Source organism: Watersipora subatra, chromosome 1, assembly GCF_963576615.1.
Source record: "Watersipora subatra chromosome 1, tzWatSuba1.1, whole genome shotgun sequence".
NCBI classification, from domain to species: domain Eukaryota; kingdom Metazoa; phylum Bryozoa; class Gymnolaemata; order Cheilostomatida; family Watersiporidae; genus Watersipora; species Watersipora subatra.
Genome location: NC_088708.1, coordinates 35,224,935 through 35,297,023, shown reverse-complemented (window position 1 = coordinate 35,297,023; position 72,089 = coordinate 35,224,935). Strand labels below are relative to the sequence as shown.

Here is a 72,089-nt window from a genome sequence, read left to right as displayed (position 1 = left end):
GCTAGTTAAAGAGAATATGTACTAATACTTCATCAACAACCAAAAATATCTCCAAAGTATATAAAACACGGCTAAGTATGGCAAAGTAGTGGAATAGTATTTGCTAATATATAGCTTTTTATAATCAAAATAAGGATAAGGCCTAGAGTATACATATTACACGCATATACACATAGGGCCTATTACTCACATATACACATATTACACATATATACACATATTACACACATATACACATATTGCACATATATACACATATATACACATATTACACACATATACACATATTACTCACATATACACATATTACACATATATACACATATTACTCACATATACACATATTACACACATATACACATATTACACACATATACACATATTGCACATATATACACATATTACACACATATACACATATTGCACATATATACACATATTACACATATAGACACATGTTACACACATTTAGACATAATACACATATAGACATATTACACACATAGACATATTACACACATATATATACATATATTACACACATATAAACATATTACACATATATACACATATTACACACATATACACATATTACACATATATACACATATTACACACATAGACATATTACACACATTTAGACATATTACACACATATACACACATATACACATATTACACACATATTGACATATTACACACATATAAACATATTACACATATATACACATTTTACATACATATACACATATATACACATATTAGTGGTGGCGTAAGACACTTTAAATGGCCGACTTACCATCGAGGTGACCTGATTACAATCATGCATCAAAAAAATTGCATAACTTTTTTAAAACCTAATTCTTTCTAGATTCTTCTTGGTTTTATTTGAACCCCCATCTATGAGTTTTTATTGAAGATAAATTAGAACTAGCAAACAAAAACTTCTTCGGAAATGAGTGGCAATAAATTTACAATACGATCTTCAAAAGGGCTGTGATCTTCACAGTTGCTTGTGATGAAATAAAATCATATACTATTTATGAACTAAACCAACATAACAAATTTTTAAATTTGAATACACAATAGATATTGCTTGACGAAGTAGAAGACATTACTTTAAATATAATGCCTGCCTGTTGTGAGGCTAACCTGAAGCATCCACCATCATTATTAGCTTGGAACCTCGCTACTTTGTATCTGGAATCTTTGTATCTTTGTATACTTTGTATCTGGAATCTTTGTATCTTTGTATACTTTGTATCTGGAATCTTTGTATCTTTGTATACTTTGTATCTGGAATCTTTGTATCTTTGTATACTTTGTATCTGGAATCATCACGCTCACTGCACTGGCACAGCAAAGTGGTTTAGAGGGAACCGCATTGCTGTTTTTGTAAAAGAATGTTGACAAGCTGTGTTCACTCTGACCAATCACTAATTTCACAAGGCATGTACAATTTGTTGTCATTCAGTTCATATACATGTCAGTCATCAGATGTTCTTGACTGAGACTTAAACTTTTTTTAACACACCCTTTTCATTACATGTACATTTGCTATTCACTCTATAGAAGAGTATAGTAACACACCCTTTTCATTACATGTACATTTGCTATTCACTCTATAGAAGAGTATAGTAACTGATTGCTGATTATTTGACATTTTTGTGCCTACGTCTATTCATCACTAGTTCTAATGTTATCCTAAGCATAACCATATTAACTCCCTGTGCATTGGGTTTAAGCACAATATCACAGATCTGAAATTTCAAATGACCAAGATTAATTAGATTGTATTAAGTACATAAATATAAAATATATACTCAGTTACAATTAGTCATTATAGATTTGACTGTTTTTTACAAATGCTGTTAGCCGAAGGTTAAACAGCTTCAACATGCCTGCAACAGTGAAAACAGTTGCTAAACTTTAAAAAAGAAAAAGGGAGTTGCGAGGGCGTACCAAAGTATGACAAAATTAGAACATGTGTTACTAGGTGAACTCTGAGGAGCAGAAAGAAACACACGGGAATCTGCTGTATAATCGGGTTAGTGGGCCCCAGGCTATTCTAATGTCTGAGGTCACGGCAGTTACAGGTAGTTATGAGAAATTAAATGAGAAGTCAATGATCTAACAGAAAGAAGAGTATAAAGGCTAGTGGGAGAAAAGACGGGTTCTTTATTTGCTTCAACTCATAGAGTATCTTTACTTATACAAGATGGCGCAGTTGACGAAGTTCACTGTTCTTTGTATGGTATTCGAAGTTCTTTTTTGTTGCTATTGTTAGTGAAAATTTTCAGGGAGTATTATAAGTTTTAACAATTAATGGTACCCTTTCACAGGCGTGCAGATGAGGTGATGTGTGGCGTTCTAATGTTGTGGAGACAAGTCGTCGTAGCTGTGAAGTGTCGAAGCTGTGAAGTGTTGCGTTTAAAATATATAAGAGTGAGAAATTTACATTTATTATCCATGAAGGAGAAGGTGTGAATTAAAAAATGTAAAGAGATGGGGCATAGAGTGAATTTCATTGGTGGTGAAAAATTAATTATGTCATTAAGCGATGGAGGCCAGTGATCCAAAGCTTGTGTTTGGTGAGTATGGTGATGGTTCATGAGAGAGATTTTTAAGAGGCACATTTTTGTATCGAGAGTGCAGTTGAAAAAGAGTTTCGGAAAGTGAACATGGTAATAGACAAACTATTATGAGAGATAAAGCATTGGTGTTGCTATTGAAAGCTATTAGGCACAGCGGTGGAGAAGTATTTAAGAGGAGCTGGGTTTGATGTAGAGGGTTTAGATTCCACTTATAAAGAGGCAGGGGAGATTTTGCATGAATATTATGGTAGACAGGAGAGCATGTTTGTGAAGGAGCGTAAGTTGTTAATGACTAGACAGGCACTCAGAGAAAGTGTTAGAGAATTCTTGCTACAAGTTGAAAGTTTAAGGAGATACGTTGAGGTAGCTAATAATGCTGATAATGTAAGGCTTGTCTAATAGTGGCATTCAACGGGTTGAGAGATAGAAAAGTGAGTAAAGCTTGAAGGAGAATGCCAATTTGATTTGGGAGATGTTGACTGAGGCATTGAGGGCTCATTGAGATAGCAACTAATTTGGACAGGCTCTTGAGAGCCAAGTGTAGAGGTATTGACTTAAAAAGTGAGATTGGGAAGGAGGTAGCAAAGGGGTCAGAGTACAACAGCCGTATGCAGCACCCGTGTGGTGGTGGTAGAGGATAGAATTCAGGAGGTAGATATTTTTCTAGAAGTGGTCTCAGAAGTGGTAGAGTATTATGGTGATAGTAGTGATGAGCGTGACATTAATAGGTATGAGGCAGAGAGTTGAGAGTATAGTGTGGTCAGGGACAGTAGGAGGTATAGAGACAATAGCAAGGAGAGGTATGTCCCTAGATATGGAGCAAATAGTAGAGAAAGTAGTACAGATAAAGTTTGCTTCTATTGCAAGTATAGTGGCCATGAGATGCAGAGTTGTTTCTCCATTAAATGTTTTTCTTGTGGCAATGAGGTCTTGTATATCGATATTGGAAAGATAAAGGTAGATAAGTAAGGTATGACAGACGAGGTAGCAGCAGGAGCTTAGGAGTTAGCTGCGGCAGTAGCTATGAAAGGTATGGTAGTTGAGTTGGTAGTAGGGAGAGGTATGAGAGTAGAGAAAGTACTTGCAAGGTAAGAGATAAGGGGAGTAGATACAGGGATAATAGCATGAACAGGTATGGGAGAGACAGTCAGTATGAAAAGCGAAAAGTTGATGGACATGCTAACAGGTGCCACGACAGTATTAAGGGCAGAAGTGTTAGATTATTTGGCTTCATAGATAAATATGGAGAAAACCAATGACTAGGCCGGAGAATCGTGCAGTTTCTGAAAGTTAATTAAAAAAACTTCGAGTTTACGCTCGATACGGGGCTGAGGTGTTGACTGTAATCGAAGAGATAACCAAAAGATTGAACCTACGGCTGGAAGAACCATTGACTGTTTTTGCAGGAATAGATGGGCATTAATTAAGAGTAGTTGGTAAAGCAGGAGTTCAGTTAAAAAATAAATATAGATTTATGGAGACTGAAGTGTACGTGATGAAGGAATCAAAGGCAAACTTGTTGGACATTACCTAGTTGAGGCAGCTAAATCTGTTGGCTGTGGTCAATGCAATAAGCAGGAGCGAGTTTGACCCAGTAGGTAAGTTCAAGGAAGTTTTTGAAAATCTATGCACTATGTCAGGTATTTTTAGAATTAGGTCAAAGTAAGTTACAAAGTCAGTTAGGTTATACTCACCTAGACCCATTGCAGCCGAGGCTAAGTAGGAGTTAGGAGGTATGATAGAGAATAAAGTAATTGAGCGGATTGAAGAACCCACTGAGTAGTGCTCAGGCCTAACTGTAGCACCTAAGGCAAGGGAAAGATAAAGATGGGTGGAGATTTGACACGGCTGAACAGATTTATTAAGCACGAGGTTTGTCCTTTGGATTTTAGATTTGCTCAGTAAATTGTCAAAGACTATGACATTTTCAAAGTTAGATGCAAATTCAGGGTTTTAGCAAGTTCAGATGGAGGTCAAAGTAATTGATGACCTTTATCACTCTTTAGGGTAGTTATAGGTTCATGCGCATGCCATGTGGTATCTCCTCTGCGCCTTAATTTTTTCGAGAGAACAATGGAAAAGGTTATAAGTAGTATAAAAAGAGTAGTATGTTCGATAAATGGTATCCTAGTATATGGGATAGATGCAAAGGAGCATTGGTCGGAATTAAGGGAGGTATTGAGGAGGATCAGTCGTTTGGGCATGACATGAAAAAAACAAGTGTGAATTAACAAAAATGAGATCAAGTTTCTGGACCATTTGGTTAGCGTGACTGGCATTAAAGCAGATCTGTGTAAAGCTGAGGCAATTTTAGACATGAAACCGCTAATAAAACTTAGGCGAGGAGTTTTACAGGGTAAAAAGGGCAACTTTTAGGGCAAATTGTTTGATTAAATTTAGAAGAGAGCTAGCAGAGTTATGCACAGCAATTTAAAAAGTGCGAGGAAGTAGATCAGATTAGTATTAGGGTCAAGATAAAGAAAGGGTTTTTGAGGAGGCAAAAATAGCTTTGTCTAAAGCACCAGTATTGTGTGCCTTCGATTTAAACACAAGGCATAGGGTGTCTACGAATGCCACTAGGAGTGCAGTTGGAGGAGTACTGTTGCAATTGAAAGAGGGTAATATGTGGCAACCAGTTGAGTATGCTTCGAGGAAAATGAGTAAGACTGAAGAAAGGTATGCGATGATAGAGAAAGAGGCGTTAGCCGTTACATGGGCTTGTGAGAAGTTTGACTTAACTATTTAGTAGGCAGGAAGTTTAGGATTGAGACTGACCATAAGTCATTTATTCCCCTTTTTGGTGAGAAAAACTTGTCAGCCTTACCAGTCAGGGCTCAGAGGTTTAAAATAAGATTGATGAGGTACGATGAAATAATTTTGCATACGCTCAGAGAAGAAATAAATTTGGCTGGCTCTTTGAGTCGACCTAATGACAAGTTTTACAGTGAGAGTGGTGCAAATAGGGGTGAAGAGGTAGTTATTGCTGTAGTTGGCTGTGTGATGAATGACAATTTCATGGACAGCCTAATGCCAGAGTTAAGGTCGGAGATGTTGAAAGATGAAGAAGCTGCAGGATATTTGGAGTAAGTTATGGAAGATTAGCCAGGAAGTGATAAAAAGTTGGGCAGTGAGCTTTAAAAGCTTTATAGTGTGAGAGAATGGCTTGCGGTATGGGATAGGTTGATTTTTTTCAGGGGCTAGGTATTTATATCTAGGTAAATAAAAAAATGTATTCAGGGAAGTGTCATGTTGGTCACCAGAAAATTGGTAAATGCTGTAGAAAAGCTAGGTGTCACTTTTGGTAGCCAGTAGTGAGCGTAGACATTTGTGAGTTTGCAAGGCACTGCGATACTTGCATCACCCATGGGGAAGTCATGCACCAAGTTATAGTTGAATGTGAGTTACCGGCAAAGCTGTGGGAAGTACTCCGTAGTGATTTAATTGTATTGGATGAAAAGTTGTATTTGTTGATAGTTGATTACTATTCGAGGTGGATTGAAGCACTGCATATCAACACTCAAACATCTAGGGAAGTAATAATGGTTATGAAGAAAGTGTTTGCTTGCTTTGGTATTCTTAGAATTCTCCATTCAGATAATGTGCCTTGTTATGATGGTAAAAAGTCTAAAGATTTTGCAGATTTGTACAAAGTCAGAGCAGTTACCAATAGTCCTCAGTACCCACAGTGTAATGGGTTGGCAGAAAGTGCAGTTGGAACCGTGAAAAGTTTGTGGAAAAAATAAATGGATATATGGCACTGTTGGTGTATAAAACAACCCCTTTGTCAACTGGCTACTCACCTAGCAAACTAGTGTTTGGCAGAGCGACTAAATCAAATTTGGGTGTAAGCAGTAAAGAGTAAGTAGATTATAAGAAATTTAAAAGTAGAGAAAGGGAGGTCGAAAATAAAAAAGCAGTTGGGATATCCAGCATAGGGTATCAAAATTGCCAGAATTAAAGCCAGGGCAGGTTGTCTACGTGAAGGCACTTACTGACACTGAAGCAGCAGGAACGATACTAAGAAGGGGCAGTGGGCTAGAGAGTTACTGGGTAAGAGTTGATTTGAGTGACATCAGGAGAAACAGAAAACGTCTGTTTCTCCTGAATAACCATTTCACCCAAAAATCCAACAATAATACTAACGCTAACACTGGCAGGCATGAGTGTGCTAATAATAACTCCTTTAATGATTTCTGTGAGTTATTTGAAGATAGTGAGGAAATTGAACCACAGTATTGGGTAAATAGCCAGCCTATGAATAGTAAATGTAAAGAGAAACTAGCAGGTTTAAATGATGGAGTGAAGGAGCAATCCAATGCCACAGTTGGAAGTGGCCTATTGAATGTAGACCCTTGTAGGAGTAGTCAGGAGACTCAAACCTCAGACGGGTCTAATGATGAGGCAATAGTTAGGAGCATGGTTATCTGCAGTGATCGAAACAGTATACCTAGGCTAAATAATGATAGTGTTTATTACTAATCTTCAGAAAAAGAGGTTGTCATGTTACAGATTATTTCTAAGAAATACTCTCATTAAAGCGATAATACAACTATAGCCAACAGTTCTGAAAACAGAGTTAGTGGTGGTGGACAGCCAAAGAAGAGCAGTGAGGAAAGAGATGCAGAGAAGAAAGACAGTAGTAGACGGGAAGCGGAGAGCGTAGTGAGACTAAGAAGCTTGTAGCGTATGGTAGCAGTGGTATGTTGTGGTGTATTCTCTGCAGGACAAAGAGAGACCATTCGACTATAAATTGTCTTGAAAATGCTTGTAGTGGAAGTGGACACTGGCAGAAGGACTGCAAGTTAGTTACTGATCCATCAGCGGTGTGGCGAGACTGAGCATGCAGTTAGTGGATACCCTCGCCAAAGTCTATGTGGTCATATTATTGGCGAGACAGGGAAAATGTAGCGCAGCAATGAGCCACCAGAAAAGGTGAGGACCACTGATAGATCCATTAGAAGGAGTTATGCAGAGGTGAGTGATGGTGTTAGAAAAGCTGTTGTACCAGGACCCATTATGGGGAAAGTAAGCTTTTTCACGGATTTGACTCGTGATGGGATGTTGGACAAGGAAAAGTACGAAAGGAGAATTGCTAAGATTGACTGTTAGAGATGCGAAGGAAGTTTGAGGCGGAGTTGGCCAGACTGGGTGCCAAGTGCAGGGCAGCAGTCAAGAAGTTGGAGAATGCTGAGGCATTCAGAGTGGCGATTGAGCAGTTGAAGAAGATTCAGAGGAGGATGGCTGGTAGTAGACCTGCATTAGTGGATGTCAGGCCGAGCTAGATAGGTCTGACCCTATGTCGATTTTCAGTTTTTTGTGCCATCCTCTGTACAGCCAGTTATGGCCCAGGTGGAGACCTTTCACAGAATGCCTGTCAAGTAGGCATTTATGTAGGCATAAATGTAGGCACCTTTTCCGTTTCACCATGCTTTCCCTAATAGAGGCTTTCTCCTCTATTGGGGAAAGCATGGGGAAACGGAAAAGATGAAACATGAGGTTGAGGAGTCATTGCTGACCTAACCACAAGCTCCTGGGCTAGTCGAAGTTAGTCGAAGTTAGTGGAAGTAGTGGTAGAAATGTTGGTGGTCATGGTGTTGGCATTGAAAGAAATCACGGTGGTAGCACAGAAAGTGGAGGAGGCCACGAGAGTAGAGAGTACAGTGCTGGCAAGGATGACGACAGTACAGGAGAGCCCAGAAGTGATAGTTGGTTGGACGGGTTGATGGATCAATAATAAGGAGTAAGGTAAACCCATAGGTATATAAACCTAGATTGGCCAATAGGGAAAAAGCCTGTCAGACTTAAATAGCATGACGCAACATCATTGTATTGTACCTCATGCTTGATTGCACTGTTATTAACCATGGAGCTAATCAGGAGAAGGTGACAAAATCACATTTATTTTCACATAAAAACTTTCTTGGATACATAATCCAGCAAACTAAAGCAATTCTGTGTTAATATCTGATAGCCACTATAAATTAAAAGTATAAAAGCTGTGAAATGTTGCACACAAATCATGAGCTATCAGAGCTTTATTTGCCACCCTCTCCTATCCCCATTCTCTCTTTTCCCCTTCTCCAAAGAAGAAGTGAGAAGGGGAAAAGAGAGAAGGGGGAAAGAAGAGGGGGGCAAATAGCTCACCCACCCGAAGCGCCAGACCCTGGCTAGGTGAATAGACTAATATTATGCTGAACTAAACATGACTAATATATGATGAGCCTGTGAAGTTTTGATCTGATCAGGGAAATGGAATCAATGGCTTTCTTAGCTAGAGCTAGAACGAGACCAAGGAATGCAGAGTCGGACCAGACACAGGGTCAGCAATGAGGGCCAAGATCGAGTCGGACCGGGTCAGCATGCGCGATTTTTTATTCATTTAAGGTTAAGAGATAGTTCTATTACAGCCTAATGTTGTTACATCAACAAACTAAGGTAAAAGAAACCATTATCACATCAATCATTATATTTTGTGGTTTGGTTTATAGATGCAATCTACAATTTATGGCTAGACATTGGTGGATCAATGCTATTCAATGGGTGATAGATTAATGGCATGATTTGGCTAGTGTTTTTATTACAGATTTTATTTTAAACTGCTATTATAATCGACAAGCGATTAGTTAAGAAATACTTTACAAATATAGAAATAGATAATCCAGCATAGTGGAAAGCAAAAATCCATCACTTCCCTAAAACCTCTGGTATTAGTGAAAGAAACTAAAAATAAAATAAATTTGCTGGATTGAAGGTTCTTAGACGCGCTTTTAAGTTCCTCAGGATGCCCTCGTTGTAAATGCCTCAGTAGCATTGAGGTGGACCCTTCTTTGTAGCTTAAAGGTTGACTTGCAACAAAATTCACATTACAGTTATTTGGTGTCAAAAGATTCACCATGTCTTAATCTGTTGTGTTGTAGGTGCCAAATATGTGGAAATATGATTACAAGCTCTTAAAAGCTCAAAAATGAAAAGCCGCCGTAGATTGGAATCTGTTTATTTATCTGACGTAGTCATTACAGTTTGGTTATCGTCTTGTGGTTATCGTCTTGTCATCATGATGTTCTCACGTGAATTGAAAAGCCAATAAAAAGCTCAATATAAAACTTATCGTAGCACTAGTTTATGACAAACACTTCAGGTTTTTTCCAAATACCCCGCATCAAATATAGATGCTTGCTACTTTACAGTTTTCTTTTGGCATTATTCAATCGTCAAGTCGTAATCTGATCACGTGACCCAATACTTCGAAAATAATTTCTGCAGCACTTTTCGATTATCACAGGTGACCAACAGGCTCGTCATAATTATTAGACAATGATATGTACTCCTCCGAGCTAAGGTTAAAAAGTTTAACGATTTTTTACAGTAAGTTATAAGATATCAGTGCTAAAAGTGACAGCATTACAATGACGATAAAACAGATGCGTAAGAACAATAGACATGGTTTTATTGAATGCGTGAAGTATATTTGTGAAAATATTTCAACAAATGAGGTTGCATGAAAGTGTAAACAAAAACCATCATGTAACAACTACAGCCCATTTGAGCCGCTTCGGAAAGCGAATCTAAACTACGGCGGTCTCGTGTGGCTGCGATTAACTGTTCGATTTTTTTAGCTTTTAAGAGCTTGTAATCACATTCCCATATATTTCACACCTACAACACAACAGAGTAAGACATGGTGAATCTTATGATACCCAATAAATGTAATGTGAGTTTGGTTGCAAGTCAACCTTTAACATGCTTTTGCATATTGTACAAATAACTTAGTATTTTCCTTTTGTGACTGGCTTTTTCATGAACTCCCAGACCACCGACATGTTGATTATTTCTTGCCGAAAAACGTTGCAAAACCTATAGTACAAAGACTATTGTCGCAGACATAGAAATGTAGTCTTGACTCTCCTTGTTTTATTTCGCCTGATCCTTGCGCTCTAGGACTATATGCAACTCAATTTCAATCGCACTTAAAAAGCGATATACAACCGCTGTTGTTTAGCCATAAACCTACCCATGTTTTTGTATAGGAAGACTCGAGGGTCAGGTGGCCCGACCCGGGCACCTCTGACCCGGTGGGTCAAGACCAGATGAGCTACCCGTGCCAGCTCTATTCTTAGCTTCATAATGCGCCCTAATCAAAATATATCTCTTTGCTATCTCACGAGCTAGGCTACTAGCTTGATGATTACACTTAAATAATAGCATGATGTTGAATCTCAGCAACTTCTCCATGGTGGCAATTAGTGCTAGCCTGGGAAGGTTTTTCACCAATTCTGCACTACTAAGCAACACTCTTGTCGCTTTCTCACTGTGGTTGCAAACCTCAATCACCACAGGCGAAGACAAAGTCAAGCCACCACGATTCTTAACTGTGATTAGAGAATTCGTTGCTTGGTTTACATCATAGTTGGTAACATCCACGATGCTAGTGAAACAATCATTACACTTCAGCTTTGGTGACCTAGCCAGCTACATAGCCAGCTGTAAAATAATCATTCTGTCTCATTTTTCACTTCAGACATACTTGCATACTCATCATATTTAGTCATGTTTAGTTCAGCAAGATATTAGTCTATTTACCTAGCCAGGGTCTGGCTCTTTGAGTGGGTGGGCTATTTGCCCCTCCCTCTCCTTTCCCCCTTCTCTCTTTTCCCCTTCTCACTTCTTCTTTGGACAAGGGGAAAAAAGAGAATCAGGATAGGAGAGGGTGGCAAATAAAGCCCTGATGGCTCATGATTTGTGTGCAACAATTCATAGCTTTTTTAGTTTTAATCTATGATGGTTATCAGATATTATCACAGAATTGCTTTAGTTTACTGGATTATGTATCCAAGAAGGCTTTTATGTGATAATAAATGTGATTTTGTCACTTCTCCTGATTAGCTCCATTGTTAACAACAGGGCAGTCAAGCATGAGGTACAATACAATGACATTACGTCATGCTATTTAAGTCTGACAAGGCAACCGATATGGCGCCTTACAGTGTCTCGCGTTGCATGTTCGCAACTCGAGTTGTACAACTCGGCCTGGGTTTTTGATGAACTCGAGTTGTGTTACACAAAACTAACACGGGTTTGTAAAAAAAGCAACGTGAGTAATTGGGGTGTCTCATTTACAGAACATTTACAGAAATTTAATAATAATAATTTAAATATATATATATACACATTTAAATTATATATATTGGCGATATTTGCGCATATTTATTTATATAAATATAACGAGACAAAAACAATTGTAGAATGTAAGAAGCAAACTAAAAAACAATCTATGTGGGAGCTGGGCCACTTTTTTTCAAATGAAAAAGGAGTTATCTCTCTAGAACCTGACAAGAAACTGAATGAACACCGAAAATGAACATAGAAATTATTTCAACGGCGTTTAATGATGCACCAAAAAAGTACTTCGCGTTCCATGTTCTCAAGCCGAGTTGTTGAACTCGAGTTGCTGTTGAAAGAACTCGGCTTGAGTTTTGATGAACTTGAGTTGTGCAACTCGAGTTGTACAACTCGAGTTGCAAACTCGGCACACTATAATTCGCCATTAGTTTTAGTTTTACAGTACATACATAGTTTAATTTCTATTAGCTAACAGGTGCCTATTGATGTACCATTGTTAATATAACCAGATCTACAGTTATGCTACCGTAATACCAATATATTGCGCCTTACTTTTACAAAGTCGCGTTGCGTGTTCGCAACTCGAGTTGTGAACACGCAACGCGAGGCACTGTAAGGCGCCATACAACCGATGGGAATAGCTATTATTGGCCAATCTAGGTTTATATAGCTATGGGTAAACTCCACCAGCAAGGTGAGTCACCGGATGAGTTCAAATGTATTTTTTGTTATGTGTATTTTTAGTACGACTGAGGCTCAAAAAAAGAAAAGGTATGTTGTATAATCGGGCTAGTAGGCGCCAGGCTATACTAATATCTGAGGTCATGGCAGTTACAGGTAGTTACGAGAAGCTAAGCAATAAGTCAATGATGTAGTAGTGACGCAGTAAAGGGAAAAGTATTAAGGCTAGTAAGAGAAGACTGGCTCTTTTCTTACTTCAATTCATGTATACAGCAGAATCGAGGAGCTTTGTAGACAAAAGTGAAGAAGTGGGCAATTAGTTGTTTTTGTATTCTAATGTATTGATTATGCTTTGCATCTGCTAGAAAGGTAGAGGGTAAATAAAAATGTAGCAACCTCAAGCACAGGTAGCAAAATAAAGCCAGCAAAACTTGCATATCATACCGATCTTGGTTGACTTTGAGAACTTATTGAGCTGAGGTATGGCAAATCAAATTTATGGTGGTTAAATATGTTCATAATTATTCTGGTATGAATCGCATCTTGATAATAAAAAATTATATATTATTAATATAAGCCGTGTATTAATAATACATGATGAACATTTATTAACATTATGAATATAAGCTACCTATTAATAATAGGGGCTAGAGTTCAGCCTTACTATATTCAGCCTTACAAGAAAAGGCATGGTGTAATGAAAAATTAGTGCATTGGAATCTATCTAGACATAATGGATTCAAAACACCTAAGAAGTAGTACGATCGATCGCCAGACAGAAACCTTCTTAGGGAATGAGAAATCAAAAGTATTATGGAATATGGAAGTTTAAACAGACCATGTGCTATATGCTAGATGACTAGATATGGTATTGAATGACTAGGAGCTAGACTACATCTGGCTGATTGATGTGGCTGTATCAGGAGAAGAAAGAGTGAAAGACAACAAACAGAAAAAAAGTAAAAAAGTATTAGGATTTGGCAAGAGAGTTAAGGAAGTTTTGGAAGACATCAGTTACAATTGTCGCTATCATAGTTAGAGCATTGGGTGCAGTCAAGAATCTGGAAGAGAAACTAATCAAACTGAACATTGAAGGAACAAAAACTGAACAGAAAGAAAATTGCAAAATTGCAATTTGCTGCACTGCTGGGATCGGCTAGAACATTAAGGAAGGTTCTGGATCTCCCAAGTTGGATGTTCTGACGTGAGTTCTAAAGATACTAACACCAGTTTAACATCATGCTGTAACATCTATCTATAATAATAGTACTAGTAATCATAATAACGACAGAACAATAGTAATAATATTAATAGTGCTAATAATAATAATAATAATAATAGCAACAACCGAACAATAATAATGAAGTGGCCATGCCGCTAAAACTGTTTATAGAATAATGAATGGAAAGTAGATAAAAACGATGCTTTTTTGCAATGACAATTAGACACATTCTGCAGTATCTACAAGATGGAATAAAGTCATTCAAGCTCTCTGCATTCAAACACAAAGCTAAAAAATGGAGAACAAGCATATGAGTTATCGTCTGAAATGGTGAATATGTACTTTCAACAAAAGGATTAAGTGGGTCCAGATAAAGTGCCTGGATATTAAAAATCAGTTTATAAATAATGAGAGGTAATGAGAGTTGCCTGCCACTTGCTATTAGCTTGACACATTGTCAATGCATAATTTGATTAAGTGTACTAATAAGAGCTGCCCTCTCGGTGACGTTAGGCAATCACCCTGAGTAGTATGCAAAACCGTGGCATATTTGCTCCCATATAGCGAAATATATTGCTAGTGAAGTGATCAAGTTCATGTGGCTGAGTTGGTACAGCTTCTGACTAGTGAAGTTCGGAGGGTCCGAGTTAGAATCTTCTGCAATACGGAATCGTTATTCCAAGATATCAACAGCTATTATAATAGCTGGACATACCGAAAACAAACAACAAACTGAGAAATACACTATATGCTATATAGATTTATGATGAACCGGTCTTACCTGTCTTTGTTTATCAGCCAATAAAACTACTTTGAGTAGCCTTAGAGCACTATCAACTATACCATAAGAAAGCTCAGGTTTTGCTCTAACTCACATTGCAGTTATACAAAGGTGACAACTCAATATTTACAAGTTTTCTGCTACCTCATAGTAAATAACTCCTAATATATGTGCTAGAATGTCTTAGCTAAATTGTGCTTACCTACTTGTTTACAATTTCACAACTTTAGGCCTCCAAATAAACAATTTAATGTATTCACAATGATAATTATACTTATAATACCATCAATTGCCAATATTTTTGTTCTTAGTAGTTATAAAAATTATAAACAGGCTTGTTTTATGCAAATTAATTCACATTAATTAAAGCAGTTTCTCTTTCAAAGACAGGTTGTGGTCTGTGAGCGAACAGAGTAGAAATGGCATCGCTAAAGCAGTTTCTCTTTCAAAGACAGGTTGTGGTCTGTGAGCGAACAGAGTAGAAATGGCATCGCTAGTCAGCCGACGTTGTCGCGTTTTAGTCAGTGTAAAACAATTTTTTTCAAAATGTTTCTATAAATAAACAAAAAAGAGGAGAGGTCTAAGCATGGAAAATATTAATATGAATACTACTACTATTACTAATAGGGCTACTACTATTACTATTCAACCTATTCTTGGATGGCTATACAACTTTTTCCACTAATTTTAACCAGTTATCTGTTAATGAATGCAACATACTATATGCTATTGCTATCAACATCAATAATAACACAAATGCAAATCAATACAACAGATAAGAAAACTCTTTATAACAATAATCACACATGATACAAACAATAGTGGTACTATACAAACAACTAATGTTATGAATAGCAGTTATTATCATTGTAACTATAGAATGTATTTTAACAACTAGCAGCAATAACTTCAATGACAATAAGAATATCAATATAGTTTAAAAACCGATATACATGTACGTAAATTATATTTTTCCTAACCTCACAAAGTTTAGAGGAAGCAGTTGGCTGCAGAAGTTTTGGATCAAATTGCTACATCCAGAATCCAGCGTATAATTTTCACATTGACACTGATTAAATGAATAAATTGAAATAATAAAAAAATGACTTTGTTCATATAGGCCTGACATGGCTGTGAATAGTAGTCTACAACTATCCTCTGTTCACATAGGCCTGACATGGCTGTGAATAGTAGTCTACAACTATCCTCTGTTCACATAGGCCTGACATGGCTGTGAATAGTAGTCTACAACTATCCTCTGTTCACATAGGCCTGACATGGCTGTGAATAGTAGTCTACAACTATCCTTAGCTTGTCTACTGGTCAGTTCAACATCCAACTGAACTCTCATCGCTCCTTATCCCTCATGTCCACAAGAATACATGAAAACAAAAAATATGAACAATTGAGACTGATCAGTGAAAGTTTAATGTTATTTTAGATAAAACTGTGGACAGTAGATTTAACTACTACTTGAATAAATTTAAATTAATAGTAATATCTAAATCTAAACAATTACAAACACTAAAAACAACGCGAATTTTACCTGCCAACTTTAAAAAATCATGCATTCCTTCATTCAGGATCTTTTGGCAACTGAAACACCTGTAGGTCTAACTTTGATCTGACTGAGCATTCCACAACCCAACAATTACCCATTATGATGAAGATGCTGTTTAAATTACTATTAAATTTCTTATTTATAGAAAATAAAGTAGAAAAGTGTGAACGCAAAGATTGAAATGATTATTTTAATGTCACGCTGTCAGATGAAGTAAATTTGCTTTTAGCTTGATGTACATTAAATCTAACTAACCACAGATAAGTGCTAGTCCTACGTATAAAAAAACTAAAAAATTTTGAAAATTTTTGTGGTAATCCTCCAATGTTGTGTAGCTCAAGTAGAGTATAGAGATGTCGGTACTGGATACTTGACTTAGTGATTACCAGCGACTGACGGCCTATGTCACATGACAGCACTTTAGTTAGCTTTTGCACAATGTAGCCAGCTATATAGACTATACTATTACCTATAACAAAAATTTGACATCTGAAATTATTGTGAGCTCCGCAAACTGATCAACTTCTGGAGTAGCCAGTCTAATGAGAATCTTGTTTTGAGCAGTATAACATTGCCTGTCTTACTAGCATCTGATTTTGCACCACATTTTCTGATAAGTTCGCGAAAGGTAGTCTTAAACTGAGTAACAGTAGGATTATTATTCCAACCACCTAAGCAAAAGCATCAATTACAACAATTACATAAAATCAACAAAAATGAATGTCTTATTTACATAAACATAGTACCCTTGACATACAACAATACAGCTAATAAAATAAGCAAAAATAAAATAGGTCAAAATGCTACCATATCGCTATGAAAAATGAAAATGTGGCAATTTTCTCTGGAAGTCATTCACAAACATCTTAGGCATAAAGCTTAATGGAAATTTCTTAATCAAGCATGAATCAAAAATGGATTGCATCCATGAGATTATTTTAATAGAAATGACAACAAACAAATTGCAGAAATACTGCAAAGAAGTACTAACCACTGCCACAGATGCATTACTAGAAAAATTCACATCAACATCTTCTGCTAAGCTGCGGACATATTCATAAGCACTTGCTGTGGCAGCTGTTGCTGTTTTGCGTGCTGTTTGAGGTTTCTGAAATTTCAGAAACACAGCATCTGGTTTCAGTCGAACATTTTGACCAGTTCTGTCAAAACATGCATCATTGAAATGTTTGTTGCAGATAAGTGCCCAATGACCAGGCTTATTCACTCTTCTGCAGTTGCGATGCCATTGTAAATAACGAGAGTTCTCAGTTACTTCGTTGGGAAATCTAAAAATCAAAATAAAACTGTCTGTAGTAGTTAGTTAGCAACAGTAGTAATAACAATAGCATTATTACTCTTATCTCCATACTGCTAGCTATATCCAAGTACAACAATAAATAATATTATAGGCACCACAAACATGTTTTTCAAATATTTATTTAAAAATAACGCGATGGTTTGTAGTTCCTAATTAGTAATATAATAAAAGTTTCAAATGTAAACTATCACTATGTTTCCATGATGCGCAGTGCTTCGATGCAGCCCTCGCTGAAGTCAAGGGGATTGTACGCTTACATGCTGCGCAGCTGTTTTCAGCAAATTAGCCAGAGAAGGGAAAATGTATAAATCGAATCGCTGGATGGATACATGGAATCGATCATGGATACTGAACGTCAGAAACAGTCTTTTTATCCTTTTGTCATCATTATAATTTTATTTACAATACACATTCACAATGTTTTACGAACCTTAACACAATTTTTAAAAATAATATTTTTTTAATAACTATTTATTTAAGTAATAGATTATTTAAATGTTACTTTAGGACTTGTCACCTATTTTTCGAAAAGTGTTGGTATCGAAAACAAAGTCCAGGAAAGTAATCACTTCATCACCCTCGTAGGAGCACACCATAATTAGATTTAAGTGAAAAAAAATATCGGAGGAATAGCAAAAACAAGATAAGCATGATAACTTTTGTACTAGTTTATGGCGCTCGAAGAATCTGTCTCCACGGCATGAGAGCTAAGCGCAGCGACTACGCTGTTTCCTTGCTGCGAATTTGCACTGGCTTCGCACTGATCAGTGCGCAGTGATTTCAGCGTGAAGATGCCGTTTCCATGATTCGGAGAGAGCGCAACTCCGAAGTACTGCGCATCATGGAAACATGGAAACATAGTCAATAAAACAACTTCGTTCTGAAGAAAGAAAAAGTTCACTCACTAGCTTATAAATTTATCTAATCACTGACAACATACAGTCAAACTCGTACACTCAGTAGTGACACTGATCAACTCTCGCTCACCCAGTGACTAGTGTAGTAGCACTAACTAGTGGCAGTACTAACTGGTAGTAGCACGAGCTGTACAATTAGTAGTAGTCGTAGACTTTAGCAATATTAATAGAACTAATAGTGAAAGTGACTCACTTGTGAAATGTCATGCCCTTTCCTTTGAAAGTCCATTTCTGCAGTTTTTGCAGTTCATGGAATAGCAATAGCATTGCGCACCCTTCTGTCTCTTACATAAATTATTAGTAGTGAAGAAAACTCGCAAGAGTGGGGTGGGGACAACCCCTAGCTCTAGTTCTCTGCGCTTTAACCAACGCTACAACCTGCTGAACCCAACAGGAGGGAGCTGAAACCAACTCATTTATGCTCTGCTGAACCCAACAGAGTGCGCTGAACCCAACGCTGCTGACTGTACAACCTGCTGAAACCATCAGGAGGGAGCTGAACCCAACTCGCTTCCGTTCTGCTGAAACCAACAGAGTGCGCTGAAACCAACGCTGCCAACTGTACAACCTGCCGAACCCAACAGGAGGGAGCTGAAACCAACTCACTTGTGCTCTGCTGAACCCAACAGAGTGCGCTGAACCCAACGCTGCTGACTGTACAACCTGCTGAAACCAACAGGAGGGAGCTGAACCCAACTCGCTTCCGTTCTGCTGAAACCAACAGAGTGCGCTGAAACCAACGCCGTAACTTGTTGAAACCAACAGGAGAGAACACAACTCTTGTAAGGATAATTATTTAATTATCCTATTTATTTGTAGTCATTTTGTGTGAGCTTGCTGTTAGTGACGATTATAAACGATATTTCTCCAACAATAACGACTTTATTATAGTAATACTAATCATGAATCCAATTCAAGAGTCACACCCAAGCTGAACTGCCTAAAAATTAGTGGCAGTATTTATATTACATAAGCGATTGGCCTAGAGATTGACGGTTATCGTTCAAACCGACCAATCATATAGTCTTGCTGACTGCCGAGTTTCTAAGAATTTTCACATACAAAACAATAAAAAATTATTGCTAGACAATGAGCCATTATAGCATAACAATCTAAACACTAACAAAAAGCCCAGGAAATTCTACATATACTGGGTAGCGAACAGTAAGTGTAAAAAAACATTAAGACATATTTCGATAACGAAAAGGGCTAATTACAAAATCTTATCTCGAGAAAACGTAGAACAAAAACGGAAACAATATTGTTTAAGTAATCTTAAACTACTAACAATTAATTATAACAGAAACTTAGAATATTTTGACATGTAACCATGAACATAAAAAATGTCTTCCAATGAGTGAACGGTAAGAAATAAATTATAGAAGATTGTTCACTGCGTAAAAGCCTTAATAAATGGCGTCTGTTATCTTTTCTAGGTCAACCACTATCCCAGAAATCTCTTCTCTATATATATATATTGGCTACATCACCTTTTCCCTTTGATCAGTTCACCATGTTTTTTTCTGCGACGGGTGTCCGGAGCGCCTTGATGAGCCTGACGTCCAGAGGACCGATAGCATCCAAATAAGACAACTCTTCGGAGTTATTCCTCCACGGTCTTTTTTCATGGCCACCACTCCTTTCATAGAGTTTGTTCTTTAGAATATCTCGCTTTATTTTTACGTTTACAACAGTAGTAATCTCAGTACCTAGTCTGTTCCTTTGATTTAGCGGTGTGTTCGTGATCTTCCATAGCGATTAAATCTGAAACTAGATTCCTTTCTCACATTGAACACAATGAAATTTCAACATGGTGTCAGCTGGTTTGCCGTACTCGCGAATGACCTTTGCCATTGCAGGGAGTTTGAGTTCAATGGCTGTGGGGGTGAAAATGCCATGCCTCCAATTGATAACATATTATCGAGACTCTGGATTTGACCTTTCAAAAAGTAGCTAGGGTTTGTTAACCACAATAATTCTTCTTTCTCCATTCTTGGCCATTCTTTACTTTGTTGGTGACTCCTAATATATTGAGAGTTTTCCTTTCCTATATATTCAAAAAGATAACTCCAAAATTATATGTAATATATTTGGTAAAATCCGTTTTTTAATTATTATTAAAATTTAAACATCTTTGCTAGCTTAGATTGATATAAAAGTCTTTTAGCCAATGTTCATTTTTAGCACTAGTTCTAAGCTTCAAAAAGTGTAAAAAGAAATTCTGCTCAATGCAAGGGTATGCGCAGGCCTGCCAACCCAAGAGTGGGGCAATGCGTGAGATTTGGTTTTGGGGCAATTGATGTATCAATGATAGTATATATAAAATTGTGAAAATTGGGGCAAAAATCTCACGCATTCCTCACGCATTTTTATTTTTTCTTTGGGGTGATTGCGTGAGTCTTACGCCCAATGCCTGAGAGCTGGCAGGTATGGGTATGCAGGATTTCTGAACGCCACCAGAAGTGAGGCTCTCTATAAAACGATGTTTACATCATTGTCTTTACTTTCTATGTTCCACTTGGGCTGTCGCTAGAAGCTTCCGAGCATAGACACTTTCACAGAGCTATTTTGGTGTGTGAATATATATATAATTATATAAGCCTTCAAAACATGAAACATTAACAGCAGGTTAAAAATGGTATTAACATATGACCATACTTCGGCGGTATACATGTCATTCCTGCGCCACGTTTGCCGGAAATACTCTGTTTTTCTTATTCGCGTTCATCGGAAAGGAGCTGAGCAAACAGTATCTTACAAACTCGATATGTTTTGAGCGTTTCATTTAATCGCGTGAAAAACACAGACGTCAGCAGAATTAATAACTCGTATTTTAATTTTTTAGTGAAGCAATGCTTTAACTCTGTAGTAGTATCACGAGAGTTAGGCCTACTCTTTTTCGTTTAAAATTGTTCATATTTTACATTTATGCTCCTTTACTAGTTGTAGGGTTCGTATACATCGATCTGATTTTGATGAGGGACGGGGGTACATATAATGATTTGTTAGGTTGAACACGTAGACCCTTGTTTGAATTGAGTCACATTCATGCTGGTCTTTTTTTGCTGAAATATATTAAAAGTTTGCTTGAAGTGAGTTATGGAGAGTGTGGCAAGTAAGAGAAGCCTTGTTTTACACAGGCAAAGTATACAGGATGAAAATGAACTGATACCTAAGCTGCCATGGTGTGACCGATTGCAGACTTGCTTGTAATATAGAATTGTAAGGACTCAGCCGTATTAGTCAGGTGGCTTGGATGGAAGTTAGTTCAGTTACATTTTTGGTAAAGACAAACTGAAAAATGCTATCGCTTTAAAGTATACTTATGACATATGCAGGGATGGTCAAGTAGGATAGAGTGAATATGATGGCTAAAGTGCTTGGTCTTTGCTATTCATCTTTAGTCAATGAAACTGCTAAAATATACTTCCAATACATACGCCTATGAGGTTCTGCAAGCTCACCATTTCTGAAACAGGCTTATCACTGCCATTGCTCAAACTTTATCAAGCCTTTAATACAAAATAATCCTTTAAGTTGTTTGACTACCTCTGCTGATAAAGTTGCCTTTGTGAGAGTTGAAGGTCTGGCTCTAAAAATTATAAAGTCTATTCACTATCAATAAGTTGTTGAAACATGTTTTAAAATACAAACATAATTTAAAATCAACTCAAGTCGTTCAGCCTTTTTTTGTTAAATCAAATCAACTTTGGTTTGTCATATAGCATATAGATCACTGCGGAAAATATTCGTCAAATCACTGTGTTTGCTCAGGTATTCCTTTGTATTACCAATCTTAGCAGTCTAACCAATATGATTAGCATTTTTTTGTTTCTTTAGCAGTTTTATATGAAGGATTTTTATGTAAGCTAATGTTTACAGCTAGAGATCACCATTCTATTTTATAGCAAAACCTTGACATAGGAAGTTAACCTGTGTCGATACTTGCTTTGTGTGTTGAAACCATTACATGTTTAAGCAAAACTTTTAAGAAATGCATATGTTGGTTAATTCATTCTAGAACTAAACATCAGCAAATAATATTTCAAATAATAACAATATTAACCAAATGCACTAAAAAAATTATGGACAAAATTACCTGCGAAAGCTTAACTTGTATGTAAAATTTTGAGTAATAATCAATACAAAGAGGTTTTATTGTTACTTTACCTTAAAAAAAACAGAAAACTAGTCTCAGCAATGTGTAGGTTCGGTGATAGAGTTAGTGGGAGAAATATGCAGCAAAACTTATGCTAACTACGACTAGATAAAGTTTACAATTAATTTATACATTCTTCAGTATTTCTTTGTGTTGTTTATATATTCTAATCAATTAGAATTACAGAGTTGAAACTCATTTCATGCATAGACAAAGATTTGCTCAAATTCTGAGTCGCACATCAAAAGGTTTGAATGTAAAAGTGAGGCTTCATTGTATTCATGTTTTAGATCACTCTGCATAGCATTGAATATTTGTAAAACTCTGTATTAGTCCAGCCTAATAACTGTAAAGGAAATTGCCATGTTCCCTTTACTGCTCCACAAGAGTCATAACCACTGAGTGCAAGGCAATAAGATCAATATATTATATCGAAATATATAAATTTATATAAATACATGTCATTCGGTGTGTGTGTGTGTGTGTGCGTGCGTGCGTGTGTGTACAAAAAAAGTACATTCAAGAGACCGCTAGCGACCTCTGTTTCTTTTGTCTCATCTGGCCTCCTTATATACCATGTCATCCCTTGCTGGCTTTGCCCCATCGATCTCTTGGTCTTGCATCGACCTCGGCAACTATCTCTTGGCCGACCTGGTCCTGATTGTTAGCGATGTCTCTTGCCGAACTGGGGCTTGACCCAGCTGTGTCGTTGGCCCTGGGGTCGGCAAGGCAGCCGACCCTGGTTTTGGCATCTTGCGTCACACTCTCCCTCCTCAGTGGAGGCCCTGTTGGCTGCCCACACAGCGCTGGGAGAAGACATCAGCTGAGACCAGAGTCGACCAGAGTGCCGTTGCGCTCCAAACTCCAGGCACTGGATCTCTGACCCCGTAAACGCCCGATCCTATCCACAGAGCTTCCGAGTCTCTACAGAGTTTTAAGGCCTGTATCAGGCTAGCAGTACGGAAGGCTAACTTCTGTCAACGTCGGCTGTTCTTAAGCAGCCGGCGTGCTCACTCCTGCCAGTGGTAAAAGGGCTTGTCGGTTCTCCCAGCAAATAAGCCAATCTCTCGGGATAGGACTCAATCGGAGTCGAGGCCTCCTCGGCTTGGTTTCTGTGCTGAGTAGGTGGGCTGTCCGACTGCTCCTTGGTCATCCTTTTCTTTGTAGGTTGGCTGGCAGCACGTGGCTTAATGGCGACCCAGGTTGGCTCAGCTGTGTAGAGGCAGCCCATGATCGCCGAGTGAGCTTTAGTTCTGCCGACTCTTTTCACTTTGATCAGCCTTCCTTGGGCACATCCCTGCCCAAACTGGCTGATTTAACTCTAGGTTCTTTAGGGGGGCGGTCAGCCATGGTCAGTGAGGGTACACGGATTCATCTGCAGGTCAGTCAGCCATCCTCTGACCTACAAAAACAGCAGCCATTTGTCTTCTAGATAAACAACATCCTCACCTTTGCCATTCCCATGTGCTCTCTGGTGAGACACCATGTGGTCACGGGAAAGTGTTTCCAGTGGTAGGGACACAGTTAGATGGTAAAATGCCGTAGGATAGGTTCTAGGATATGCTGTATATTACTCCGGGCACTAGTGATGACGCCACACAAGCCGCAACTGCCAAGCTCATTCATTGCCTTGATTATCTTCAACCAGGTTACTTCGCTAATGTATTGCTTCGTCTGGGCTTTCATTCTTTCTTAGTTGACTCAGCAAGTGACTGTTGTATATTTACTCATAGCCTTTGGGTCAGTGCTTTTGCTAAGGTCAGTTTCCCAACAGGCTCGGTGTTAGATAAACACAAGATCCAGGCCGGCTCGGACAACTCAGCTTTTTTGACCTTCTCCACTCAAGTAAGTTACTCGCGTATCTTGAGGGATGTTTCACTCGGCTCACTCGGTCGGCTGCTTGGCATCTTGAAGGGAATGATCCGAGCAAGTCTTGGCTGGTCGCTCGAAGGCAGAGTGCCAACCAAATGTGATTCAACATGAGTGTTTCTGTGTGAAACAGATTTGCCCATCAAGGCCGCCTGCACAAGACGCTTTCTTTTTGTGGTGCTGGGAGGTGCCATTACCTTGTACAAGTCTGACTTGCCTGTGTTCCTATGCGCAAACACAGACTCCTGGTCCGAGTCTAACAGGCCTGCCAAGCATTTTTCCGTCCGTGTTTGCTTTCATTTTTTCTCCTTTTCCAATGAACCTAACAGGCTCAACATGGTTTAAAGAAAATTTACAATCTTATCTTGTTGAGCCAAGTCGACAGGTTTGTCAAAAAATAGAGCAGATTTCATAGAAGATAGAGCAGAAGATAGAGGTAGATTTTGGTAGATCTCCGGGAGAGTACTTGCTTGAAGGGAATTGGCCCTGCCGCTTTGAAGGCAGGCTTCCAGCTATGTGTTGGCTGAGTCCTTTAGACGTGGTTTCGAAGATAACCTTGGGGACAAAGCTCCTAGGTGTTGGATTAATCCGAGGAAGGGGGAGGTTTAAAGCATATTGGGCCAGCCGTTAAGACAGGTTTCCGAAAGTGCATTGCTCGTAGTCCTGGCTGATTCCTGAGCGCACTCCTGGCAACACAGCCTGGTGTGGTACGATCCCGTTCGGAGCATGTTTCCATGTTTGTACTGTCCTCCAGGCATTTGAGTTCTAGTTTCTCCAGAGCCTTATAGTAATTCTACAGACATACTAATCCTTCACCGCCATCTTGGCTAGTTTGGTAGGGGCAGACTTTCTCTGTCTCAGCTTTCCATTATTCTTTGGGCTTTTCCGGGCTGGAGTACCTCCTGGGGGTCTGGCACTGTCAGCAGATGTTGCTGTAGTCCCGAGTGATATGCGGTGCTGCAGAACAGCTTCTTGGCCATGCCTGCCATTCACGGGCAACTCACCATAGGCCACTGGGACTAGGCGCTCCACTTAACAAGTGTGATCTTATATGGTAGTGGTTGTGGCCCTTCTCAGGGTGCTCAGTACACACCGAGCCTCGGTAGAAGTGAGGCTGAATTGAATTCACAGTACATCAAAAACTGCCTCCACTCAGCCGGCTTGCCCACAGTTCTCTACCTCCTCTCAAAGAGTTCCTCGGAGGTGGAGTGAACTGGCCCCTTCAGTCCAGCCGTTTGCCACCCCTACCTCCCCTCCCTACCCTATGAAATTGACTGATAAAAGTACTCGATGCCTTTCGATCCAGACGACTGAGCCGATTTAAAATCTTAGGCTAACGCATAGTGTACCAACATCATCCTCTCTAGTACCTCTGGAAGACAATCTGTACTTCTATTCGCGCTCTAATTTTCGCATTCTATTCGCACTCGGTGGTAATTTTGTTGCCACCCTTACGAGAGTACCTTACAGATCGGTGAAGGCGAGCTATTCTTAGGCCGTTACGGCTCTTCATGATCAGGCGGTTGTTTCGCCTCGGAGCACTCCTCTCCGGTGCTCTTACCTTATTATCACTAGGATAGTCTCAACTCAAGCATCCAGTGCTGCGTCGCCTTTTGTGGAATCAGGATCCGTGATCTTGTTGCTGCCATCGATGTAAAGGATACCATCGTATCCTCTTCACTGCTCCACAAAAATTAAAACTACTGAGTGCGAGGCAATAAAATCAATATATATTTCAACACTATATAAATATGTGTAACTCAGTGTGTGCGCATACAAAGATATTGTGAAGTAAAAAAAAGTGAAAGTAATGCAGAGAAAACAGAAATTGAAATTAGCGAATTTCAACACTCTAGCCATGATAATTAAAGATAAAGTGTATAAAATGTCTATATTAATAAATCCTACATTATCATTGCGGGTGTGTACGTGTCTAAGTCTGCATAAACGCTCTGCATTTCTAAATTTTTGGCCGATGTTTTACGAACTTAATACGCATATGCTCCAATCCTTCCTCCAGCTCATTATAATACTTGGTCTCATAACTGCATCTGGTGGCTGAGAATCAGTCTCTTAAACGTCCACTTGGGATCAGGGTGCTCAATGCTAGCCTTGTCATAAGCGGGAAGGCAATCGATTGGCTCAGGTATTAGTATTGGGCTACTAAGCTGAATGTCATGAGTTTGAGTTCCATATAAAGCTATTTTTATGAAGAATTTCAATTATCCCATATATTGTCTGTTCAGCGCCACAGTTTCAAGCAAGATTAAAAAACAATCGAAATTATTTAAGTATACTAGTTGGATGCCCGGTAAAATCTTTTGCACAGAAAATTTATTTTTATCAACGTACAACATTTACCATTCTCATTTCTTAATGAATCTGTTTGTTTATTTTTGTGTGCACTGTAAGTTTAATTAAGTTTATGCTATGTATACATGTACATATATTTATAAGCATTTTGGCAATGTCTGGGCACGTATTTTTCTTTTGGTAGTTGCTAGCTGAAGCATGAAGCGTGCATTTTTTAACCAATCGACATTAAGAATTGGCAAATGTAATAAGTATCTTAATAAGCACAGTTATTCTATAGTATGGCAAGTAGGTAGTATGGCGTAGTTGATAGCACACCTGCTTGTAGAAATATGTTTTGGTGTTCAATTCCCATACGAAGTGGTTTTCTCATTCTTTAAACTTTATTGCTATAACTGGACATACGGACGACAGACAAACGAACACCTGAATCTATATATAAATCTCAGTGTTTGTTGACCTTTTTGTTTTCATTCTTGTTTCCAGTTTTAGCAATTGAAATATAGCAATGAAAAATCCGCATTGCAGAGGATTTAATCTCGCAACCTCCTGTTCCTAAGGTGACAAGCTAATTCATTAAGCTACACGGGATAGAATGGTTTCATTGGGCAGATAGTCAATATCTGCAAGAACTAAAATATGCATAACAACGCTATGTTATGCGCAATATCACTAAAGCTTGCTTCCACCGATCGTATTAGTAAATTCAGCAATACGTATACTCACTTACTCAAATTAACCAATGGCAGCAACATTACCTGCCACTGTTTATAAGCTGTTTTGTACCCTGTACATCGCAGGGCATTCACCTAGTTTACAATATATAGAATGAGATATAAAAAGTAATTGGCTACCTTTTGGCTTTGCTGAAAATCTCTACTGTATAATAAGAGCGGTGTTCATTGACTTTAAAAATTTATCTCACGAGAGAAGAGATTAAGAGCAGAATGTCAGGGCTTCATGCATTACTTAAATGTGATGCGCTAATTTAATGTAAACCAGCGAGCCGACTCCAAGTGACGCCGAACTCGATTGGTGATCTCAGAACTTTCATTTTCCTGAAAATGCAACTCTGTATATCTGGTTGGAATCTCAAGATGCATTATGTACAATTATCCTCGAAAAATGCGTTTATAAATTGTTGTCGTGAGAGCATTGTAGTAATTTACATTAAAAATCTACACCCATGTTGCTGGCTATTTGATTGAAAATGAACGGAATCCCTGGTAATGCCTGGCTTACTGCCATTCCAATATGAAAGTGAAAAATAAGGTATGCTCATTTAAAGTTCCCGTATTCGAAGTTCATAAGCTTCGTATATTTATCATGACCTCTCCTGTGCCACCAATTTTTTCGATTCACCCGTGTCTATTGTAAGGGCAGTATGACAATCAAACTTAATTTTATTGTTCGTTAGCTCATTCATTTTGTTTTCTGCAAATAATTTAGTATTTTTGACATTTTTTTGTGCAGCAGTATGCGCTGTTAAATACATCGAATACAATACAGTACAATACAAATATAATATATATATAATATAAATATAATACAATGCAGTGTATTCTTAGGAAAGTATTGCTCCAACATATAACTACTTTGACATGAAAAGCTGTTATCGATACAAATAAATGTGGCGCGTCGAGGCTTAGTTTATATTATATTAACATGAGCAAATAGCCGAAGCTAAATTCAAATAGAAGAGCTTGTTTTGAATTTTAGATCATTCTAATTAAGCAACATTTCATTTCAGAGTTGCATAGAGCCATGTTACTTGATCCTTGACAAGTAAAATTTTGACTGAAAAGGTTCTTGATAGCTAGATATACTTGATATACTTAGCTCTTTGGTATTTTCCTTATAGTCTACTATCTCCATAATAGATCGCTCGCTAAGCCCATGTTCTAGCTGTCTTCATAATCATGTCCCAACTGATGATCTCACACCTCAAATAAATTTATTATGTGGTTAAATTTGAATAGCATAAAACAAACATTGTTGTTAGGTTATCTAGTTCTTGTAGACTTCTAACAGTTTAGGATGCGGAATGGCTATTTTATTTGCAAATAAAATTTTCTTCAGTTCTGATCAGAACAAATGCGCATGGCCTTGTGAAAACCCTGACTATCAAAAATAGTATTTTGTTACTCATGACTGTTTGCTTGATGTCCCGTTGTGATAGATGGTCTGCATTTGTAAATGTGTTCGTTCTGTTGGTAGGCATATCCTATTTGCTGGAATGAAGTTCGTCACGTTAATTGCCCTCTACGTTGCCTTGAATATCTGTAATGCTGAAATATTCACTGCTCTCGCTACTATGAAGCGAGCTTTATACATTGAGAAAAAGTTAGCTGAGCAACTGCGGTCATACGCTCCTCTCATTGCTGACAAAGTGGCCAGCGAACAGGTTGCCAAGTACGTTGATCATTTTACTCACCATCAGTATCCTTATGACGATTTTCTCTACTAATTGTTACTTTTGTTCGATAGTTAGATTTATCAAACATGCAACCGATGATCGACTGTGAACATTTTAGATGTGGTCTAGTTGTCTGTTAGCTTCATTTGAGTGTCAGGGAAGCGTTTGTGTGATAACTCCCATTTGTGTGATAACTCCCATTTGTGTGATAACTCCCATTTGTGTAATAACTCCCATTTGTGGGATAACTCCTATTTGCGTGATAACTCCCATTTGTAGAATAACTCACATTTGTGTGATAACTCCCATTTGTGTGATAACTCTCATTTGTGTGATAACTCCCATTTGTGTGATAACTCCTATTTGCCTTCGGATATTATCATTATCTGTGTGTTTAAGAATTGCAGAGGATTATGACAGAATAGCTGATGAATCTTTGGTTGAGCCTGAGGGATATTTGGCCAATCCTGTCAATGCATACATGCTCTGCAAGCGATTCACGACTGAACTTGTAGACTTGAAGCAGTTGCTCACTTCCCCAGCACTTAAAGCAGGTTTGTGTTTGAAATAACACTGTCACATCGGTTTACACAATCTGTTGCTAAACCACATAACATGTTCTACTGTGCCTGCTCTGATAAAATTTTTATATCTAAGGGTGTCATACCTATTATTAAGTAGTGTCATGCAGTCACATTAGATGGCTTCATTCAGTCATATCTGATGGTGTCATACACTCAAATTAGTTGGAGTCATAGAGTCCCATTAGATGGAGTCATACAGTCATACAGTCACATTAGATGGTGTCACACAGTCACATTAGATGGTGTCACACAGTCACATTAGATGGTGTCATAGAGTCCTATTAGATGGTGTCACACAGTCACATTAGATGGTGTCATACAGTCAAATTATATGGAATCATATAGTCATATTAGATGGTGTCATACTGTCATATTAGATGGTGTCATACTGTCATATTAGATGGTGTCATACAGTCATATTAGATGGTGTCATACAGTCATATTAGATGGTGTCATACAGTCATAGCAGATGGAGTCATACAGTCACATTAGATGGAGTAGATGGAGTCAAACAGTCATACAGTCACATTAGATGTAGTCATACAGTCAAATTAGATGGAGTCATACAGTCAAATTAGATGGAGTCGTAAATCCTATTAGATGGTGTCATACAGTCATACCATATGGAGTCAAATTAGATGGAGTCATAGATGCCTATTAGATAGTGTCATAGAGTAGTATTACATGGAGTCACACAATCACATTAGATGTTGTCGTACAGTCACATTAGATGGTGCCATTCAGTCACATTAGTTGGTGGCATACAGTCACATTAAATGAAGTCATACAGTCACATTAGTTGGAGTCATACAGTCATATTAGATGGAGTCAAACAGTCACATTAGATTGTGCCATACAGTCATATTAAATAGTGTCATACCAGTTGTGTCATACAGTGAAATTGGGTGGAGTCATCAGTTTAGCCTCTTAATAGATGGTTTAGTAAAGATTGATTTGTTATGTTTATAGCTATTTTGATATTTATTGGAATACGTCATTTAAAGATCTCGAGTTCATATTGTAGAATGTACTTCGGAATCACTTTCTCTTTTTAAATGTTTATCTACACTATTTACTGTCATAGAAGGCGTTATCTGAAACAACCTAAATATTAATAGCCACCAAAATCAGGCCAGTACCAATTTTAATTGCATCACAGCTTAACTAATTAGGCATTTATCTGCATTGCAGCGGCTTCTGTGTTAGAATATGCGGTTTTTACACTAGTTGAAACATACATGTATGTATGTAGCACTGTTGGCAATTGGCTTGACTTCTCGCTGATATAACATACTGCAGCACTGTTGGCAATTGGCTTGACTTCTTGCCGATATAACATACTGCAGCACTGTTGGCAATTGGCTTGACTTCTCGCCGATATAACATACTGCAGCACTGTTGGCAATTGGCTTGACTTCTCGCCAATATAACATACTGCAGCACTGTTGGCAATTAGCTTGACTTCTTGCCGATATAACATACTGCAGCACTGTTGGCAATTGGCTTGACTTCTTGCCGATATAACATACTGCAGCACTGTTGGCAATTGGCTTGACTTCTCGCCGATATAACATACTGCAGCACTGTTGGCAATTGGCTTGACTTCTCGCTGATATAACATACTGCAGCACTGTTGGCAATTGGCTTGACTTCTCGCTGATATAACATACTGCAGCACTGTTGGCAATTGGCTTGACTTCTCGCTGATATAACATACTGCAGCACTGTTGGCAATTGGCTTGACTTCTCGCTGATATAACATAAATGTATCATTTGTGTACTTTCTATTGTTATTATAATATAGTGTACCGTCATTATCCAACATAAAGGTGTGTTACTTGAGCATTACTATCAATGTATTTTAGTAAAATGTAGAAAAGCTGTATAGGCTGTGTGTTAGGTGCCATGTGTTCAAAGCATCTGAAAGATGGTCTAGCTCTATTTGTTTTGTAGCATTTGATGACCCGCTATATATATATATATATATAGTTCATGAGTTCACAAGTTCACCTCATGAACTTTGATGCATTTGATGACCAGCTATATATATATAAATATATATATAGCTGGTCATCATATGCCTCAAAGTTCATGAGGTGAACTTGTCTCTACATGAAGACACGCGGTCAAATACCTGCTTAAGAACAGTTGTGTAACTTAACTCTTACCAACTTATCTGCCTGATTCAGCTTTAGTTTTAATCCGTATGCTTGTGACCCCATCCTGTGTATATTTACTGCTTTTATTGAGCAATTCATTTTATCTGATGATTGCCTCGCAGAGGCATGAAACTATTTAGTAATAAATTGATTTGAACTCAGACTCATGTTTTTCCTGTAATATTTTATATATATATATATATATATATCTTTGCATATTGAAGCATTTGATGGCCAGCTATATATATCTTAGCATATTGTAGCATTTGATGACCAGCTATATATATATCGCACGGAGATGCCTGATAGGGAAGATTTTACTGGGGTTATCGATGCACTCCTCCGACTCCAGGACACGTATGAAATCCCGCCACTTCACTTTGTTGATGGCACATTCTCTCCTGCTGGAAACTCTCCTCGTATGACAGGTATTGCTAGAACTATAATTCCACCATACATATGCTGTAATGCTTCACAATATATTGCACTGCGTGCTGTCCTGCTGTGTTGTATACTGTCCTACTGTGTTGTATACTGTCCTGCTGTGTTGTATACTGTCCTGCTGTGTTGTATACTGTCCTACTGTGTTGTATACTGTCCTGTGTTGTATACTGTCCTGCTGTGTTGTATACTGTCCTACTGTGTTGTATACTATACTGCTGTGTTGTATACTGTCCTACTGTGTTGTATACTGTCCTGCTGTGTTGTATACTGTCCTACTGTGTTGTATACTGTCCTGCTGTGTTGTATACTGTCCTACTGTGTTGTATACTGTCCTGTGTTGTATATTGTCTTACAATACTGTGCACTGTCCTACTGTGTTGTTTCCTGTCTTACTACGTTATGTGTCCTACAAATATGCAAGGGATATCACTGACAGCTATGTAAGGGAGAGCACTGACAGCTATGTAAGGGATAGCACTGACAGCTATGTAAGGGATGGCACTGACAGCTATGTAAGGGATAGCACTGACAGCTATGTAAGGGATAGCACTGACAGCTATGTAAGGGATATCACTGACAGCTATCATTGTAAGGGATATCACTGACAGCTATGTAAGGGATAGCACTGACAGCTATGTAAGGGATATCACTGACAGCTATGAAAGGGATAGCAGTGACAGCTATGTAAGGGATATCACTGACAGCTATGTAAGGGATAGCACTGACAGCTATGTAAGGGATATCACTGACAGCTATGAAAGGGATAGCAGTGACAGCTATGTAAGGGATAGCACTGACAGCTATGTAAGGGATAGCACTGACAGCTATGTAAGGGATAGCACTGACAGCTATGTAAGGGATAGCACTGACAGCTATGTAAGGGATAGCACTGACAGCTATGTAAGGGATAGCACTGAAAGCTATGTAAGGGATATCACTGACAGCTATGTAAGGGATAGCACTGACAGCTATGTAAGGGATAGCACTGACAGCTATCTAAGGGATAGCACTGACAGCTATGTAAGGGATAGCACTGACAGCTATCTAAGGGATAGCACTGACAGCTATGTAAGGGATAGCACTGAAAGCTATGTAAGGGATAGCACTGAAAGCTATCTAAGGGATAGCACTGACAGCTATGTAAGGGATAGCATTGACAGCTATGTAAGGGATAGCACTGACAGCTATGTAAGGGATAGCACTGACAGCTATGTAAGGGATAGCACTGACAGCTATGTAAGGGATAGCACTGACAGCTATGTAAGGGATAGCACTGACAGCTATGTAAGGGATAGCACTGACAGCTATGTAAGGGATAGCACTGAAAGCTATGTAAGGGATATCACTGACAGCTATGTAAGGGATATCACTGACAGCTATGTAAGGGATAGCACTGACAGCTATCTAAGGGATAGCACTGACAGCTATCTAAGGGATAGCACTGACAGCTATGTAAGGGATAGCACTGACAGCTATCTAAGGGATAGCACTGACAGCTATGTAAGGGATAGCACTGAAAGCTATGTAAGGGATAGCACTGAAAGCTATCTAAGGGATAGCACTGACAGCTATGTAAGGGATAGCATTGACAGCTATGTAAGGGATAGCACTGACAGCTATGTAAGGGATAGCACTGACAGCTATGAAAGGGATAGCAGTGACAGCTATGTAAGGGATAGCATTGACAGCTATGTAATGGATAGTATTGACAGCTATGTAAGGGATATCACTGACAGCTATGTAAGGGATAGCACTGACAGCTATGTAAGGGATAGCACTAACTGCTATGTAAGGGATAGCACTGACAGCTATGTAAGGGATAGCACTGACAGCTATGTAAGGGATAGCACTGACAGCTATGTAAGGGATAGCACTGACAGCTATGTAAGGGATAGCACTGACAGCTATGTAAGGGATAGCACTGACAGCTATGAAAGGGATAGCAGTGACAGCTATGTAAGGGATAGCATTGACAGCTATGTAATGGATAGCATTGACAGCTATGTAAGGGATATCACTGACAGCTATGTAAGGGATATCACTGACAGCTATGTAAGGGATAGCACTGACAGCTATGTAAGGGATAGCACTGACAGCTATGTAAGGGATAGCACTAACAGCTATGTAAGGGATAGCACTGACAGCTATGTAAGGGATAGCACTGACAGCTATGTAAGGGATAGCACTGACAGCTATGTAAGGGATAGCACTGACAGCTATGTAAGGGATAGCACTGACAGCTATGTAAGGGATAGCACTGACAGCTATGTAAGGGATAGCACTGAAAGCTATGTAAGGGATAGCACTGAAAGCTATGTAAGGGATAGCACTGAAAGCTATCTAAGGGATAGCACTGACAGCTATGTAAGGGATAGCATTGACAGCTATGTAAGGGATAGCACTGACAGCTATCTAAGGGATAGCATTGACAGCTATCTAAGGGATAGCATTGACAGCTATGTAAGGGATAGCACTGACAGCTATGTAAGGGATAGCACTGACAGCTATGTAAGGAATAGCACTGACAGCTATGTAAGGGATAGCACTGACAGCTATGTAAGGGATAGCACTGGCAGCTATAGCACCGACTGTCATATAAGTTTTACTCTAGCATTCGCAAGTGAAAACATTCAAATCTCTACTCACGGTCACCTTAACTTTTCAACATGAAATTATCGATGAAGTGATTTCTAAAATATGTCATTTGGTGTGCCTCCAAATTCCAATTTCATAAGAAAAAGCAAATGGGTCACTTGCATTTTGTGTATGGGTCACACGCGTTTACTCTATGGGTCACCCACGTTTTCTTTATGGCTTCAAGCATTTTCCTTACTGATACCAATCATCACATAAATTTAGCAATAACGCAATAGGATATTTGCAGAGGAATACCATCTTGATCTTGATTTGCTAAACATTTGTCTGTTTCAGCGAGTGATTGCTTTGAGATTGGTAAGTATGCATACGACAAAGGAGACAAATATCATGCGCTCATGTGGCTGCTCGAGTCTCTTTCGAGCTACGAACTTGAAGGCGCTTCATACAGCATGGATAAGATCCTCCTCCTTGACTACCTCATCTATGCAGCTGACGATGTGAGTAGTGCATCAAGGTCGTGCTTCTCAGACTAATGGCCATTTTTCTCAGCCTACCACTACTCTGCGGTCCATTTTCCTCTGCTCGATTTGGTCTAAGCTGGTACCTGGGTTTACCATATGATTAATGATGAGTGGTGCTGGCTGCTTCCATTCCATTAATTATGCTAACCATCATGCTCCTGGCTATGCTACAGCATGGAAGTGTTATGGCTAATATGGTAGTGTTATGGTTAACATGGTAGTGTTATGGCTAACATGGTAGTGTTATGGCTAACACGGTAGTGTTATGGCTAACACGGTAGTGTTATGGCCCACACGGTAGTGTTATGGCCAACACGGTAGTGTTATGGCCCACATGATAGTGTTATGGCCCACATGGTAGTGTTATGGCCAACACGGTAGTGTTATGGCCAACACGGTAGTGTTATGGCCAACATGGTAGTGTTATGGCCAACACGGTAGTGTTATGGCCAACACGGTAGTGTTATGGCCCACATGGTAGTGTTATGGCCAACATGGTAGTGTTATGGCCAACACGGTAGTGTTATGGCCCACATGGTAGTGTTATGGCCAACATGGTAGTGTAATGGCCAACACGGTAGTGTTATGGCCAACATGGTAGTGTTATGGCCCACATGGTAGTGTTATGGCCAACATGGTAGTGTTATGGCCAACACGGTAGTGTTATGGCCCACATGGTAGTGTTATGGCCAACATGGTAGTGTTATGGCCAACACGGTAGTGTTATGGCCAACACGGTAGTGTTATGGCCCACATGGTAGTGTTATGGCCAACACGGTACTGTTATGGCCAACACGGTAGTGTTATGGCCAACACGGTAGTGTTATGGCCAACGTGGTAGTGTTATGGCCAACATGGTAGTGTTATGGCCCACATGGTAGTGTTATGGCCGGTGTATAGTGTGTTCATACATGCTATGTAAGTCATGGATCGTTGTCTGTAGTAGACATTAGTGACATGAACAAACCATAATTATATCACATGCAGCAACAAAAATTAACATTTTAAAACAAAATATTAGCATCATTTGCTTGGCCAGTTGCGTTCTGATAGCTGTTTTGGTTTGACACCATTTAATGTTCTTCTGATTCTTCAATACCTTCCACAATGCCTTCAGACCTCAACCCATCTTCTGCACAGCTGAGCTAGTCGATATTAGTGAATGTAATCGAGTCATTATTAGTACTGTTTTGTGGACACTTTTCTACTGATCACTTGCTATTATGTGTTCGTAAAGGTTAAGGATGTCAATTAGAGGTGGCGCTCAAATAGAAGTGGCGCTCAACTAGACGTGGCGCTCAACTAGACGTGGCGCTCAAATAGAGGTGGCGTTCAAATAGAGGTGGCGTTCAAATACAGGTGGCGCTCAAATACAGCTTTTACAGTATATATATATAGATATATATGTACTGTATAACCTCTAATCAAACGCCATGGCGCTCTATTTTTTAACTCTTTCTCTATAGAGGCTGGCGTTGTGTTTTTTAAATGGCTCGTCAAAATTTTGGGAGATTAAATTTAGCCCTATAACGGGTGAAGGGAATGCCGTCTATATTTTGCTCTTTTTTCGATGGATCGATATCAAACATGGATGCAACAAATCTGCTAACCTACCTCCACTTGTAAAAGATATCTTAATAAATATGCATCGAGAAATATCTCAACCAGTTGATATCTATTGCTTGCAATTGACCTGCCATGATATTATAGCATGTTTCCTTCTTTGCAATTTGTTAGCACTGTCGATTTTTAATGGCATTCAATTAGAGGTTATTACGGTGTATATATATATATATACACCATTTTACCACATCAAACCCTGTATTTATGCATATGATCATCTTCTTACTTCGCAAGATGTCATAAATTGTCACAAACATTGTTCAAGCAAAACATTTCCTTTTTAGCAAATTAAAACTCATGTCTTTTGTCTCACGATTTATTAAGGGTGAAGGCGTTTCTAACAGGGAATTGAAATGCATTTGCATAATCTTACCTTGTCACTAGGATTGTGTTTCAACACAGCTAGCCAGCTTTATGGTGAGACTGTGGGACACATTCTTTAACCTACCCTCCCCCTCTCTGTGCTGTCAGTGTTTGTCACGCTTTGTCTAACTGTTCTAGAATGTTCTAGAATGTACATTACTAATGAGCCATGTTTTAATCCAGAGTAAAAGTCTTGGACAAGTTCTATCCACTAACCCTGCTTTGTTGTTGGAGCAGGATGTTAGGTGCTTTCCTTCAGTAAAGCTTGAGACACACGTGTTTCCATAAAGAGGTACTGTTTAAATTCCTCCTATGCTTAGTCTCAAAACTCACATGCTGACAGGATATTTTTTTGTTTATCAATAGGCTTTATTAGATTTTGTTCATCATTAATGGCAGGCAATCTTACATGATATCTACCAATAGCAGACTTAAATCATACTAATAGATATATCTCTTAGATCATCTCTACCAATATCAGACCTTATATCATACTAATAGATATATCTCTTAGATCATCTCTACCAATAGCATACCCTCTTAGATCTGAGACCTTGGCTAAGACCTTTCATCGTGCCTACCATTGGCTAAGACCTTTCATCATGCCTACTATTGACTGAACATTTCATCATGCCTACTATTGACTGAACATTTCATCATGCCTATTATTGGCTGAGACCTTTCATCATGCCTACTATTGACTGAGACATTTCACCATGCCTACCATTGGCTGAGACCTTTCACCATGCCTACCATTGGCTAAGACCTTTCACCATGCCTACCATTGGCCTAGACCTTTCATCATGCCTACCATTGGCTGAGAACTTTCATCATGCCTACCATTGGCTGAGACCTTTCATCATGCCTACTATTGACTGAGACATTTCACCATGCCTACCATTGGCTGAGACCTTTCACCATGCCTACCATTGGCTGAGACCTTTCATCATGCCTACCATTGGCTGAGACCTTTCACCATGCCTACCATTGACTGAGATATTTCATCATGCCTATCATTGACTGAGAACTTTCATCTTGCCTACCATTAACTGAGACATTTCACCATGCCTACCATTGGCTGAGACCTTTCACCATGCCTACCATTGGCTGAGACCTTTCATCATGCCTACCATTGGCTGAGACATTCCATCATGCCTACCATTGGCTGAGACCTTTCACCATGCCTACCATTGGCTGATACCTTTCACCATGCCTACCATTGGCTGAGACCTTTCATCATACCTACTATTGACTGAACATTTCATCATGCCTACCATTGACTGAGACATTTCATCATGCCTACCATTGGCTGATACCTTTCACCATGCCTACCATTGGCTGAGACCTTTCATCATGCTTGCTATTGGCTGAGACCTTTCGTCATGCCTACTATTGGCTGAGACCTTTCGTCATCTCTACTATTGGCTGAGACCTTTCGTCATCTCTACTATTGGCTGAGACCTTTAATCATGCCTACTATTGCCTGAGACCTTTCATCATGGCTACTATTGTCTGAGACCTTTCATCACGGCTACTATTGGCTGACTGTAAATTCCTTCAATATGTAATTTACCACTCAAGTTTTTTCTTTTGTCTACAATATTTGATATACATGTAGGTAATATATAGAGGTAATATATATTGGTAATATATATAGGTAATATATATAGGTAATATATATAGGTAATATATATATAGGAAATATATGTAGGTGATATATATTGGTAATATATATAGGTTATATATATAGGTGATGGCCAATTTTCTGTCTCCGAACTTTGAGTTGCAAAGGGGAAGCACCTTGACCAGTACTTCATAAACTACACACAGATGTCTAGCTCTGCTTGTACTAACATTTATGATGCATCTTTGTCACCTTTCATAACTTGCTAGTATATTGCGTCCTTATTACCTACTGCTTTGCTTCTGCAACGCTATGCTCTGTACTTTAGCAAGGCAATCCGAGGCATGCACTCAATTATGCTAATGACCTACTTGCTCTTAATCCAACCAATGAGCGAACTCGCTCAAGGATACAAGATGTGATTCGCTGGCTTCATTCAGAGATAGCAACGGAAAACAAAACATTGCTGGAACAGAACCGGAAAATCCCATCTCAGGTTTGTAGGGAACTTTTTTAATATACTGTAGGTACGTGTTGAATTGGCTAGGTACCTCTTTATGATTACGCATTTTGATTTCAATTTCAGCTGGCCTCTTGAACAAGTTTAGTTTTAAATGTTTCTCATAGGATTAATATTACCCCTCTAGAAGCTGAGAAACCACATTTAACATCTAATACTTGCGAATTGGCCTACAGTGGACCCTGTCACACGGCAGAGATTCGTTCCAGCATTGGCGTCGCAAGGCAAAAATGTTGTATAGAGAGATATCCAAACCCATATTAATTATCTAATGCAAACACCCTTTGATACAAAACATATACTGTACATACATATTGTACATATTAAAGATTACCACTAGGTTAGTATATAAACCTTAGTAACTATAGTTATCTACAGTAACTTTAGTGTATTTAATGGTTATGATCTGCAAGAAAATGTAATATTACAATGTACTCAACTTACCATATGGAGCTCTTACCTTTTGGACAGACATATAACATAAACCGTAAAGGTTGACTTGCAACAAAATTCACATTACAGTTATTTGATATGAAAAGATTCACCATGTCTTACTCTGTTGTGTTGTAGGGGCAAAATATGTGGGAATGTGATTACAAAATCTTAAAGCACATAAATTACATAATTTTTTTATTGTATATTTCAATACATCAGAGTCTTGGCTTTTGAATGAGCTATTGTTTGCCATGGTGAGACAGACATTGGTTGTTGTTTATAGGATTTCCCCAGAGTTCTACCGCGAAAACGTTTACTAGCATAGTCTCGAAAATTGTGATGTCACAATTCTCATATTCGTTGTTGTGTGCTCTTACCGCTTATTTATCAACTACGATAATGACGCTAGTGGCAGGCGAAGGTAGGACAACTCCAGAGAACAAATGAAGATGGCAAAGGAATCAGTGTCATTAGTTCACCATGTACATATAATTTCTATGATAAGTACCTCAGACTCCAAGAACCATACTATATTTTCCCGATGATATTATGCACTAGCTCTTTATTTTTAATGTGATGTTGAGGGTCACGACTGAAACTAATTAATTTCAAGCATTGCGTGATCTCGCGAAAGTTCAATTGACATTTAGTCCTAGGGCCACGCAACCGCTGGTCATAATTTAATCGATGTTATTTCATTACCTTTATCAACGACAGTAAATGTATTGAAGCATAATTAATTAACCCAGAACATGTGTTTTTATTGGTCGGGCGTTAGCACGGGCATTGTTGGTTATCTAGAATCTTGGTTTATTATTAGCGCTCTCCAGGTTTAACAGCACTGATTGCCACAGAAAAACGCAGCCTCAATTGCAGTGAAAGGGATCGACGACCTAAGGCTAAATGAGAATTATGACGTCACATTTTGAGTACCTGAACCAAGTTGGTTTTTTTTGCAGGACGTACTTTTGACACCCTGTTCTTCAAAGTTCTATTATTTTTTGTGTATTGAATATAGGCTCATTCGAAGGCCAAGAATCTGATGTATTGAAATATATAATAAAAAAATTATGTAATTTATGTGCTTTAAAAGCTCAAAAACGAACAGTTAATCACAGCCACAAAAATTGCCGTAGTTTGGATTCTCTTTCCAAAGCGGCTCAAATGTGACGTAGTTGTGGTAGATGGTTTCTGTTTACACTTTCATGCAACCTTATTCGTCGAAATATTTCACAAATATACTTCACGCATTCAATAAAACCATGTCTATTGTTCATACGCATCTATTTTATCGTCATTGTAATGCTGTCACTTTTAGCAGTGATATCTTATAACTTACCGTAAAAATTCGTTTAATTTTTTAGCCTTAGTTTGAAGGAGTACATATCATTGTGTGATAATCATGACGAGCCTGCTGGTCATTTGTGATAATCGAAAAGTGCTGCAGAGATTATTTGCGAAGTATTGGGTCGCATGATCAGATTACGACTTGCCGATTAGACCAAAGGGAAACAAAACTGTAAAGTAGCGAGCATCCATATTTGATACGGGGTCTTCGGTAAAACCCGAAGTGTTTGTCATAAACTAGTGCTACGATAGGTTTTATACAGTGCACCCTCGAGATATAATGTTAATCCGTTCCAAGGCAGGCATCGTATGGTGAAAAAATCTTATGTCCGGGAATAGAAACCATTGTAATTATACAATGAAAAAAAAGAAGGTAAAAATCGTCCAAAATTTTATAAAAATGCTGTACATATTGAAAATTAGTAACAAAATAGTATGCTAACTTTAGTAACTATAGTTACATACAGTAGCTGCATTGTATTAAGTGCACCTAGTGATTATAATCTGCAATACTGTAAAATGCAAAATTATAATCTATTTACCAAATGCAGATCGTACGGTAAGAAGTTCTTACCTTCAAAATGTACGCATAATAGCATGTCTGGTTAGAATTAATAAGAAAGGCCGAGCGATGCAGTTGTTGAAAGCGGCCTCTCACACGCCTGACCATTTAATGGCTACCGAAAAGAAAAATGAAATTTTATTTACCATACAGGACGTACATACTTTTGGAGTAACTTGACTTTAGCTGGTACATATAGCAAATAAAGCAGAGAGGAAACAAAAACGTATCAATGCTAATTATGTTGCTGTACACTTGAAGATTAATTTAATACGTAATGAAATGGGATTTTTAGCAGGCTAAAAGAAGTTATTTAGTCCTGTCCAATTTTTCTTCTGGCTCAAAGAAAAAAACTGCTAGCTAGCTAACTCTTGCAGAAGGATCCAGAGAAGGTGCTACAGATATTTCTTTTTGTATGAAATGGGCACAAGAATCGATGTAACCGTACGTACAAAGTTTGTACGTATTTATACCGTAGAGGACAGGGCTTTAACAAGTTTCAGAAAGTAATATGGATGCGTCAACTATCTTGAGTAGTTAGTTATATGAGTTACATACATACGATGAATTGTATTCACGTAGGAGATAACAAGCCCACCTGCAAAGGCATGGTTAAACAAGGAAATAAAACAAAATCAGAAGGAAACAAATAAAATATGAAAAACATGTCACACAAGAGATAAAAGATTATACATGCATTGTTTTAATATACCAGTCCACATCAGTAAATTAACCACTTGAAATATTTCTGCCGATGTGGGGTTTTCTGTATCTTCTACTTCCTCGCCCTTGCTAAATGTTTGCTCATTTTGAATGCTGGTCGCGTGCAAGACCTAGCTCCTTCGAATCTTTAGTTGTAAGCTCCTTCCTGTGCTTGCTTTAATGGAGTTCTTGTTTTGATAATAATTGCAAAGTCTGATTGGTTACGCTCATATTCCTTGACAATGTTAATAATACGTGTGCCTGCTTCTTACATACTACGTCCAACTTTGTTGACATAGAAATCATTTTTCCTTTGTTTTGTGACATTTGTATCAGTCTCAGATTCCATAGCTAACGAATGAAATATAAATACTTGTAGTTGTATACGTATGCTGACTAAAAGGTTATAGTAAAATATATTATAACACTACAAATGAATATTTGCTATCGCTTGTGAATGTTACACAAAACTTTCCACGCGGAATGCTGCCAGGAGAGAAGTCGATCATCGTGTCTCTTCTAAACGTTCTAAAAATGTTTTCGGCAAACTATATATCGATGTCTTTTTTATTTCGACGTGCGTTATGAGCACACCGACCGCCAAATTTTAACACGGGCGAAACTTTTTTCAAAATCGTATGTTGAAATAAAATTCGTATAGCGAGGTGAAGATCTCACAATGTTCGACATCGTAAGGTGAAAAAATCGTATATCAGGGTAATCGTATCTCGAGGGTACACTGTATTGAGCTTTTTATTGCCCTTTCAATTCACAGGAGAACATCACGTGACAAGACGATAACCAAATTTCATGACTACATCAGAGAAATAAAGAGATTCCAATCTACGGCAGCTTTTCGTTTTTGAGCTTTTAAGAGCTTGTAATCACATTTCCACATACATATTTGGCACCTACAACACAACAGAGTAAGACATGGTGAATCTTTTGATACCAAATCGAATAACTGTAATGTGAATTCTGTTGCAAGTCATCCTTTAAATTCAACCCTGTGACATATACATAACAACAGTATTGTAGAGTTGCTCTACCATAAATATACAGTGAAACACGGATAACTCAAACTTCAAGGGACCGAGCAAAAGTGTTCGAGTTATTAGAGCGTTCAAGTTATCAGGACAGTCATAAGTGCACGTATTTATCAGTAGATACATGTACATATGCAAACTATATATCAATCAAAAACATAGATTGCTTGTTGCAAGTTAAAGGGTCTCTCGTGTGAAGTTTTAAATATTTTTAATCAGAAAGTATAGATATTTTACTATCACTTGAGATTTGTTTGTTGCTTTAGGTGATGTGACTGCCAGGACATTCTCAGATTAAAATTGGCAAAACTTGATCGAGGTTAAAACGCTCAGAAAAAATACAATGTACATACGTATTTTTCTACCAAGCGTTTTAACCAAGATCAATTTTGCAGTCAGTTAATACAAAACTGCTTTACTATTAAAACCCCATTATCAATTTTGCCGATACTACTTTAAAGTTATCCAAATTTTACCTCGCTTTTCTTGTTTTCGGAGGGCTTATCGCTAAGCGGATGTTTGGAAAAATTTGATTTTTGCCAACCTTTAGAAAAGTCGTTAATGAAAATATTTGCCGATGTTGGTAATAACGACGCCTAAGAACTACTAAAAGTCGATGTTTATCTCTATGGCTTGGAATAAAGTGATATTCAAAAGCGATAGAAACAACCGTCTCAGTAGCCGTTTGGCAAAAAATTGTTCGAGTTAACGGAGTTTCGGTCGAGTTATCTAAAGCCATTTATCATTGCTTGGGAACGGACCAAACAAATCCATTCGAGTTAACCATCTGTTTGATATATCCGAGGGCGATTTATTCGAGTTTCGCTGTACATTTAAGTGGAAAACTTCTATTCAAGACAATAATGAATAATCTATTAGCTATACAATGATGTGAAATTTGGTTAGTCTACAACACGTCATGTGACCTGGGGTACTTTTTATTGTTCCTTTCAAATTTGAAGTACGTAACATGTTAAGCACACCAAAACTATCAAGCTTGAAGCAACATAGTAAGTAGGGTGAGTGATTGTGTAAACTAGTGTATGAATATAAAACTGGAAATTTGTTTTATATTATAAAGTATAAATGGATATTGATGTAAATTAAAGCAAAATATTGAATATACTACTTAGTTTTTACAGAGGTGACAGACAGACAGACAAAGTTGGGTTGAGGCAACAGTATAGCCAAAATTTATATGAATTCTTGCCAAATTAAAAAAAGTTAACATTTATAAATCGTTGTCCACAGCAGAAGCAGCTCTTTTAAAAGGTGTGCTTTTTATTAACAAAAACCGATGCAAACTCTACAAAAAAAACATTTCTATTACGACCCTGTAATAGAAAACTCATTTTAAAGGCTGCAACTTAAATGAAATTAACTTAAATGATTTTAGCGTACTGAACGTAAGCACACTTAAAGTAAGTGTTAGTATGTGTTTTACCAAACTGAACTTTAATTTTGTCAACAACTTAATTTTATTTATTTATTATCTGTCTCTGGTTTTGCTTTCACTATAATTTATAAAAAATAATGCCAAACTGAGAGAGCGAGCATTGTATCGCTTTCAGGCATTCTGAGAAGGATTTTGGTGAATATCATATCGGCTTCTTCTTTAATCCGACGTATTCAGCACACTGACCGCCAAATTTGAGTTTTGAAAAATATTTTTGTTGATTTCCCATGGCCGAAAAAATGCTTTATGGAGGACCTCATTGTGGTATATGTAAACAATAAATGAGAGTATTGTAGTACAGTGGAACCTCGGTTCTCGAACAAGATCCGTTCCAGAAGGTTGTTCAAAAATCGAGTTGTTCGAGATTCGAAACTATTATTCCCATTGGAATCAATGTACCGTACTTTTCGGACTATTAGCGGCAACTTTTTTCTGATGATTTGAGCCATGCGGCTTATATAAGGGTGCGGCTATTCTGTGGCTTTTTCTTTCATCGCTAGAGCGCATTAACCAGAATCTCCGGTTAGTGCGCCTCTAGCGGTGAAAGTAAATACGAAACAATGCCTTACGGTACTGTTCCGTTAGGCACTAGGTTAAAAAGCGTCGATTAATACGAAACTGTGCCGTTAGGCACTGTTCCGTTTTAAACAGGAAAGTTGCTGCCGTGTTAAAAAGCACCGTCCTGAGTTCTGCGGCCTATACAAAGGTGCGGCCTATGGATTGTTTTATTGTCGTTTTTTGAAAAATGAAGCAGATGCGGCTTATATAGGGGTGCGGTTTATAGTCCGAAAAATACAGTATGTAAATTTTAATCCGTTCTAAGCCAAGATAACCACTTCAGTATAGTGTGTTTTTAACATTTTACACCATAAACTAGTGTATACTACATGCTATAAATAAAAACAGGTACATGTAGATCGTGTTTATTTTTAATCAAATATTTTCGATCTATGATGATGAAGACAGAACACAAAAAGTAAACATTTTGTAAGTTTTGCTTTTAAAACGTTGAAAACATTCTAGGTTAAGATACAATACCAAAAATTGCAGAAATTGATAATGAAACTGCGAAAAATACAACAGATCAGTTACATCAAAAATTGTGTAAAAAAGAAAATATAAACAGCAATGGAACGTTTACTTCATATCTTTAAAGGAGAATCTTCCTATCAAACCATTTAGGGTGACTCGACTGGAGAAGTTGTCTCCCTAGCAAATCTCTTCGGTAGAGGAGACGTCGTCCCAGATGGTTCCTTCCTTTTTGTAAAGAATTTATGAAGCATAACTTGCTTCTCCCTTTATTAACAAATGTTTCCATGCTGTTTTCGGAGCTGTTCGGAACGTTTAATTCTAAAGTGCATGCTGCGGTTTGGCCGACAACCAAACTTATGTTCGAGATTCGAAATGAACATATATCTCAATTTATTAAGCTGAAAACCGAATTGTTTGAGAATTGGAGCATTCGAGAACTGAGGTTCCACTGTATATGTAGACCTAAATAAGAGTATTGTAGTATATGTAAACCTAGATAAGAGTATTGTAGTATATGTAAACCTAAATAAAAGTATTGTGGTATGTGTAAACCTAAATAAGAGTATTGTGGTATATGTAAACCTAAATAAGAGTATTGTAGTATATGTAAACCTAAATGAAAGTATTGTGGTATGTGTAAACCTAAATAAAGGTATTGTGGTATATGTAAACCTAAATAAGAGTATTGTAGTATATGTAAACCTAAATAAGAGTATTGTGGTATGTGTAAACCTAAATAAAAGTATTGTGGTGTATGTAAACCTAAATAAGAGTATTGTAGTATATGTAAACCTAAATAAAGGTATTGTGGTATATGTAAACCTAAATAAGAGTATTGTAGTATATGTAAACCTAAATAAAGGTATTGTGGTATATGTAAACCTAAATAAGAGTATTGTAGTATATGTAAACCTAAATAAGAGTATTGTGGTATGTGTAAACCTAAATAAAAGTATTGTGGTGTATGTAAACCTAAATAAGAGTATTGTAGTATATGTAAACCTAAATAAAGGTATTGTGGTATATGTAAACCTAAATAAGAGTATTGTGGTGTATGTAAACCTAGATAAGAGTATTGTGATATATGTAAACACTAATGTATAATCCTATAAAAAATGATAATGGAATCCTGCAACATGAGGATCACTCTAGTACAATTTAGGCTATTATTATTACTACTCATAATATTTATACCCGACTGCTATTAGTACTAGTATTAACACTACTATCAGTACTCACACTCTTTGGTCTAATACTAGTATTAATAGACGTAGTGCTAGTAATAGTACTATTATTATTAGTACTTGTGTGCTAACAAACTGCAACAGCTTTTCCCTAATGAGCTTCATTTTTATAAACTGCTTTTGAACTAAGTTCACAAACAGTTATGAAACAGAAACTGGTTCACAAAAAGCAATGCAAATTATTCACTTGTTTGTATTTAATGGTGATTTTAAATTAGTAACATTTCCTGTTGGGTGAGTTTGTGTAGGCCATTCACTTTTGCTACCTTATCAGTGTGTTGGTAAGGAGTTGCTGTAATGCTCTCACTACGCTTGCAGACGCACCTCCCTCCCATACAGAATAAAAGGACTCTAAAAAGAGCAGCCACTCAAGAATTCCTCAACTACGAAGCTCTATGCAGGGGAGAGGATCTCAAGGTCTGTCTTCACCGATCTTACTCTTCTTTACTTCAAAAATCATAAATACTAGAAATTCCCTTGTCATACAGCCCACGACCAAAGTGATATTGGGAAAAAGAAAGCGCACTGATGGTTGAGAAATGCAATATTAGCAGTCAAATGGCACTGCAGTGCAATAGGATAACTGCAATGGTAGCTGTAATGTACTGGGTGTAGGTGTTATTATGTACAACAAACAGCAATGATGAAAGGAAAAGATTATATGTTTATATCTCTCCCCCTTCAATAGGAGAAATGCAATATTGAAGTAAAATGCACTGATATTATTAGAATAACCAATTTTATTAATGTAGTAATACAGTAATAATAGAAAACCATTGCACAGTTTTGTTTACATTTCAAAACGTCTTAGCTAACAATATCAACAAGTTGTGATATTTATATAGATTTTTAGAAAATCTATTTAATTTAGAAATTAAAAAATTTAGAAAAATTTACAATTTAGAAAAATTAATAACAGTAACATATTGCCCATCATCGATGTTGTTAGTTTGACTATAACAATTCAATAGTCATCCAAACTTATAATTAAATATTGTAATAATCTCATAAGAATCGTTAGAAAAAATATCATCGTCATCTTCTTTACTATCACTGCTTCGGACATCAGTTAGAATACCAAAGTACTCAAAAGTGTCCAAAAAGTCAGTTACTTTGAAATCGGTAAAAAAGAAACGATTTCTGTACTTCTACATTAATTACAGAAACCTTCGGCAATTCGACAATGCTATAAACTGGTGAAATGTGCACGTTATTTTTTCGTGAAATGCGCACGACTTAAGGGTTCTATTCTCTGTCGCTCAGCGTTTCGTTTGCTGGTCTTAATTTTGATAAAAATAAGGCTTGGAAAGTTTTAATAACGATTTTCAGCCAAATCAATCTGACCTTTTTGTATCATCCGATCAGATGGGTAAGTTTTAAGATATTGTCGGCAGTTTACAAAGACTTGGTAACATATTTAAATAGGCTTATATGTGTTTTGTATCGTTATTATGCTTAAACGATTCCATTGAAAAATGGTTAAATTTGTTGATGAGATTTCGGCACAAGGGTTTGCGACGTTGTTGATGAATAATTTTCGTGAGTTGTGTGCACATGCAATTATCATAAAACTCTCAAACATTTGCTCTGCTCGTGTTTGGTCATGGGATTAAATATTAGCTCATAACTAGAAGACCTTTTAGGAAACACGGGTACGCTGCATTTATGGTCTACCCACCTTCGCATCCATCTTCAACATCTTTTATTCACTCATCTAGCCTAATCCGAACGAGCATAAGTTGACCTGCTTCTATTCTTCCGCTAATCGTGACCCTCTGCTTGTCCTTGCACCGGCCAAGGTTGAAGTTCTCTATGAGGAACCACTAGTCTGGATCTTCCATGATGTTATCAGTGACAATGAGATTGGAGTTGTCAAAGGTCTCGCAACTCCACTGGTAAGATTATATTACTCATTCATCATGATTGTTTTCTTTTTTGCTTATGTATTTTTTGGCCTTTTCCGTGTCTATGATTGGCAATATACTCTATGACCATAATTATTCTCATAGGAAGCGTTATTGTTTGTACTATTTTAGCAAGAGTGAGCCATGTATGTCTAATCCTAGCAACACCCTGAGTTAAAATAGGTCAAGCCAGTTAAGTTAGTCACAATCATGGTCCAGCATTCTATATGTAATTTGGGTAAACTTAGCAGCAAGGATGTAGATGAGTATATTCATCGAAACATATAGGCTGATATGGAGTACGAGTACCTTGAATCGCTGATATGTAGTAAGAGTATCTTGACCCGCTGATATGGAGTATGATTACCTTGACCTGCTGATATGGAGTACGAGCACCTTGACCTGCTGATATGGAGTACGAGCACCTTGACCTGCTGATATGGGGTATGATTACCTTGACCTGCTGATATGGAGTTCAGGTACCTTTACCTGCTGATATGGAGCATGAGTACTTTGACCTGCTTATATGGCGTATGAGTACCTTTACCTGCTGATATGGAGTATGAGTACCTTGACCTGCTGATATGGAGTACAAGTACCTTTACCTGCCGATATGGAGTATGAGTACCTTGACCTGCTGATATGGAGTTCGGATACCTTGACCTGCTGATATGGAGTTCGGATACCTTTACCTTCTGATATGGCGTATGAGTACCTTGACTCACTGATATGGAGTACGAGTACCTTTACCTGCTGATATGGAGTTCAGGTACCTTTACCTGCTGATATGGAGTACGAGTACTTTGACCTGCTTATATGGAATACGAGTACCCTTCCCTTCTGCTATGGAGTATGAGTACCTTTACCTGCTGATATGGCGTATGAGTACCTTTACCTGCCGATATGGAGTATGAGTACTTTGACCTGATTGTATGGAGTATGAGTACCTTGACCTGCTTGTATGGAGTATGAATACCTTTACCTGCCGATATGGAGTATGAGTACCTTGACCTGATTGTATGGAGTATGAGTACCTTTACCTGCCGATATGGAGTATGAGTAACTAATTAATTTTGTCTGTGTTAGTTATAGCTACTAAATGGAAGTAACTCTCTTTTTGCCGTGTCCGTGATTAGCTGGGCCAATCATTAAAGCGATCATACTGGCAGGAAGTAGCAAAAGCTGTTCATTGACAAGCATGCAGAGAAAGGTAGTTAATAGCGCACGCTAGCCACATATTAAATCTGATCTTACTGTGAGGATGCCCTCTAAATGCCTACCAATATCACTTATCTACCTTATCTTGTCATCAACCTTATCTTGTCATCAACCTTATCTTGTCATCAACCTTATCTTGTCATCAACCTTATCTTGTCATCAACCTTATTTTGTCATCAACCTTATCTTGTCATCAACCTTATCTTGTCATCAACCTTATTTTGTCATCAACCTTATCTTGTCATCAACCTTACCTTGTCATCAACCTTACCTTGTCATCAACCTTACCTTGTCATCAACCTTATCTTGTCATCAACCTTATCTTGTCATCAACCTTATCTTGTCATCAACCTTATCTTATCATCAACCTTATTTTGTCATCAACCTTATCTTTTCATCAACCTTACCTTGTCATCAACCTTACTTTGTCATCAACCTTATCTTGTCATCAACCTTACCTTGTCATATACCTTATCTTGTCATATACCTTATTTTGTCATCAACCTTATTTTGTCATCAACCTTATCTTGTCATCAACTTTATCTTGTCATCAACCTTACCTTCTCATCAACCTTACCTTGTCATCAACCTTACCTTGTCATCAACCTTACCTTGTCATCAACCTTATCTTGTCATCAACCTTATCTTGTCATCAACCTTATCTTGTCATCAACCTTATCTTGTCATCAACCTTATTTTGTCATCAACCTTATCTTGTCATCAACCTTATCTTGTCATCAACCTTATCTTGTCATCAACCTTACCTTGTCATCAACCTTACCTTGTCATCAACCTTACCTTGTCATCAACCTTATCTTGTCATCAACCTTACCTTGTCATCAACCTTACCTTGTCATCAACCTTACCTTGTCATCAACCTTATCTTGTCATCAACCTTATTTTGTCATCAACCTTATTTTGTCATCAACCTTATCTTGTCATCAACTTTATCTTGTCATCAACCTTACCTTCTCATCAACCTTACCTTGTCATCAACCTTACCTTGTCATCAACCTTATCTTGTCATCAACCTTATCTTGTCATCAACCTTATCTTGTCATCAACCTTATCTTGTCATCAACCTTATCTTGTCATCAACCTTATTTTGTCATCAACCTTATCTTGTCATCAACCTTACCTTGTCATCAACCTTACCTTGTCATCAACCTTACCTTGTCATCAACCTTACCTTGTCATCAACCTTACCTTGTCATCAACCTTACCTTGTCATCAACCTTATCTTGTCATCAACCTTACCTTGTCATCAACCTTACCTTGTCATCAACCTTATTTTGTCATCAACCTTATTTTGTCATCAACCTTATCTTGTCATCAACTTTATCTTGTCATCAACCTTACCTTGTCATCAACCTTATCTTTTCATCAACCTTACCTTGTCATCAACCTTACTTTGTCATCAACCTTATCTTGTCATCAACTTTATCTTGTCATCAACCTTACCTTGTCATCAACCTTATCTTTTCATCAACCTTACCTTGTCATCAACCTTACTTTGTCATCAACTTTATCTTGTCATCAACCTTACCTTGTCATCAACCTTACCTTCTCATCAAACTTACCTTGTCATCAACCTTACCTTGTCATCAACCTTATCTTGTCATCAACCTTATCTTGTCATCAACCTTATTTTGTCATCAACCTTACCTTGTCATCAACCTTACCTTGTCATCAACCTTACCTTGTCATCAACCTTACCTTGTCACCAACCTTATCTTGTCATCAACCTTATCTTGTCATCAACCTTATCTTGTCATCAACCTTACCTTGTCATCAACCTTACCTTGTCATCAACCTTACCTTGTCATCAACCTTATCTTGTCATCAACCTTATTTTGTCATCAACCTAACCTTGTCATCAACCTTACCTTGTCATCAACCTTATCTTGTCATCAACCTTATCTTGTCATCAACCTTACCTTGTCGTCAGCCTTACCTTGTCATTAACCTTATCTTGTCATCAACCTTATCTTGTCATCAACCTTATCTTGTCATCAACCTTATCTTGTCATCAACCTTATCTTGTCATCAACCTTACCTTGTCATCAACCTTACCTTGTCATCAACCTTACCTTGTCATCAACCTTATCTTGTCATCAACCTTATCTTGTCATCAACCTTACCTTGTCATCAACCTTACCTTGTCATCAACCTTATCTTGTCATCAACCTTATCTTGTCATCAACCTTACCTTGTCATCAACCTTACCTTGTCATCAACCTTACCTTGTCATCAACCTTACCTTGTCATCAACCTTATCTTGTCATCAACCTTATCTTGTCATCAACCTTATCTTGTCATCAACCTTATCTTGTCATCAACCTTATTTTGTCATCAACCTTATTTTGTCATCAACCTTACCTTGTCATCAACCTTACCTTGTCATCAACCTTACCTTGTCATCAACCTTACCTTGTCATCAACCTTACCTTGTCATATACCTTACCTTGACATATACCTTACCTTGACATATACCTTACCTTGTCATATATCTTACCTTGTCATCTATTGTTTTTTCTCCTCAGTTGAAAAGGGCAGTCGTGAATGACCCCAAAACCGGCAAACTTGTGACAGCGCAGTACAGGGTCAGCAGAAGGTATGCATGTTCTAATTGTCTACTAAAGGATTTAGGCTAAGAAATCTTTTTACTATTGGTGCAACTACAGTAGACGCTCCTACAACATGAATAATTCACTCCAGGAACTGTTACGTTGTAGAGAATTTACGTTATAAGAACAATTAAATACATTTTGATTGCCTAATCCGTTCCAAAATATTTCCAAACTCACACCTCTGGCCATACAAAAAAGAAAAACTAAGCTTTACTATTTAATTTGTTGGCTGTACCGTATCTGCAGTGTTATTGGTGTGCCTCAAAAACTCTGCTCCCTTTTTTGATCAGCTTCACTGGTTTTATAGACCCTGGTTTCTGTATTTCTACATTAGGTTGTTGGGGAGCGCTTGTCAAGTTATAGTTTACAGTAAGTTGATGGGGAGCACACATCCATAGTTTACAGTAAATTGATGGGGAACGCACATCCATAGTTTACAGCAAGTTGATGGGGAGCACACATCCATATTTTACAGTAAGTTATGGGGAGTGCACATCCATAGTTTACAGTAAGTTGAAGGGGAGTGCACATCCATAGTTTACAGTAAGTTGAAGGGGAGTGCACATCCATAGTTTACAGTAAGTTGATGGGAGTGCACATCCATAGTTTACAGTAAGTTGATGGAGAGTGCACATCCATAGTTTACAGTAAGTTGATGGGAGTGCACATCCATAGTTTACAGTAAGTTGATGGAGAGTGCACATCCATAGTTTACAGTAAGTTGATGGGAGTCCACATCCTTGGTTTATCAAATGATTGACATCCTTCTACAACATTTGTTAATTTTTTTAGACAGCAAAGTAAAACGAATAACAAATATTTTATATCTCTACCACTAAGCAAAGCAAAAATATATTTTGCTACAAAAAGAGGGTTGTCTACCTGTTCATCGTGTATCTGTGTCAAGAGGTCAAGGTTAGGATAAAAGATCATTATCGACGATACTCCAACTCATGATATTTATATTGGTAGGCTTACACTCTAGCACCTGCACCAATTTATCTCCTTCAAGTATTTATGAAAAATTGCGCTGCTATCTATTCTCTGTTTTGTCAACAGATCTGAAGATCTACCATGATGAACTAGCATGTCATGGTAGTTATATACGAGGTGTGATCCAGAAGTTCCCGGAATGGGGTTGTATACACTTGCATATTGGTACGATGGAAAAACCCATTGCAGCGTTTGCTGGGAACCCCCCCCCATGAGTGTTGTCACAAAATTTCAGGTTGCTATGACAACGTGTTCTCATGTGAGCCGACGATATGTCAAGGTCTGTCAGGTGCTTTCGTTTATTTCTATTTTATCATCATGTCTAATAAATCGGGACAGCGTATTTGCATTAAATTTTGAGTGAAATTAGGGAAAACAAGGATATTATTACCTTCGAAATAAAGTTTTGATCATTCCTGAAAGCTTCCTCAAAATCCTTGCAATCGCGCATCCTGAGGTCTTTTTGGTCATCAGTTAGCAAGCGTGGCAGGAACTTTGCTGCGACTCGTCTCAAGTTTAAACTGTCAGTTAAGACTTTTTGAACAGTTCCAAAACCAAATCCAGTCTCTCCAGATATCTCTCTAATGGTTAAACGTCAATCTGCCATGACTAGTGAGCTCACACTGTCAATTGACGATCAGGTTCTTGCCGACGCTGGTCTGCCAGACCTGTGCTCTTTCAGTGCTGTCTTTACCTTCATAAAAATGTTTGTACCAATCAAATATTTGGGTTTTCTTTAGATCAGCATCTCCAAAAGCGATAACATTTCAACTGAGTACTTGTTTTCCCTAATTTCGCACAAAATCTAATGCGAATGCGCTGTTCCAATTGATTAGATACGACGATAATTTTTTTTCAAATCGACGGATGTACCTGGCAGACCTTGACATATTGTCGGCTCACACGAAAACGCGTTGTCATAGCAACATGAAATTTTGTGACAACATTCCGGAGGTGTTTCCCTGCAAACGCCGTGATGGTTTTTCCATCATGCGAATATGCAAGTGTATACAACCCCATTCCAGGAACTTTTGGATCAGACCTCGTGTACAATATATATAACGCTATACTTACATCATTCGTTCTCACATTTGCGGCGAGATATGTTGCCATTCAATTGAATTTGAGAACTTGTCCGACCTAACACTACGCTATGTGGAATTTGGTACATAGTGCGAAGCAAAAACCTTACATTAATTTTTGATGCTATCTGGAATTTATGTTATAGGAGGTATACGTTATAGGAGGTGTATGTTATAGGAGCATCTACATGATAGGAGGTACTAGCTATGCTGTACTAACTGTACTGTACTGTAGCTGTACTACCCGGCGTTGCCTGGATAATAAAAAAGTCTGGACAGAAAATTGATTTGTATTTAATATATAACAACATTTGCCATTCTAACTTTCAAACTACATATCATGAGAGAAGTGTTTTGGGTAGTTGAAATAGATTAAGAGAGAAAATAAAAACAACTGTAAAGATTTTCAAACTTTGTCAAACAACTGTAACTTTCAAACTTCATATCATGAGGAAAAGGTTTTGTGCAAAACAATTAAGTTTAAAATAAATAAAACAACAGTAAAGGTTTTCAAACGATTGTAAGTTTTAAATTTTATAACTTGAAAGAAGTTTTTCGTTAAAATAAATTTGAAGGAAAAATAAAAGTGTAAAGGTATGTAAATGTGAAATCATTAACAAGTAATGGCTTGACATAGTCTATTTCGTTACGATTAAAATATAAAATTATTTGGTATACAATTATATGATTTCAGTTCGTTTCAGTGTTGGCATGCAAAAGTTGGCATGCCAACACTGGCATTCGAAAGTATTGCAGACTATAGACAAACATAGAGTGGTACAGAAACCCATAGTCATTATCTAATGCAATCACTTCGTGGTAAAAATCATCATCATTAAAAAATAGTACCAAAATACTACATTAACCTTAGTAACTATGGGTACCTACAATGACTTTAGTGCATTTTGTGGTTATGATCTCCAAGATGATATAACATTACAATGTACTACGTGGAGAGTTCTTACCTTCGAGACAGACGTGTAACATAAACGCTGAATCTAACTTAAAGGTTGACTCGCCACAAAATTCACATTACAGTTATTTGGTATCAAAAGGTTAACCGTGTTTTACTCTGCTGTATTGTCGATACAAAATATGTGGAAATGTGATTACAAGTTCTTAAAAGCTCAAAAACTAACAGTTATTCGCAGCCATCACGAAACTGCCATAGATTAGAATCTCTTTCCAAAATGGCTCAAATGGGACGTAACAGAACAAGATGGCTTCTGTTTACACTTTCATGCAACCTCATTCGTCGAAATATTTTCACAAATATACTTCACGCATTCAATAACACCATGTCTATTGTTCTTACGCGTTTATTTCATTATCATTGTAATGCTGTCATTTTTAGCACTCGTATCTCAAAACTTACCATAACGATTCGTTTAATTTTTTAACCTTAGCTCGAAGGAGTGCATATCATCCTCTGATAAACATGTTGGTCACCTGGAATAGTCAAAAAATGCTGCAGAATGTGTTCGTGCTGTTTGGCAGAAAGTATGGGCCACATAATCAGATTCCAATCTACGGCGATTTCGTGATGGCGACGATTAACTGTTCATTTTTGAGTTTTTAAGAGCTTGCGATCACATTTCCACATATTTTGCACCTACAGCACAGCAGAGTAAGACATGGTGAATCTTTTGATACCAAATAACTGTAATTTGAATTTTGTTGCAAGTCAACCTTTTAATGAATTTAGTTTACTAAACACATACTTGAAGGAAGTTTTAGTATGTATTTTAGTAAACTTCAAACTTTTAACAAAAATTTCACGGATCGTTTTTATTATAACGGGTAACGGACAACTTGCCATGGCGAGTTTAGCGACGTATATCTTTTAATATATATAGCGATAGATAATAGATACGGATCTTTTAATAGATACGGAGACAACATAATTGTCAGGGAGAAGAATTGACCTTGACCCCAGATATAGTAATCGAACCTTATGAAAAATATTTCATAACAAGGGCATCGTAACGCGTGGCCGCATCCGTAAAATAATCAGCGTGCGCTATAGCTGGAACGACACACCGACACTGAGAAATATATATAGAGATATGTTAGAGAAGGTGTACGTTAGAGAAGGTGTACGTTAGAGAAGGTGTACGTTAGAGAAGGTGTACGCTATAGGAGGTAGACGTTATAGGAGGTAGACGTTATAGGAGGTAGACGTTATAGGAGGTATACGTTATAGGAGGTATACGTTATAGGAGGTAGACGTTATAGGAGGTAGACGTTATAGGAGGTAGATGTTATAGGAGGTAGACGTTATAGGAGGTATACATTATAGGAGGTATACATTATAGGAGCATGTGTCTACTGTACTTAATGTAAACCGTGTCTTTAAGTATCGGTGTAAAAGTAGCTCCACTAGAATATTGAACATTGCTATCATAACTTTTCTGCTCTGTATGGCAATGGTTTTTAATTTGGTCAAGTTAATGTTGTTTACAGTTCTTGGCTGTATGATGTCGACCACCCTATCGTGGCAACTCTTTCTAAGCGCATTTCTGCTATGGGCAATGTAGATTTAGAGACAGCGGAGCCGCTGCAAGTTGTCAACTATGGCATCGGTGGCCAGTATGAGCCACACTTCGATCATTCTCGGGTGAGTTTATCATTCTACAATCACTGCTGGCAGTAGAGCAGTATGGCCGAGCAAATGCTATTCTGTGTTGTTTATAAGAAGACAGTTCTGCTACACTCTTGTTATTTGGCCTCGCTTGAATAGATGATGCCATATTATCATATAATAATTCTTAGATTCTATTATTTATCATCATTCATCTACATCTTTTATTATTTTACAGCTCAGTAGCCTTGTTGGGTTATAAAGCTATGCTTAGTATTCTTGTTGGGTTAAAAAGCTATGCTTAGTATTCTTGTTGGGTTATAAAGCTACGCTTAGTATTCTTGTTGGGTTATAAAGCTATGCTTAGTATTCTTGTTGGGTTATAAAGCTATGCTTAGTATTCTTGTTGGGTTATAAAGCTATGCTTAGTATTCTTGTTGGGTTATAAAGCTATGCTTAGTATTCTTGTTGAGTTATAAAGCTATGCTTAGTATTCTTGTTGGGTTATAAAGCTACGCTTAATATTCTTGTTGGGTTATAAAGCTACGCTTAGTATTCTTGTTGGGTTATAAAGCTATGCTTAGTATTCTTGTTGGGTTATAAAGCTATGCTTAGTATTCTTGTTGGGTTATAAAGCTATGCTTAGTATTCTTGTGGGGTTATAAAGCTATGCTTAGTATTCTTGTTGGGTTATAAAGCTATGCTTAGTATTCTTGTTGGGTTATAAAGCTACGCTTAGTATTCTTGTTGGGTTATAAAGCTACGCTTAGTATTCTTGTTGGGTTATAAAGCTATGCTTAGTATTCTTGTTGGGTTATAAAGCTATGCTTAGTATTCTTGTTGGGTTATAAAGCTATGCTTAGTATTCTTGTTGGGTTATAAAGCTATGCTTAGTATCCTTGTTGGGTTATAAAGCTATGCTTAGTATTCTTGTTGGGTTATAAAGCTGTGCTTATTATTCTTGTTGGGTTATAAAGCTATGCTTAGTATTCTTGTTGAGTTATAAAGTTATTTTCAATATTCTTGTTAAGTTATAAAGGTATGTTCAGCAGAGATGTTTATAAGGCTTAAAAAACTGACTTGATTCAATTCACTCTTCATGAGAAAAGTAAGTGTAATTATCAATTCTTTTGCATCATAGGCTGTATAAGAATCGATTAAATTCACTGCAAAACATAACAGTTCAATTTTCAATTCTTTAGCTATCCTAACTTTAATGAGTCGATTCAATTGACCTGCGATGATATTATAGCCTGTGTCTTTCTTTGCTATTTATTGGCATTTTCAATTTTTATTTCATTCCAAAATTGAAGACATATTTTCATTTGATATCTATATTTACCAATCTTTCATAAAAGCTAATTGCACTCACTAATATGTTTGCTAAAGTTTGCAGCCAAAACTAGCTTTTTATGTGCAATAGAAGTGGAGTTATGATCATCGATCCGTTGTAAGCTGTGTTAAGATGTGTTATGCCGTGTTAAGCTGCAAAATGCTATTAAATAACATGCTATAAATCTGCATATTTTTAAGATATACAACAAAAACCTATCAAATGATACAAATATATATTCATAAACAAGTGACATAAATGAACCATACTCATATTACATGCAGAAACAAAAATTAATGTTTTCAAAACAAAAAATATTTCCATCGTTTGCTCAGATAGCTGCGTTCTGATTGTTGCTTTCGATGGAATGAACATCTTCTAGTTGTCCAATACCTTCCACAATATCTTCTGGCTTCAGTTCTTCTTCTGCACTGCTGAACCAGTCGATATTATCATCCAAACATTTTGTCGGCAGAGCAAAACTTTCATGTGCTGCATTTAGCACTGATGCAGTCATAAAGGTTTGTCCGCTAAATGTATAACCTTTGGTTCGCAACTTGTGAGCCGGTTTTTATATGCATGTCCTTCGAAGTATTAGGACTATTAGGAACTACTATTAGCCTGAGATAATTAGTAGATCGTAAATTTAAGCCGTTTTTAGGCTAATTTAAAGTAGAAAGACCATTTTAAACAGAAAGCTACTACTAGCCTAAGACCATTATTGATTATTGCGACAGTGTTGCTTGCAAAGTTTTAACAAAAATAACGAAAAGCTTCGGAATTGGACAAGAGAATTAACTGTTATTGATATAAACGATTTATTATAATACGATTTTTTGTACACTTTCCTACTGATCAGTTGATAATATGGGCTCAAAACGATCAAATAATGTCAAAGTGGTGGTCAAATGAAAGTGGCGTTCAATTGTAGAGGGGCGGTCAATTTTTCAACCCTTCTCGCAGAGTGGCGATCAATTGGAGGTGGCGTTCAATTAGAGGTGGCGTTCAATTAGAGGTGGCGTTCAATTAGAGGTGGCGTTCAATTAGAGGTGGCGTTCAATTAGAGGTGGCGTTCAATTAGAGGTGGCGTTCAATTAGAGGTGGCGTTCAATTAGAGGTGGCGTTCAATTAGAGGTGGCGTTCAATTAGAGGTGGCGTTCAATTAGAGGTGGCGTTCAATTAGAGGTTTCACGGTATACACATAACAAAATTACTGTACCTCAAATAAAATGGCAAAAGTAAGGTTATGGAGGTCAATTGGTTGGAAGTTGGAAGTTAATGATTGGAATTACATGGATGCATCAAAGCACATTAGACATACAGTGCACCCCGCCTTATGACATTAATTCGTTTCGATGTTGGCATCGTAAGGCAAAAATATCGTATCGCGAGTTACTATAAAACCATAGTAATTATCTAATGCAAACAACTCTTGGTAAAAACATCAAAATCTTATATACGCACTGTACTTAATAAAAATTTGTAACAAAATGGTATGTTAACCTTAGTAACTATAGTTAACTTAAAGTTAACTAAAAGTTAGTTTTTTACTTCTTCCTTTAAAGTCGTTATCAAACTCGGACCCATGGCTAACAAATTAAAGTTATATATGTAGTTATAAATGTATAATGAATATAATGAATATAATGAATAAACGTTCATCATGAATATTATATTAGGCGTTAAAGTGTACAATAAACTTTGGTTTGCTTTTCACCATCTTTCGTTTTACTCGCGCAATATTAAGCATTTACCAGACACGAAGAATGCTGAATTGAGAGGGAGAGGGAGCATGATATCTGTTTCATGCATTGTGGGAAGCATTTTGGCAAATAGCATATCGGCATCTTCATATCGGCATCTTCATATCGGCATCTTCATATCGGCATCTTCGTTATTTCAATGTATTCACACCTACTGCCTAAGTTGAATTCTGAAACAAATGTTTTTTGATATCGTATGGCGTAAAAATGTTGTGTGGTCGTGAAAAAACATTGTGTTCCACATTGTAAGGTGAACAAAAACATATAACAGGGTAACCTGGGGGGGGTGCACTGTACTGTACCTGCACTGTACATAGACACATGGAAGTTGCGAACTACATGTAGCTTGTTCAGAAACCCATGAGTTTTTAGTACCAAAATAAGTTAATAAAAAGTATTTGGGCTTTTTAACAAAAGGTTGGCTGTTTTGGACCAACACCAGAGTTGTCGGCTCTTTTTTGAGTTGAGGGCACCATTAATAGAAAATTGTCAGGTTTCTTGTAATTTGTGAGGCCAACATCAGTTAGCGGTGAGCTCTCTGTTTAACTGTAAATCCAACACTGATGTTTGTTTACACTTTTTGTTGAAATTATAAAATTGACACCAGAGAGTTGTCAACTCTTTGTTGAATTGTGGGACAGACTTCAGTGAGTTGTCAGTTTTGTTTAATTATAAAGCAGACACCAGACAGTTGTCAGTTCTCCGTAAATTGTGAGACAGGCACCAGTGAGCTGTCAGCACTATATTGAATTGTAAGGCTAACACCAATGATTTGTCAGCTCTCGCTTAATGTATGCTTTAGGAAAATGATCCAAAAGTTTTCAAGCCAGGACAGGGTAACCGCATAGCCACCTGGATGTTCTATGTAAGTCTGTACTTTGTTTCATACATACGGACCTGTCAATTACCTCTGTATAATTCAACCTCATACCATCACCTCAACCTATAACTTCTTTAACATAGTCAGACCTCGTGCCATCACCAAAAGTGATTGTGGTATAGAAAACCAAGGGGAAGAGGGAGGGGAAGGGGAAGGGGAAGAGGGAGGGGGAGGGGAAGAGGGAGGGGAAGGGGAAGAGGGAGGGGAAGGGGAAGGGGAAGAGGAAGGGGAAGAGGGTAGCCATAGTAATTGAGGATAAAGATTTTAAGTTTGAGAGCAAATAACACGCAATTGAGGTATTGGTCATTTATACCTCTATACCGTCTGTCTCTATACCTCTATACCGTCTGTCTCTATACCTCTATACCGTCTGTTTCTATACCTCTATACCGTCTGTCTCTATACCTCTATACCGTCTGTCTCTATACCTCTATACTGTCTGTCTCTATACCTCTATACCGTCTGTCTCTATACCTCTATACCGTCTGTCTCTATACCTCTATACCGTCTGTCTCTATACCTCTATACCGTCTGTTTCTATACCTCTATACCGTCTGTCTCTATACCTCTATACCGTCTGTCTCTATACCTCTATACCGTCTGTTTCTATACCTCTATACCGTCTGTCTCTATACCTCTATACCGTCTGTCTCTATACCTCTATACCGTCTGTTTCTATACCTCTATACCGTCTGTCTCTATACCTCTATACCGTCTGTCTCTATACCTCTATACCGTCTGTCTCTATACCTCTATACCGTCTGTTTCTATACCTCTATACCGTCTGTCTCTATACCTCTATACCGTCTGTCTCTATACTCTATACCGTCTGTCTCTATACCTCTATACCTCTATACCTCTATACCGTCTGTCTCTATACCTCTATACCGTCTGTCTCTATACCTCTATACCGTCTGTCTCTATACCTCTATACCGTCTGTCTCTATACTCTATACCGTCTGTCTCTATACCTCTATACCTCTATACCTCTATACCGTCTGTTTCTATACCTCTATACCGTCTGTCTCTATACCTCTATACCGTCTGTCTCTATACCTCTATACCTCTATACCGTCTGTCTCTATACTCTATACCGTCTGTCTCTATACCTCTATACCGTCCGTTTCTATACCTCTATACCGTCTGTTTCTATACCTCTATACCGTCTGTCTCTATACCTCTATACCGTCTGTCTCTATACCTCTATACCGTCTGTTTCTATACCTCTATACCGTCTGTCTCTATACCTCTATACCGTCTGTCTCTATACCTCTATACCGTCTGTCTCTATACCTCTATACCGTCTGTCTCTATACCTCTATACCGTCTGTCTCTATACCTCTATACCGTCTGTCTCTATACCTCTATACCGTCTGTCTCTATACCTCTATACCGTCTGTCTCCTGTATTACGAAGGCTACACATACTTCAACATGCCATTTAGCAAGGCAATGCGACAATCCAAACCTCATTCGTTCAGTCCGTTATTACTACATATAAGTGTGTTTTTCTTAGTTATTTTTTACTTGATGTGAGGCATTTGTTGTAATGCTATAAATGAACATGATAATAGCTTTACTATACTAAAGCTATTATGATATTCCTTTTGAGCACTGCTCATGCTATTATAATTCTGGTTTCTTCAGCTTTCAGACGTGCCCGCTGGAGGCTACACCGTCTTCACTGAGATTGGTGTTCGCATTCCTCCTATTAAGGTATGTAGGTCCTTTTCTCCTTTTTCTTTAACCGGCCTATTTCTGTATGCATTGCTAGTTCGGGGTGAAGCTAGTCGTAGCCTGCTAGTTTAGATTTTGTGAGACGTTCATTTCTTCCTTGTCGGACCATACTAATGGATTTTTTTTAATCGACTTTTTTTGTGGTATTTGCTCATGGCCAATGTTTTGAGTGATTTTAACACGATGGGCTGCCTTTATTGGTGTTGCAGGGAGCAGCAGCATTTTGGCTCAATCTCCACAAAAACGGTCGAGGGAATGCCTTGACTCGTCATGCTGGCTGTCCAGTCCTATCTGGATCAAAATGGGGTAATTTTCATTCACGTTTCTACTGCTGTAGAATTTGTTCATTTGGTTACACCTATTATTATTGCTAATAACACTATATTATTAGTATTGTTAATAACACTATATTATTAGTATTGTTAATAACACTATTACAAATATTGTCAATAACAACCGATTACAAATACTTATCTCGTGCACGGTGAGAGATGATGAGTAATCAGCATATGCGTAATTTGTGAAGTAGTAATGCAGCTGAGTGGTGTAGTGGTTAGAGTGCCGGACTGTAGATCGGAGTATTCGAGGTTAATTTTCGTGTGAGACAATCTTTTTGTAACGCTCTTAGCGTGGCTTCAGCCAGACGGATGGGCACTGCTCTCACTGCAGTAAAGATTGTTATCAACAACGCATTACAAATTGGGTATAATGTACACTTATATAAATTGGGTATAATGTACACTTATATAAATTGGGTATAATGTACACTTATATAAATTGGGTATAATGTACACTTATATAAATCGGGTATAATGTACACTTATATAAATCGGGAATAATGTACACTTATATAAATCGGGTATAATGTACACTTATATAAATTCCGGTTAATGCAAAAAATTTGTTAAGCTTTGTATTACATAAAAATTCCATATAAAGTAAATGTCAAGTTGGTGCAAGTTCTCAAATTTGATTTGAATAATAAGAATCTCATACCGTAAATTCTAACGTATAAGTCGAAACTTTGACATCAAATTTCAATTATGACAATTTCAACTTCTACGGCGGTGATGTTTTTCATGATACGAATCTAGTAAAATTCAACTTCAAAAAACCATGGCAAATCAAAATTACAGGATATTGACGGATAGGGGTTTATTTATAAAACAGTATAATACTAGTAATCTTACTCAACATGGATCGAATACAAAGTCCCATTCTTCACAATTTAAACTGTCACGCTGGGATGATCTGTTGGAATAGCATGTTTTTCCGCATTGTTTTTTTTTTAATGTTTTTTGTAGTATCTGTCTACAAGCCCACGCTTTGATAATCCATTTGACACATCCGCCATCCACTGATATCCACTATCCACTGATAGTCACTATCCACTGATATCCACTGATATCCACTATCCACTGATATCCACTATCCACTGATATCCACTATTCATTGATATCCACTATCCACTAATATCCACTATTCACTGATATCCACATCCACTGATATCCACTATCCACTGATATCCACTATCCACTGATATCCACTATCCACTGATAGTCACTATCCACTGATATCCACTATCCACTGATATCCACTATCCACTGATATCCACTATTCACTGATATCCACATCCACTGATATCCACTGATATCCACTATCCACTGATATCCACTATTCATTGATATCAACTATCCACTAATATCCACTATTCACTGATATCCACTATCCACTGATATCCACTATTCATTGATATCAACTATCCACTAATATCCACTATCCACTGATATCCACTATCCACTGATATCCACTATCCTCTGATATCCACTGATATCCACATCCACTGATATCCACATCCACTGATATCCACTATCCACGGATATCCACATCCACTGATATCCACTATCCACTGATATCCACATCCACTGGTATCCACATCCACTGGTATCCACATCCACTGATATCCACATCCACTGATATCCACATCCACTGATACCCACATCCACTGATATCCACATCCACTGATATCCACATCCACTATTGTCCATCCTTTTCCTTGTACGTGATTAATGACTGATTAATGATAACTTCTGACTGTTTACATGATTCTTTGATTTCTTAAATACATATATATTATCAGAGGTGGCAGTTTCATTCTATTGGCGAGGGGGCCAATTACATAGGGGGTAATTTCAAATACCTAGAACGTAAACATGATTGGAACAGATTATTTATGTCGTATTAGTATCTACTGTATTACAATTATTAGTAAGAACAACAGATTACATATGTTATTAGCGATATGACCTTGCTGTTGGCTCATTCATCTAGAATACTCGCATTTAGGTCAGTTTCAACATATGTACTTGTCACTGATTTCCACTGACAACCGATCTGTTCCTAGCTGGTTACAAATACTGTAGCCCTGGTTTTTTGTATAACAGCGGTCGCCATTTAGACTAACGAATCTACTATTTGCTTGAAGAAGACCTGTTGTCAAGACTGTCACTCGCTTCCTCGGCTTGGCATCATACAAGGATGAGTGTCAGTTACTTGAAACTGGGTGTTTTCTGCTCATAGCATGCAAATTGATTGTGTTAAAAAATTAATTGCGGATTTTTTCCATTGCTTTTGGTGTTCGCTTTAAAACACAGAACCACACAATGGGCTTAACATTAGATTTTTTGTTTTCTGTGAAATTATATGCATTTCTATCAGGGATCACTAAACATATTATGGAAATGGTTACTTTTCCATTTCGATAAACATAAATATTTCCATAATTTTATGGAAATGGATATGGAAATTTTATTTTAAAAATATGAAAATGTTATGGAAATGGATTATGGAAATGTTATAAAAATGGAAATATTATGGAAATGAATTATGGAAATATTATGGAAATGGAAATATTATGGAAATGGAAATAGTATGGAAATGAATTATGGAAATGTTATGGAAATAATATGGAAATGGAAATAATATGTAAATGAATTATGAAAATGTTATAGAAATGGAAATAATAAGGAAACGAATTATGGAAATGGAAATTATATGGAAATGGAAATAATACGGAAATGTTATGGAAATGGAAATAATAAGGAAATGAGTTATGGAAAATGTAGCTTACACGTAATCCAAGATATAAACAGAGGCAAGTTATACGGCTAATACGTCTATATAGGTGTATACTTAAATGAAAGAATATTTAAAGTGCTGCGTGTATACATAACAGGGATCGCTAAACATATTATGGAAATGTTTACTTTTCCATATCCACAAACAAATATTTCCATAATTTTATGAAAATGGATATGAAAATTTTATTTTCGAATAATGGAAATGAATTATGGAAATGGAAATAATATGGAAATTAATTATGGAAATGTTATGAAAATGGAAATAATATGGAAATGTTATGGAAATGGATTATGTAAATGTTATGGAAATGGAAATAATATGGAAATGAATTATGGAAATGTTATGGAAATGGAAAAAATATGGAAACGAATTATGGAATGTTATGGAAATGAATTATGGAAATGTTATGGAAATGGAAATTGTGACATACAAGTAATCCCTGATTTCTATTTTGTCAGGATGAGTTGCTAAAAACATGGCTCGCAATATTTCAAAAACTATACTGCTGTGTTTGTAATCAGGGTTTGTAGTGATCTTGGTAGTTTGATAACCTCACATAAACATCTAACAGTTAGCTCACCTCTCAGTTAGCTTAACTATTGCAGCCGATATTAATTGGAGTAAAAAATATCTGTAGCCGACGCTGTTGCATTCACTGTTTTAATCTGTACATATCAATATCGAATACTGAATGCTTGGCACCAGCTTACCTTACCTCAACAAGCCGCACTCAAGCCAATATGCCGCTTGCAAGACGATTGTTGATACTATATATACACTATTTTGATACAAATCGCAGTAGAATCAGCAGATGGGTCTGATTTGTTACAAGATGAACCATATGGCATATTGTCCTTTTTAGTGGCTAACAAATGGATTCATGTGGTTGGGCAGGAGAAGAGGCGACCGTGTAGTTTGGATGAGAACAAATGAGTTTGGAGGATCGAGATGTTTAGGCTATTGCTTTACTAGATCCTATCCACTTGATGCTGTATATTCAAGAGACACGTTAGACACATAGGATCTCTGCTCTGTTATCACTCTCTCTTCTATTCCTTATATTCACATCTCGTCTTGTGCAAATAAATGCACGGGCTGTATTTAAACGGAATTATATCATGTTATTTCCGAGAATAAAGGATAACTGTTTACACAACACAGTGTTGTTATGTTAGATGTTATATGTATGAAATCTCACCTCCGATTGTTTAGAATATTTATGAAAGACACTTTTTACTGCTCAGAAGGAAAGACTTTTGGTAACATCGCACGTTATGTTTAAAGAATTTTTTATAGTTTTGCAACAACCCCACATTTCTGACTGCCCACAGTGTTCATAGAGAGGGATGTAGCCCATGGTAACGTATTTATTCTTGGTAGTGAGAAAAGTTCTAGGTTAGGTGGAAAATTGGAGTTGTCTTCTCGCGCCCTCGACAATTTCAAAAAATTTTGGATTTTATAGTCATTAAATTTCTACTGTATAAATAGTTTTCATTACAGCAATTGATTTTCTGCTTTAGTTCCTAAATTTGATATAAATATTCATTGCGTATGTCACTTGCATTGTTATGCTTATTTTTAATGTCTGATAGGTTATTATTATTTGTTTTATAAATTTGCAGATTTGTAACATACCATTTGATAACCCCAAGGTCAATTTAGCTCAATTTCAATTGTATATAAAAAGTCAGTTTTTGCAGTAAATTGGCAAACAAATCAGCCTGATAAACTTTTATATAATTATTGGTTAATATATTAATAAAGCTCAAAATTGCATTTAGCAACTTGAGAAGATTCTCAAGTTGAGAAGTAGCTCCAAATAGTTGCAACCCGGACTATAATATCTGCGCACGCTAACTGCTAGCAAAATCTATCAGCTGATAGAAATATTTTAAGCCTCTGAATGCACACTTATTTGCTGTCTATGTCTATGGTATAAATTGTGCTGCTAAATAGACCCATCTTTACATGGCATTTGTTGCCATGGCTGCTCAGTTGTGAAAGGGTAAGATAGATAGGGTAGGCAAACAATGGTTGGGGCAGTCCGCCACCACTGGAGAGAATCCTGAATGAGAATATGAGCAACAATTCATGCATTTTGCATCTGATCTTACATGTATGATAAAGAGGTGACTATGAAGTGATACCCGTCGTTGAACAGACTGGTAGTTATGCTGACTATGAAGTGATACCCGTCGTTGGACAGACTGGTAGTTATGCTGACTATGAAGTGATACCCGTCGTTGGACAGACTGGTAGTTATGCTGACTATGAAGTGATACCCGTCGTTGGACAGACTGGTAGTTATGCTGACTATGAAGTGATACCCGTCGTTGAACAGACTGGTAGTTATGCTGACTATGAAGTGATACCCGTCGTTGAACAGACTGGTAGTTATGCTGACTATGAAGTGATACCCGTCGTTGGACAGACTGGTAGTTATGCTGACTATGAAGTGATACCCGTCGTTGGACAGACTGGTAGTTATGCTGACTATGAAGTGATACCCATCGTTGAACAGACTGGTAGTTATGCTGACTATGAAGTGATACCCGTCGTTGAACAGACTGGTAGTTATGCTGACTATGAAGTGATACCCGTCGTTGGACAGACTGGTAGTTATGCTGACTATGAAGTGATACCCGTCGTTGGACAGACTGGTAGTTATGCTGACTATGAAGTGATACCCGTCGTTGGACAGACTGGTAGTTATGCTGACTATGAAGTGATACCCGTCGTTGGACAGACTGGTCGTTATGCTGACTATGAAGTGATACCCGTCGTTGGACAGACTGGTAGTTATGCTGACTATGAAGTGATACCCGTCGTTGGACAGACTGGTAGTTATGCTGACTATGAAGTGATACCCGTCGTTGGACAGACTGGTAGTTATGCTGACTATGAAGTGATACCCGTCACTGAACAGACTGGTAGTTATGCTGACTATGAAGTGATACCCGTCTTTGAACAGACTGGTAGTTATGCTGACTATGAAGTGATACCCGTCGTTGGACAGACTGGTAGTTATGCTGACTATGAAGTGATACCCGTCGTTGGACAGACTGGTAGTTATGCTGACTATGAAGTGATACCCGTCGTTGGACAGACTGGTAGTTATGCTGACTATGAAGTGATACCCGTCGTTGAACAGACTGGTAGTTATGCTGACTATGAAGTGATACCCGTCATTGAACAGACTGGTAGTTATGCTGACTATGAAGTGATACCCGTCGTTGGACAGACTGGTAGTTATGCTGACTATGAAGTGATACCCGTCGTTGGACAGACTGGTAGTTATGCTGACTATGAAGTGATACCCGTCGTTGGACAGACTGGTAGTTATGCTGATTATTTTTGTGCTAAGAACTAGGCTATTTTATGAAAACTTACAAGACTTGAAATTTTCCATTACAAGGTTCATGTTGAAAGCTTAGCTAACATTATATTTTGACCTTGCTTTCAGAAGCCTTAGAGAAGATCTATAGGGTTTGATATAAAGCAAGCAGGCATCAAACAGCGTTTGAAAACATTGTGGCTAGTTAAATCTTTCTACACATCTGTCTAGCCTAGCGTAATTGTGTCTTTCATGTTAGGCAGCGCTGCCTGTTAATGCAAGGTTTGCTCCAGCGGCTGATGACTATCTAACCCTTGTATTATATTACGTGCCTGCTGTCCTACAAATGCTATTTTTGCTATTTCGTTGATAACTGTTTGAATAAACTGAAGGGATTGCTATGGTAATGTCAAATTTGATGGAAGTTTTTAGGAACATGTAGGATAACCTTAGTTACCGATATAATAAAGCGTCAAGTTTTATTTAAAACTTCATGTTTAAAAAATAGCAGATGGTCAGACGGTCAGATGCGCGGACAGTTGAATATAACATATGGTCAGATGCGCGGACAGTTGAATATAACACATGGTCAGATGCGCGGACAGTTGAATATAACATATGGTCAGACGCGCGGACAGTTGAATATAACATATGGTCAGATGCGCGGAAAGTTGAATATAACACATGGTCAGATGCGCGGACAGTTGAATGTAACATATGGTCAGACGCGCGGACAGTTGAATATAACATATGGTCAGACGCGCGGACAGTTGAATATAACATATGGTCAGATGCGCGGACAGTTGAATATAACACATGGTCAGATGCGCGGACAGTTGAATATAACACATGGTCAGATGCGCGGACAGTTGAATATAACATATGGTCAGATGCGCGGACAGTTGAATATAACATATGGTCAGATGCGCGGACAGTTGAATATAACATATGGTCAGATGCGCGGACAGTTGAATATAATATATGGTCAGATGCGCGGACAGTTGAATATAACATACAGGCTACCAAGCAGCTTTCAACCGGGTTTTTAAAAGCTACATTCTTTTCCAAAAAAATTTCCTAGTTTTTGGTTTTACAAATATTAGTCTAAGCTGTTTATCTCGTTTATCAACTAATCTTAAATACCAATTCAACTGTGAATTTTTGATCTGTTAAGCACAACCATCGTACCTCATGCCTCGCATGCATTCCACAAAACACGGCTTTCTAGCAGGCCACAAAAACTCGGTTCGCAAATCAGCTGGTCTGATCAGCTGGTTTGTTGATCAGACCAGCTGCTTCCATTGATGCCAGAGCAGGCCAGCGGGAATATATTGCATGAAGTAGTCAGGAACTTGTAAAGGGCAGTATTTTAGCAATATTGCAAGAGGCACTTGTCCGCCGTCATATAGTATAGCCAGAAGCTGCATTATAATAATAAAGATAGATGCTCAGCGCTATATATGGAAGTCATGTGACCAGGCGTAACCCGATCCCATGCAGAGTTTCTACTGATGCTGCTTTATGTAAATGCCTGCCTATATGGTAGCATTATGTCACTCTCACCTCGGAAACGGAATACATTAGCAGAGTGAGAAGCAGGCACGAATAGTCTGTTCTTTTTAGCAGTATGCAGCGGGTCTTCATCAAACATGCATCACTTACATATCTCTAACACTCGAGGAGGTTATCTTACACATAGCAGCTTGCCCACTCTTGTGCGCATCGCAACTCTCCACTGTACAGGTTTGCCTACATGTCGATGTAGGCACAATACAGGTTAGTCTATGTGTATATGTAGGTCTCTGTGTTGCATTTCTAACATGTTTCTAACCAGGAATATTTGAATCTAAATAATGTCAAGGTAAGATATTTAGCAACATCATTAGGTATTGATTAGGTATTGATTAGGTATTGATTAAGTACTGACTAGGTATTTTTTTGCCAACAAATAATTATGAAATATATATTAGCCTCTCCTGCTAATGGAAAAACATGGAAGTATAAACAAGTGTTCTACATTTTGTATTTTTTGATAAAAAAAGTATAATCTAGCAATAGATTTTTGTACGACTTTCCGTCATTCCGTAAGTTGTATTAGATTTTAAGCACACAGCAAAGCCACCGTCTATTAATATCGTCATTGATTCTTATTGCTCTCAATAATGCAAAGTAAAGGTCAGCTTCAGCAGTAGGCTCCCTTGAAGAGTAGATGGATAAGCATTAGTCATCTCTAGAGTGCTGTTACTGACGTCAGTCACTTGGGTATACATGGAGTTCCTTTGT

General features: G+C 37.7%; 1 protein-coding gene across 2 annotated transcripts; it reads left to right on the top strand.

Moving 5' to 3' along the window:
- The first annotated feature begins 28,756 nt into the window (after window positions 1–28,756).
- On the top strand, window positions 28,757–68,189 carry LOC137392734 (prolyl 4-hydroxylase subunit alpha-1-like). 2 transcript variants are annotated; one of them, XR_010978238.1, is made up of 14 exons: window positions 28,757–28,947; window positions 29,351–29,505; window positions 31,958–32,122; window positions 35,070–35,233; window positions 39,196–39,363; window positions 47,530–47,628; window positions 48,930–49,106; window positions 52,877–52,947; window positions 57,502–57,655; window positions 61,518–61,580; window positions 63,242–63,310; window positions 63,541–63,637; window positions 64,636–65,389; window positions 67,335–68,189. XR_010978238.1 is itself a non-coding variant. In XM_068079057.1 (13 exons), exons 1-13 carry the CDS (start codon window positions 28,772–28,774, stop codon window positions 67,403–67,405), a joined length of 1,629 nt encoding a protein of 542 aa, XP_067935158.1. In that variant the 5' UTR covers window positions 28,757–28,771; the 3' UTR covers window positions 67,406–68,189. The 2 variants fall into 2 exon arrangements, 1 of the variants encoding a protein (XP_067935158.1); XM_068079057.1 differs by lacking the exon at window positions 64,636–65,389.
- Window positions 68,190–72,089: the final 3,900 nt, after the last annotated feature.

Coding starts and splice junctions, on each gene's coding strand:
- LOC137392734 (XM_068079057.1), top strand. CDS start 28,772: ATGAAGTTCGTCACGTTAATTGCCCTCTACGTTGCCTTGAATATCTGT. Junction 28,948..29,350: donor GCCAGCGAACAGGTTGCCAA/GTACGTTGATCA, acceptor TGTGTGTTTAAG/AATTGCAGAGGATTATGACA. Junction 52,948..57,501: donor CAGTACAGGGTCAGCAGAAG/GTATGCATGTTC, acceptor TGTTGTTTACAG/TTCTTGGCTGTATGATGTCG.